Genomic DNA, 72,089 nt, shown 5'->3' with positions numbered 1-72,089 from the left:
TCAGTATATTGTTCAAATGAATCTGTCCATTTTTTGCTTAAATATTCATTGATGTTCAAAATGTATAAATAAATTAAAGCTGCATTGGGCCAGTCTTCATGGTAAAGCTGAGTTCACCCAGAGGATATAAATGATCCTTCAGCCTTTACAAGAGTAAATGACAAGATATGTGTATGTAAAAAATCATGCATAATTTGAATGCTGATCTGCATGTAATTACTGTAGGTGTACAGAAAGCTTTTGCACTTACAAAACAATTCCTCCTGCTTCCATAAAGCTCCTGTGCAGGAAGGCAATATTAAAATCACTAACCAGTATATGGAAACAAACAAACCAAAATATTAAGCGCTCTCCAGGCTATTCTTGTTGCATGTTTCTCAATGCTTCTTGCCTTCTGTCTCTTTTGATACTATTTTTTTTGTCTTGTTAAGGGTTAAACAATTATTTGTATCATTTAATAATAGATCAGAATCTAATGTTGGTTTTGTTTATACTTATGCAATGCCAGTGAAGTCTAAGCAAATTAGCAGATGTAAGTGAAAGAAATATTTGGTCAGCCACCTTGCAGGAAGTTTAAGATTGTCACCAGTTCCCTTCCAGTGTCAGCAGTTGTACAACTGATTTGGAAAAGGAAGGGTTTTTTGCAACACCAGATGTCTTACCCTGTAAGATGTAAGTGCCCTGATACTGCTATATCTATCTGCTAACCAGCTAATCTTGCCTTTTTCTACACAAAGTTTCCAGAAAATAATCACACAAGACTGCTTCCATTTTACTTGCCGGTTTCACCTTTCTCTAGGAGTTGTAGAAGACACGGTTACGAAATGTCAGCAGTTATATAGATAAGCATCTTAACTCATACGGGAAAGGAAATGTGAGCTACCTAAAGTGAGCTGGGGAATGACAGAGCTCGTTATGTTTTGCTGACTGCGTTTGGAAAGAAGTGCTTTCAATCTGAAATGAGAGAAAACAACAAAGAGTCTCTTCGCTCTTCACCAGAGTGAAGACAGTGTGTGTGTGTTTGCTCTTTGTCTGAGACTGGCTCTGCAAGAGACTTCCTGGCTGGTTGGCCAAATCCCCCACAAACTTATTCAAGGCAACTTGAAATCAGTATTTTTGGGCCTTGCAGTAAAATGCAAATGACACATTTCAAGTAATCAAAATCCTTCATTTGACTCAGTTCTGGTTATCTTTTTCAATAGAACCTTTATAACAACAAAAGTTAGTTTTGAAGCAGAATGTTTAACTTCAAAAGTACATACACAAAACATTTGATTGTTTCCAGCATTTTTTTCTTACAAAATTATTTACTGAGTTTAGCTCAAAGAGTACACTGGGTTCCTACCAAGGCTTTTTTTCTGTGGAGAAGGTGTTGGTTAAAAAAGTCCCCAGTTTTATGACAGACAAGCAGCAGCAGCACAGACAACAAAAAGAAACTTTGTTCCCAGCAATGTAGAGCTTAAAAGACAGGAAAGTGAAGAACCATCTGTTTGCTACATTTATCTTGGCTATGGCTTTTTACATCTTTCAGAGTCATGCAGCTTAACATGGCAAAACACAACATGCTTTTGGACAGCACTTGCAGACATTTTCGTGGGTAATTCTTCCCCGTTGGGATGTCAGCGGGAAAACTGTTGAGCAGGTCATGAGAAGAGAGACCAAGAAAGCCTGCAGGCCTGTTGCAGGCCGCTGCAACATTCAAACAAGTGAAAATAATAAAAAGAAACATGACTGTAAGTGCTGTGAAGGTTTTCCAAGAGTGATGACATTCAGAGTTTAAGGGCAACACAGCTAGGTTAGCACCTTGTCATGAGAAAGACTTGAGTGAAGGGGATGCTGTAGCATCACCATAAATACTACATCCCCAAATATTATTTTTCTCAATAGACCTATAATTATTAAGTAGGAGACTGATTTAATACTTTGGAAACTACATAGGTCATCTATATCTTGTTCAGTTACTCAGCCTTCCTCTGCCCCTAAAATTGTACAGTATTTCTGAGCCAAATCTTGAAGTTCTTACAGGCAGATCCAAGATCCACTGACACCAATGAGAGTCTTTGCTCTCAGAAGTCAACATCTAAATTGTATATTTCTCCTTATACCAATCTTCAATAGCCTTACCTGGGACCTGATGCTCCATCAGAGGAAGAACAGTTTCCTAGTTAAAAAGGTGCTAATGGCAAATAAAAGCAAGACATAAGTGCAAGATTTGGCCAAGTCATACTTACCATTTTCAGGCGTAGTAATGAAGAGAGTGTAACTGCCAGTATAACTATTCCTAATATCTTCTGCCTGTATCCTTTATGTATTGTGTGCAGCTTTTTCATCAAAAATGGTTTCTTCAGTACCCAGCCTGCATTTTGACTAACTGCATGTCAATGACAGGAATAGGGATTCTAGAAAACTAATAAAATTAAGTTAACTTGGAGGCCACATCAGTCACCCTGTTGTTAAAGGAGAAAGCTAGGCAAATAGAATACTGAAATTCAGGGTATCCTTGGCTTTACAGCAATTCACTCAACCCTATATAGGATGCTTTTCTCAAACCTCCAAACTTACATCTGGGCTTCTTCTATCTAACCTATCAAAACCAGAATTTTCCTATGAAAGTTACTGTGATGTGTGTAAAATGTTTAAAACAAAGCAATGAAGCTAGGTCTGAAGAATAACAGATCACTGAGGAAGACACGTAAGATTGTCTTTATTCTAAATATAACTGGACTGTGCCAGTAAGCAAGTTTAAGATACAGTTTTAAAAGTGCATGTTGTGTTTATGATCAGCTTCTCTTAAAGAATCTAATCTTCCTGTTGTACTATTGTCAGACTGGTAAATCCTCAGCAATTTGGTCAAGAAATGTAGTATTTTTGTAGAGCAACATGCCATGTATGTATAAACATACACCTAGAATGACATACTTCTGCAGATCTTTAATATTGTTATTAGATCTTGGTAAAACCCAACAACTTCAACCCAAACTTTGTTCTCAATTTAGAAAAAAAATACCAAGGACAGCTCTTGATTTAAGACCACTTAAGGAAGTACATTTCTTCGAGAATTCCACTCACCATGACACACGTATTTTCAAGAATACAGGTTATACCGCTGATACTAGACTACTGATAGATTTTCAGAGCAAAAATCTTTTCTTTTTTTCTAACTGAACCCAAGAATCACTCCCTTAGCAAAAATACAAATTTTCTACTACATCGATATCTTGAAAAAGACAGTGCCAAAGGCTGCAAACGAGAAGAGAAAAGCAGAATGAAGTTGTGACGGCCAGACTAGCAATACAGAACAGAACAGAGACAAAGAGCACTTATTAAACATCCTGTATTTGAAGTGTGCCTGTGACAAATTAGAGACAGGCAAGCGTGAGGCTGAATGCCTGCTCCAACTCACGTCAGTGGAATTTGTTGCCATGGACTAACACCAAAATGACATGTGTAGATGGTATCCACACAGACCATGCACAGTTTCATAAACACAGGTGCATGTGACCAGCTCTCGTAAACAGGCTTATCTGCTTCTGGTTTGGTCAGGGCAGCACAGAAGACTGTACTGATCTGCTGAAATGGCATGAATTGGTTTCAGTTGAATTTGGATCATGACCCAATCTATGGGACTCCGAGAGTACACCTGTGCTATCAGATCCCTCCCTTACAATCACAGGTAATTTTGTCATGATCCGTTCTTCCCCAAAATGCTTCTTTAAAGTTTTTAATGCAGGAATCAGGTGTTTCAATTCCTTCCGACTGATTATAGGTGTCTAATTAGCATGTACCACACCAAGAATACAGCAGGTTCCCCTCTTTTCAGCTCCAGTTCACTTCCATTGCATAGCCATCCTGGAAAACAGGCTCGCATTCTAGATCTGGTATCTTTATTTAGCAAGGCATAAAAAGTGGGCTTCAATTCATGCTGTTGATTTTATTGGAACTCAAGCACTTGTGTACATCTTGCTGAACGAAGTCAAAGGCTAAGTGGATTGGTGAATACAAACTTAGGTCCTGACCACCAGTAGCAAAATTTTCAAGTTTTGAAGTAACAGACTTAGTTCCATGCCGCTGGATCATCCAGCCTCGCCCATCAACTTCCTAAAAAATGCAGGTTGTTTAAAACAGCAGCTACACGAACTGCAACCTTTTTTTATAGACTACAGAAAGTGTCACCCACAACCAGCAGTCTCTACCATGTTTTCTTAGATCAAAAAAAGTGGGCAAAGGATCAGATATGCATATATTTTTTAAAAAATCCAGAAGCCAAGAAAACAAAAAGGCCCTCTGCCTAAATCATCTATACATATTACAATTTTCTGCCACAATCATGTTTACATACTGAATTCTTAAAAATGCTGATTTTAAAGTGGAAACACTGTCAACCCCTAAACAGGAAGGCAGCAGCAGGAGCTCATACAAATTTCAGTGAAGAAAGACTCCAGGGACTGGCTCTACAACTTACTGTACATTTGCTAGATAGATATTCTCCATGACAAGATTTAATTACTTCATAGTAGTCTAATTCATTGAAATACATCTATGAACAATCAGCTGTAGTTCACATACTTGAAGTACACACAGGTTCGATTTTTCCATGAAAAGAATAACCAACTGACAAATAAAAAGCTGGGTCTGGAGCTGAGTCATTTACATTTATGATTGAAAATAAGGAGTCCTGTGCGACGGTGCCAAATTTAGTATAGTGTATTCAGCACATCAATACAAGACAGTTATTTTTCTCTGCAGTCCGCCACAGCAGTGATGCGATATATTGTGGGGGCCACGCTGGCTACATTTTAATTTAGAAGGCTACTGGTCTGCAGACTGAAGAGGTACAAATTGGAAATAGGCCGAGGAGGCAGGAGGAACAGAGCATTGCAAGTGACGGAAAACCACTTCCAGCCCCTGCCCTTGCTGCTGATGTCCTCTGGCTGCCGCACCAGAAGGAGCATCTGCAGCTCAGAAAGGCGTGACGTGGCCAGCCCCACCGCCACGCACCCCGCAGGGCCATGGCTGCCCCGGCACAGGCGGCACTGACACACCTGCCTCTCGGGAAAGAAAAGGGGAAAGAAGCCACCTCAGAGGGGAGCTAATCCTGGCAGCAGGAAGGAGAGCTTTTTCAGTGGAGGACGAAGAGGCTGTGGATGGACACAAGCACTGAGACTGCTGTGATGCTCCGTGAGGTAGGGAAGAAATGTTTGTCAGGGATCTCATTTGGGAAACGAAACAGGCACTATGACAGACCAAATCTAAAATTCCCGGGCCTCAGTGACTTCAGGCAACTTCCAGTGGCTGACAGTATGTTCCCCATGCTGGTCTCCCCCGCTTGCTCTTAAACTGCTTACAATATATCCAAGAGTTTTATAACCAGAATGCAGACTAGCAGATGAAAGCAGAAGGACACTAACGAATACATGTGAGTTACAAAATTATCTTCAAGCCGCATCTCATTTTCTCATTAAATGGTAGGTCAAAAATATCTGTTGCCTCCTGGCAATGTAAGGAGAGTACCACCAGTTAGATGCTATCAACATGCTCTTTTTTTCCCCCCTTCCCCATCCAGAGCTTCCTGATCAATTTATCACATATGGTTTATCATTAAAATCTGGCAATCTTCAGTGAATTTACATTTTTACATCTCAAGCCTGCTTAACTCCCTGAAAAACTGTAATACTTGCACTTAGTGCTCACATCATTGCTATTACCGATATAGCACACGCTCCTTTGGTAACAGCGTTAGCTACCATGAAATTTTATTCCCAGTGGGGGTCAAATAATTTACCATGTGAAATTACAAAAAATTATTTAAGACCATGAGATAGCAGAGTTGCTAAAAATGTTTTCTAGCCTCAAGAAGATAAAGGCAGAAAACAGTATGAGTTAACATGGCTGCAACTCTTTGCTGCCTTGCAGCTAGTGAGGTTCCCTTCGTTTGAAGTTCTGAAGATTTTAAATGGCTGATGCTCTCCTCCAGTTGAAAAACAAATCCCGGACAGATTTTAATCTGTGAACACATAAGAAGAATCAGCTAACACATTGCAGACAGCATACAGAGCATTATTAAAAACTGACTAGGTACACAAAATTCTTATTATCAGCACAACTGACTCTTGTGATATTTTGTCTTTTCCCTACAGCCCCAGAAGCTGCCACTGGACTGTATCTGAATTATAGAATCATGGAATAGTTCGGGTTGGAAGGGACCTCTAAAGGGCATCTAGTCCAACCCCCCTGCCGTGGGCAGGGACATCTTCAACTAGATCACGTTGCTCAGAGCCCCGTCCAACCTGACTTTGAATGTTTCCAGGGATGGGGCATCCACCACCTCTCTGGGCAACCTGTGCCAGTGTTTCACCACCCTCAGCGTAAAAAACTTCTTCCTTATCTCTAGTCTATATCTACCCCCCTTTAGTTTAAAGCCATTCCCCCTTGTCCTGGCGCAACAGGCCCTGCTAAAAAGTCTGCCGCCATCTTTCTTATAAGCCCCCTTTAAGTACTGATAGGCTGCAAGAAGGTCTCCCCAAAGCCTTCTCTTCTCCAGGCTGAACAACCCCAACTCTCCCAGCCTTTCTCCATAGCAGAGGTGTTCCATCCCCCTGATCATTTTTGTGGCCCTCCTCTGGACCCACTCCAACACGTCCTTGTCTTTCTTATGCTGAGGGCTCCAGAGCTGGACGCAGGACTCCAGGCGGGGTCTCACCAGGGCTGAGCAGAGGGGCAGAATCACCTCCCTCGACCTGCTGGCCACACTGCTTTTGATGCAGCCCAGGATACCATTGGCCTTCTGGGCTGCGAGCGCACATTGCTGGCTCATGTCCAGCTTTTCATCCACCAGGATCCCCAAGTCCTTCTCGTCAGGGCTGCTCTCAATCCCTTCATCCCCCAGCCTGTATTGATTCCGGGGCTTGCCCTGACCCAGGTGCAGGACCTTGTACTTGGCCTTGTTCAACGTCATGAGGTTCACACAGGCCCACTTCTCGAGCTTGTCCAGGTCCCTCTGGATGGCATCCCGTCCCTCTGGCGTGTCGACTACACCACTCAGCTTGGTGTCGTCTGCAAACTTGCTGAGGGTGCACTCGATCCTACTATCTATATGTCATTGATGAAGATATTAAACAGTACCAGTCCCAATACGGACCCCTGTGGGACGCCACTCATCACCAATCTCCATCTGGACATTGAGCCATTGACCACTACCCTCTGGATGCGACCATCTAACCAATTCCTCACCCACCGGACAGTCCACCCATCAAATCCATACCTCTCCACTTTAGAGAGAAGGATGTTGTGGGGGACCATGTCAAAGGCCTTACAGAGATCCAGACAGATGACACCTGTAGCCCTTCCCGTGTCCACTGATGTAGTCACTCCATCATAGAAGGCCACTAGGTTAGTCAGGCAGGACTTGCCCTTGGTGAAGCCATGCTGGCTGTCTTGAATCACCTCCCTGTCCTCCATGTGCCTTAGCATAGCTTCCAGGAGGATCTGTTCCATCATCTTGCCAGGCACAGAGGTGAGACTGAGTGGCCTGTAGTTCCCCGGGTCTTCCTTTTTTCCCTTTTTAAAAATGGGGGTTATGTTTCCCCTTTCCCAGTCAGTGGGAACTTCACCGGACTGCCACGACTTCTCAAATACGAATAGCAACTTCACCTGCCAGTTCCTTCAGGACCTGCAGATGGATCTCATCGGGTCCCATGGACTTGTGCACCTTCAGGTGCCTTAGATGGTCTCGAACCTGATGTTCTCCCACAGCGGGCAGCTCTTCGTTCTCCCAGTCCCCGCCTTTGCCTTCTGCAGCTTGGGCGGTGAGGCCGGAGCACTTGCCGGTGAAGACTGAGGCAAAAAAGTAATTGAGTACCTCCGCCTTCTCTGTGTCCCGGGTAACCAGGTCTCCCATTTTGTTCCAGAGAGGGCCCCCATTTTCCCTTGTCTTCCTTTTATCCCCAACGTACCTATAGAATCTTTTCTTGTTGCCCTGGATGTCCCTGACCAGATTTAATTCTATCAGGGCTTTAGCTTTCCTAACCTGATCCCTGGCTGCTCGGACAATCTCTCTGTATTCCTGCCAGGCTGCCTGTCCTTGCTTCCGCCCTCTGTAGGCTTCCGTTTTGTGTTTGAGTTTGTCCAGGAGCTTCTTCTCCATCCATGCAGGCCTCCTGGCGTTTTTGCCTGACTTCCTCTTTGTTGGCATGCATCGCTCCTGAGCTTGGAGGAGGTGATCCTTGAATATTGCCCAGCTTTCCTGGGCGCCTCTTCCCTCCAGGGCTTTGTCCCATGGCACTCTGCCAAGCAGATCCCTGAAGAGGCCAAAGTCTGCTCTCCTGAAGTCCAGGGTAGTGACCTTGCTGTGCGCCCTCCTCGGTGCCCTAATTAAACTTTCAATTTCAAAAAGTAAAAAAAAAAAAAGAAAATTTTTATGGTTGTGAGTGACATTTATGGGAGAAAAAATGGAAAAGTTAGCATCTTGAATGGAAGAATGAAGAAAAAAATCAACAGTTGTTTTATGAATCTCACGTGTTTTATAAATCTCAAGAGCCTTCATTGGGGAGGTGCACCCACCTCTCCTCCCTCTGCTACCTCCTATGGAAATGAATGGCAATCTCGTATTGACTAATGGGTCTTGGATTAAATATCCAAGCATGAAGTGGGCTGCTAAAGAGACCACATTTTCTTGTTCAAGCACTACAGACTTCCTCCTGCTATTACTAAGTCACTTTTTAACACCAGCTTCACAAGTGAGTAGGTTTTTTGCATTCAGTATCACAGATGACGCCTGACCTCCAGCTCCACTATATCCTACATCAGATTTTCCTTTTCTTTCTCAGACAGTATCTGAGCAATGGTGAAGTCGTTAGCTTTTGCAAGGTAATCCAATTCCTTCACATAGCTATAAAGTGTAATAAAAATATAATTGTTAAAGCATCATGATGCTTACAACAATGGAAGAATGTCTGGACTATTTTAAGACTAAGAAATTGGTCCTGAACAGACTGACCACATCTCCACCAAAGTAAGTGGCTTTTGCCCCTGAGGCTCTCCTGGACTGGATGTACTAAAGGTGGGAAAGCTGCACAGTGATTCAGTGCTGTGGGCAAATATACAACAAGAACTTGCCTTAAACATCAGAAGTTCCAGAAGTAAAGGGGAAATGGGTAGGGTGACAGCAAGCTATTACTGTAAGGCCTAGGACCTTCAGAGCAGATGGGGAAGCAGGAGGGCTACCCACCACCTTGTGTGTCAAGAAGAATGAGTGGAGCTTACAGAAAGTCATTTTAGCAGATGGCTTAGGAACTGGATGTGATTTTTAACACCTGATTTCTACTGATCAAAGCACTTTCTGACCAGTCCTACTTGTAGATACCTTCTTTCAACAACACCACATCTACTGCCTGCTACCTGCTACCAGATGGCTGCCACATCTGCCTGTCGTCTGGGTCTCATCTATGATCCTGATCTGCCTGGCCACAAAACAGACTGTGTCCAAGTCTTGCAGATTCTTCTCAGATAGTATTTTTGGATATGTTTTTTCCTGCCTATCCATGTAACCCAAACTATTCATATCTCAATTAATTCAAGGGCTTCAACAGATGCAATGTAGCCCTACTCAGAATGGTGCTGATGGAAATAATTTCCCTCCCAGACTGCTGGTTTTTTTTTAAATATCACTCTTCTAGTTCAAGTCATCAAAGAATTACTTGTTTGTGCCCCTGAGTCCCCTCTGAGCCTATGACCACACTCCTCACACCTCTCACTCACCATGAGGACAACTTCCCAATTCACTAGACGGGGCTGGCCACCAACATTCCCTTGTTACATTCGTGTAGAATTTCAATATTCTTTCACGTTCTGCCCACATGCATGGGATGGCAGTCTTTTAATGACCTGCTATCAGAAGATTATTTCACTGTCCATAATGCAAACTGACAAACATTAAAATTGTTCAAGAATCTTAGTATGCCTAAATTTGACACTTATGATCAGAGCTGCCAATGTAAATTTGTAGCAAACTGGGTGCTTGTCTGGTTTGAGTCAGGTCCAGTGATGTTTCCACCAGTTCCTGTAACAGAAATTCCTGGCAAATGTTTTTCTCCACAACACACTCAATCTGAAACAATCTAGGTTATTGGGAAAAGAAGGAGCCTTGGAAGGCATCCAAATTACTCAATCATTCTGACAGTTATGGGAGGCCCACTGCTGGAAAGATTTTGTGAGAGCTAAATGAAACTGTTCTAACAAGACATGTATAAGCATAATATGATACTCCGGCACAGAGCAGGCCACAACCTTTAGGTGCCAAAGTATTACTTGCACGTTGAGCAGGATGTTCCCTTCTAGTCTGCCACTTTGTTTTGCTCATTTTTTAAAAATTCCCTTGAATTCCTGGTAACAGTAACACACTGAGCATTGCTTCACTGACGAAGGAACTCAAGAATACATTACTGATTTATTTATAGGCACTGGGAGATGGTGACAGATCTGAGAACAGAACTTACAGCTTTCTGTTCCAGTTTTGCATGGAACACAAGAAAATTCTGCTTTTCCACAACCCCAGTCTTAATTGCAAGTTTTTACCTTCTCTCAACTTTGGTCCTTCTTGTGATCCCTGCCTGGTGTATTTGTCCTTACAGGAGTGGAACTGATCATGGGAATTAGGAAGACTTCAGGCAGCTCAAACAGCTAAACAGATAAAAAGATCAGACAAGAGCAGCTTGAAGTGCTACTGAGAACAAGTACCCTTAATGGGAACAAATACAGGACATACTCTGTAATTTCCATTAGCTCTGGGTCAGACAGAATCTAGCATAATAAATGTCACATATAATTTATCAATACCCAGCATTCATTTTACAGCACTTGAACATTAACATTGAATATGCTTTTTAAAGTTTGTACACAGTCCCAGGGAAGTTACTGGGTTCTCAAATACTGTAAGTGATCCCATTAAATAACAAAAACATTTAAATGTGTATGCAAAAGAGAGAACACAATAAACTACTTATATTCTCAGTGATTTTTCTACCTATTTAAGTATTAAACACCAGGTCATACTTTGCAACACGGGTGCTCTGAGGTAACAGTCCACGGCCAAACATGCTTCACCAGCTGTCAGCTAATTCCTCTACAGTGAAGGAGAGAAAGAGTGTTTTGATCATGACATCCCAAATGGGGCTGTCCACCATTACTGCTAATGGCTCCATACACTGAAAAGAACCTGCAAAAGCAGTCTCTCCATCTTTTAGAGGGTCTGCACAACTTGAAGACCTGTCCTCTTGGGCCAGGCTCTCATCCAAAGCATTGTTTACTGTAAAACTTCCAAGGAAAACCAATGTTATTGTGAAATGATCTTCCCTGCAATGAAATGAAATGGAGATTCTGAAGTTTGACAAGCTAGGGCATATTACTGACAAAATGCCGATACATTCTGAATGAGCATTTTTTTTATTCCAGAAGCAGTACTTGTTAGCTCATGAAGTATCTGAAAACAACAGTTTGTTACCTGCAATTTGTCTCTCATTTGCTGGTTTGTGAATGTTTTTTTAAGATACACTTAAAAACCAGGATAGGGATTCCAAAAGGTTTGCCTGTGTTTTCTTTCCAGATTAATACACTGCCAGCTAAGAGGATGATGCAGCCAGTGACTTACCCTCTGATGTTTACAGTTATCCCAAGCTGCCTACAACTCAAGAAATAATCAGCCTTCACGGTTGTTCATCAAAGCATTCAAAACATGAAGTCATATAAAAATTATTTTTCATTTTCTAAATAAGAGTGCCTGCACAGCTCAGTGTTTATACATACCTATATCTACATTGCTTATGTAGAAGTTTTTCCTTCCCATTACAAGGTCATCTTTGCAACTGTTTCTTTTTTAATTTTACCCAAACTAAAGACCTAGAAAATCAATGGGGGGCGGGGAAGGCGGAAACCCAGGATGGATAAGGATTAGTTGTTGGCTGCTTATTTCAGTGAAAGAACTAAGGGGAATAAAAGAGAGTTAGCAAGCAGCCAGCCTCAAGGCAAGCAAGAGGAGGTAGCTGTGAGCAGGTAAGCTGTGGAACTCCTGGCCATGGGAAACTGCAGATGCCAAAAATGTAGATGGTTTCAAAAGAGGCCAGGCAGATTCACGAAAGACAAATCCACTGTTCAATATCCCAGAATAGTTAGAAACCACCTTTGCCTCAGATAGTCCATTAATTTTAAATTGTTAAAGGCTGAGAAAGTATTTTAGAGGAAGTATCAGATATGCTTGCTGTGTTTCACTTTTCCTTGGCATCTGCTTCTGGACACTTTGGTCAGATCTAACAGAGCCATTATTATTGTTACATAAAAGTTTCACATTTGTTATCTCAGCATAAAGCAAAACTTAGCAGGTTGGATAAGAATATGATCTTACTGAAGTGATTTTTCCTATAGGTTATTTTCCTAAATAACTTTTCAGTTCATCACAACACAGAAAAACTTTGGCCAAGAAAATCTCCTGCTGTGTGGGCACCTCTTAAGACTGATGGGTTTGACCCACAGTAAGGCATTTGCACAGCTAATTAGTTAGTTACTAATTGTTTATGTATATATCCTGAAGCCCACCAAGTTTGGAACTCCATATGGTGCCTCACTATGGCCTAAGACGTTGCAAAGACGTCTGAGATGGGGTTTCTGATGCCATGCAGTACATGTATGATTGAAGTTATATGCAGCTAAAACCAGAAACTTAGGGGAAATGTTAGGCCTCTTTAATAATGCATCACACTACTAGATCTGCAGATAATGAATATCCTGAAAACCAAGTACACTAACAGTCAGGCATGTGACAAAAGCATATCTTCTTGCCTTTTTGTTGCTCTTCCATGTACATTTATAACCCTTCATTATATGAACTTCAGGGATATGATTTGTGGGCTCTAAAGCAAATAGTCAGGGCCCCACAGCACAGGAAGGGAAGTAAACGCATGGCTACACTTCATCTTCAGTTCTTTGTCCCCATCATTTAAATATAAACTTCCTTTCATCATATGTAAGAAGAGTGAAATGGCTGAGGGACAGCGACACATTCTTTACTGTCACTTTGGCTATCCAGATAGTAGACTTCATAGGGGAAAAGGAGAAAAGGAGGGGACAGCTTTTAACAACATTATGACTAGATTTGTCAGCACTCAGATGACAACACGATGACTCACATGAGTGAAATGATTTGAATTCACAGATCAATTCCTCGTTCATTGCATTTCTGGGTAGAATCAAACCCAGAGGCTGCTATCTATCTGTCTATAAGTATGAACACTATTATATGAACTGGTCTTACTAGGAGCCAGACTTGACCATTCAGTATTCTTTTATTCTTGCTAGAAAGAAATTGGCTTGAGTTGAAGTAGAGTAAGGTTGTAAGTATTTGACTGGGTGGTTAACTTATTTTGCGTAATGGTGATACAACACTATTTTCCCTATAAACCTAGAAGTGCTGTTTGGAGTTAATAGAGGCGAGCACTGAAGGCTTTTGCCAGAGATGGAGAAGATAGGTTGAGTTATTAAGAACTCCTAGATAAAATGCTTGAGCAGCGGTCTTCACAAAAACACAGTTAGTCAGATCTCAAAACCATAGGTCGCAACATGGAAACTAAAAGACGGGGTTTGCTCTTGTCCAGCTTACCACGAACGCAGAAACCTTGATTTTCATCACTCCTCTTCCTCCACCCCCAACTTTCTCAAGACAGGACTAATACTGAGCAGTAGGACAAGGAGTCAAGAGTTGGAATTCCTCTGTACTATTTCTGGTCGTCCTGCTGACTTGTTAGAGGACATTCAGCAACAATGGATGTATCAAGACTGCATGATGAAAAAAGCAAGAGACGGCAAGCTAGCACCAAACTGTATAGGCCTGGAAGCCACAACTGGGAACCCAACCTCTAGCTAACACTCCTACATGACAACATACAGATATTTCTACATGGTACTGTGCTACATTGTCCATTTCCCTACATGTCACACAGTTCTGGTAACACCTATATTCATGGGTTGCTGTCAAGCTAAATTCAAGTCAAGCACTTTAAGTCTTTGGATGAAAGGACCTCCCACTGAGCAAGTGGAAATTATTACCAACATTATAAAATGAGTGGGTGCTGCTTAGACTCAGAATTAGCTCTTCAGAATGTGGTTGCTAACGAAATAACAATGGGAAAAGAAGCACTTGCCTTTCAAGTTAGTCTCTAACAGGAATAGAAGCAGATTGTAACAAAGGATAGTTGTTACAGTTTGAATCCTAGAGTGGAAATAAAAGAGATTAATGGAACAAGTAAGTGTTTTCCTTTATCTTAGTACAATCTGAGGAAAAATCCTGTCATTTTAGTAAGACACCCTCCCTTTTAGTTAAAGGAGAAAAGCATAACTAAGCAATGTAAAGAGAGAATCTTGTTTAGAAATATGGAACATCAATGAGAAAATGCTGAATTGACCAGATGTGTCCACAATGTTTCATTCAGCTCTTAAAATTTCTGTAGATGATACACGGAAGCAGTGGGGTGAAAACTGCAAGAACAATTTCACAGAAATTGAGAGAGGATTGGCAGAAATAATTGTAAAGGTCATCAATTAATGCTAGTAAACCTTTGCTTTTCTGGTTTGGGGAGGATGATAGTTATAGCGAAGAAGACGATCTCGAGAGTGTCTTTTGGGAAAAAACTAAAAGCTGATTGGAAAAAGGAGGAAAATTATACAGCTCTCAAGCACAGAATTTTTATATTTTATTAGATTTAAAATCTGTTTTCATTTATCTGTTGCTGTCTATATGTATTTCCAATACCTAGTTAGGTTAATACTTGTGAGAGGCAAAAAGCCTGTGGCCATTGGAGTTACTGTTACAGTTCACTGTTGCATTTCAACAGAGCAGCAGTGACTGGAACACCATTCAAAACTGTCAGTTGTCCTTTTCTATTTAAAGACAACAGATTATTTCATTTAATATTCTCCAATGCACATAAAACAGTTACTTAGCTTTTCTGAATGTAGCTCTCAATCCTGATTAATTAAGATTCAAGGACTCCATTTCACAATCTTGTCTTCATAAGCTTTGCAAAAGTCTCTCTTATTTAAAGCTTTTACCCCAATCCCTTTTCAAAATAACATTATTTTATTATGGAAAGACAATAGAAAATTCATTTATGGCTTATTATAAAAAATACATTTTTTTCCTGTTATTACAGCAGACTGTCTTGTAGAATAGAAGCCTGTTTCTTGTCAGTGGCTAGAGATTCACTGTAGATATCTCTAATCAACAGAATCTGTCATTTTAATTGACAGTTCACTTAAGGCTGTCAGTTATTAAAAGCAGAGAGCTAACACAGCTTAATAGTTACCTAGACCACAGCATCCCTTTTAGGACTGTAACCAATATTTAAAACAGTATTTAAATCAGAAGAACAAATCTGGACTAACATATAAATGTGTACTTCAGAGGGGCTGTTGTAACCACCCTCTTGCTGATGGAACACACTGAGATGGTAAGAATATTATACCACCAGTTTGGGTTTGGCTCCTTCTCCACCATCAGCATTCAGCTCAACATTGACACACTCCACTCCTAGACACCAGACCACAGATCTTGCTAGATTAATTCAAATGAGGTTAGATTCATCTTATCTGAACCATTTTCATCTGATGCCACAGTCATTGCATTACGTTTCTGTTTAGGCTGACTAGGCATATCAAGGAGCTCACAGTCCATGTTTAAGTTGCCTATCAACCTACAGGGCCAACTTCTGCTAATCCCAGAGCTCCGTCTGTGTTTCTTAGTCCAGCGACTTAAGTGGAGTTGGGGTGATAAAAGTGGGTTACCTTAAGATTACTGGTAACATCTGTAATGGTCTGGGGCTCCAGGATTTCCTCCTCCAACATATCAAGATGATAAATAAGCTGAGGAATGAGTATCTGAGCTGTGATATGGTTCTGCTTGAAAAAAATTTACGAGATTTTTCAAAGCCTCTCCTTTCAGCATGAAAGGAAATGGCATGTGCCAGAAGAACAGCACCTCCTCAGTCTCGTCGAAATAGTCTGTTTTATACGTGTATGCTACAATCAAGATTTATTCTTTAACTGCCAGGCACTGGGGTCAGTTAAGAAATATGCTCATATACATGGAGCAGCGAATCTAACATGGTCAAACTTTCATTAGCACATACTGTTTTCAGTATCATTATCCCTTAGGATTAAAGTTTACTTCATTATTCTACCTCTAATATTTAATTGATTTTTCTTTCATTTTGGCAATTTCAGTATTTTCTTTCTTTACAGAGTAGATTAATCAATACTTATGAAGTATGTTAACAAATTTTCCAAGCTCCCAGAAACAGATATTTTCATGAAAAAATAAATCTTATGTTAACCTTATATTTTGTAAAGACAAATCTGTTCAGGTCTTGACAACCCTTAGAAACATTCAGAATATCTCACTAATAGGTTTCTGTTGGGGAAAAATCAGTACTTTTTCCACATAATTTTATTAAGTAAATGCTTTGAAAATATCTTTGTATTTGCCCACTACATAATTTCTTTCTGTCGCCCTTTAAGATCTTGACATTGGCAATCACAATACGCAGGCACGAATCCCAATTTATATAGAAAACCCGCCACAGTTTTCTGAGAGGCTGAATTCCAGCTTTGGCTCCTCTGTTTATGCGGAAATCATTCCTCTCTGGTCCCCTAAGGAAGGCCAGGAGACATCTTGCAACTTGCATGTTATCATGCATATGATATCCTCAATGTTTAACATTAGCCAGATGGGTCCACTTTTGGACTCTTGTGGCCCTAAGCAGAATTGCCCGTAGGAACTATGTAAGGCATAAAAGGCAAGATCTTGCAGTCACCTTGCTGTAAAGGAAAAGAGGGCTTCTACAGCATGGCCACAATGCTCCCACTGCTAGGCAGGGAAGAGGAGGAACATGTGGATGCCTGTCTCTACCCACTAGGGGCTTTCAGCAATCAGATCCTTGCTTCCCTGCAGGATCACTGCTATTTACCTCACTGTCTCCCATTCCTCCTGTGTAAAAAGAAGCTCTGTGTTCCTCTCTTCCAAGCATTTTTTTTTGTCGTAACTCCTGCTCTGGTATTCAGGTATCTGCTCTGGTATTTTCATTAATTATTGTGGGAGATGCTGCAAAGGAGACAGCATCACTAGAGAGGACATCCTCTCCTGGGCCAAGTACCACCGTACTAGGGTCCATCCTCTTCCTGAGGACTGACAATCTTTCTTACTTCTGACCGCACAGGTTCTTTACAACACCTCAGGCATTTTCCTTGCTAAGGAGTGAGATTTAATTGCAGTAAGTCCCCAGCTCCTGAAAAGATACATCCCAGTCTGTTTCTTTTACAATTTTGAGACACCTAATGTCTCCAAGCCTAAGCAGCAGAGTCTTGCTCCAGAAATACATTTCTAGACACCACTTTTTCCCTAAGACAACTGCAATTTGTGTTTCTTTCTCAGCCGGCTACATGCTTTTACAGGCTCTCTTAACAGCGTTTCTTGGACCTCTCACCATTCCCAGACTAAGTGCCTTGTACCCTAGGAAGAGGGTCTTTGCTCAAGCACAAATTGTGTTACCAAATGGTTATACAATAGTCAGGCTGTAGAAGCTATTATAAAAAGAAGAAAGATCTATAGCTGCAGAAGAGGACATAATACAGTGGTGATACAGGAGAATGAAACCTCCTGGGATAAAAGGCAAGAACTTGTAAAATGGTCAAATGTGTTGTGGCACCCACCAATTTTAGAATAATTTTTCTTATCAGACATTCACTTGAAATACTTTCAACTTGCTTGGCAGTCTAGTTCTTCTACGCCTCATTGCAAATTTCTCAAATGCCAGTAGCATTATTCAACATTGCTGCATCTAATTTATTGAGCTTCTTTGCTATGGGATATTTAACAAAATAATAATGCATTAGGCATAATTAGAATGTGACTAAATTAATTTCTGTAATGCCGATTACACTGGATTACTACAAAAGTAATTCACACCTCTTGATGTAGACCCAGTATCACCCGTAAGCCAGCTCACAGTATGAAAGGTACATGGCACACAGAAAATGGAAGCAGGCTTTGCCCGTGAAGACTGAAGCAAAAAAAGGCATCAAGTATTTCTGCCCTTTCCATACGCGCCAGTAGGATGTCACCCTCAGCCACCAACATGAAGGGAGCTGCAGGGATTTCTGTATGGATTATGCTGTTTATTCTAGCACCATGAATAAACCATCGCAATTAAGCACTGATGTAAGCACTGCTAAAAGAGTTCACATTTATTTTGGTTTTGTTGAAATGGAATTCTTCAAAGAGAATTGGGCAGTCAACCCTCACCCTTTCATCAGCCCAAAGCAATGGGCAAATATAAAGGTTAATCTCACATGTTAACAACAGTCAGCTGCACAGCCCTGTGTGATCAAACCTTATGTTCAACAGAAAATGTAACCCGACACACTCTGAGAACACATTTACCTGGGCTTTAAACTTTGCCCCACATGACAGGAAGGGACATGTTGTGTTACAACAGGCTGATGGCTTTTCAGTTCCAACCATGCCAAAGAGATGCTAACATTTCAAAGCAGTAGGGAACATCACTGGTTGTAAGGGAGGAATGTCATAACCACTTTTTTAGTGAGCTAAGTTTACAAAATCCTTTTTGAGACATGTGAATCTGAATAACCCTCAAGAAGAGTTTGGGGTGCTAACAGATAGGATGAGTTGCTAAGTTCACACCTTATTCTGAGACCAACATTGGGCAACTCAAGAGACAGTAAGTGCTAGATCTTCAGCTACGTAGCTGTAAGGCAACTAGCAACTTGGCTACAGGCTAGCACAGGATGAAGGAATCCTCTGGACCTAATTTAAGTAGGTAAGTTTCTTTTTATTTCCATAGCCTTTACAAGCATAGCAACTCAGTGAGGATTCTACAAATGCATTATTTTATTTCATCTTATTCTGATTTATTCTGTGATTTCAGGTAACTGCCAATCACCAAGGTGGTCTGATCCTTCAGGGCGATGGCCCTTAACACTGGCATACTCCAACACTCACAGAGCCAGCACATCAGTCCTTTTAACACACTGGAGAGTCGGGGCAATAGTATGTACCTCCATTTAGCCACATGGACTGTTTTGTGAACTAGCAGTACACACATCAGCAGAGAAAAGGTATCTTCCAGAGACTGCCACTAACTGGCAAAGCTCCATGATGTGCAACAGAGCATCAGAGAGCATCTTAGTTATTTTGTCCTTCATTTTTCTTTCCTCAATTTATCGCTGCTTCACAAAAAGAAAAGCATAGGTGCTAAGGACATTTAACGACAGCATTTTATTCTCCTCTAACACATACTGCAAACCCATCAAAAAAATAAAGAAGACTCCTTGCACTGACATCAAGTAAGGCACTGATTGGATTCCTCATCTCTAAAAAGGTAATTTTTTTTTAAAAAGAATTACTTGTTTGATGAAAAATTAAGAAGCACAAGTTTTACAACTGGTGACGTGCTGAAAAGACTGATTTGCTAACATACCATGCTCAGGAAACATCTGCTGATGTCAATAGTCAAAAGCAGAAACTACTTATATATTGGTTATCTTTAAACAATGCTAAACTCCTTCAACACAGCTCATCAACAGAGTTCAAATATGCCAAGGCTTTTCTACTTCTCAGAATGCAAATGAGTATCTTCCAGTTTCCTTACTCGGGGACATTTGCATTACGACAATTTGCACAGACTTGACACCTTTCCTAACATTTCTTTTGAAGAAGCAAGAGTTAAATTTGAAACCTACAAAGTGTTCAAGTGCTTCAAGTCAATGGTCTATGCTGACTGCTGAGCAATGTGTAAACATTTGCATCCGTTTACTCTCACTTCACATTTGCATGTTTTTCCTCATAATACCTCTATCTTTACTTAAAAGAAAAAGGAAAGATTGCAGTGAAGGCTTATTATGGCTCAGAGAGGAGCAACCTTCACTGTTCAGTGTGAATCCAGCCAACAATAAATTCAGGGAACAAAGTCCAACTAACCAGTTTGGTGTCAAAACAACCGTGAGTACCAAATCAGTTTGGAAAACACAACACAGTCAAAAGAAAATAATGGAAGTACTGAGACCTAACTTGACAGGACTGCTGTGTACAGGAGTTACTAAGAGGAGCAGCTATGCTCAGAAGCCAAAAGAGCAGAGAAAATCACGGTGAAAATGGAGCACAGGAACACAGGCAGGCACAGGCAAGTAACAGACTTGAGAAGAAGCTGGGAGGAGCGCTGCGACACACAGTAACATGGAGAATCCTAACAGCAAGCTGCTAGTCAGAGCTAGCCTAGAACGGGCTTGGCGTTGTGCAAGAATGGTAAAATCTTCAGTAGTTGTCCCGCTTGAAAGAAAACCTTGGGTTAACGACGACTATACCCCTTAATCCAGCTAATGATTTTTCTCACACCCTCTTGCATATGCCATTATAATGCCAATAGGCTAAAGTGAGTTCTTACGGGTAACGCGAAGCCCAATCTATCAAATTAAGTTGTAATGTGTCTTACCACTTGTAATCAACAACTTTGGACTACCACAAGATGTTGTGCTTGATACAGGAAGTAGCAGGTGAAATTTCCACTTGCATCCACTAGCAAGTGGAAATTATTTTTTATTTCTGAAGAAGTTACTAACGGCAAAAAGTTGCTCACCATTTTGATGCAGGGAAAAAAAGGACAAAATAAAAGGCTAAGTACAAGAAGCAATCAGAACTATTGCTGTAAGACCGGAACCAGCTTTAAGAATAGTCAAACACTCCTGAAATAGCAGTGATGACTAGGAATGTTGAGGAAAAGACAAAAGAATAAAGGAGGTGGGATATCACTAACATCTAAAGACTACTTTCTGAAGGAAACGATTGAAGCGTTCCAGGTAGACTTAAAACACATCTGTGTATGATATAAGAAACTGCATTAACACATTTAATGAGATCATCCAGACTGCAAATATTATGTCAACAGTGTTATACATAAATTGTTTGCAAAAATTAGCTTGCCTGTTCTGCTTTCAGAAGAATGGCCTGTTTGGCAAAAAGTATGTCTTTTTTCTCCTCATCGCATCAAGTACTCCAGAAAAAAAGAACAAAAAAAGACCCCCCTCCCCTACAAATCTCACAAGTTTTGTAGACAAATTTTGTAGACATACAGATTTAAACATCTGTGCCCAAAAAAGGTTCTTATATGTCAGTGAAAAAACACATGCGCGCACTCAGTAAAATGAAGTATCTCCTTCACAAGTAGAAACCATTTCGCAACGGCTCTGTGGCTGAGAGGCAGTGAAGCATGAAGACTAGAGCATAATTATTATTTCTCACACTCAAGAAGTAGGAGGGGCATACATTAGAAGATAGCAGGTCTGGAGTATACAAACAGAAATACATTATTTCCCTTAGTCTTTAATTAAATTGTAGGTCCCATTACTACAGGATGTTGTGAAGGATAAATGGGTTCTAAAAGAGATTAGATGAACTCACAGAGAACAAACAGGTCTGTCACAGAATATTAAACACAACTGTTAGAATACAGCTGGGTCATGAAGTGTCTAAACAGCTTTCTGCTGAAAGCTGGTGTGATGCACTTGTGAAAGGATCTTTATACATGGCCTGTTTGCTAGACCCTTTGCATCTATTCCTTGCTCCAGCTGGAGACAGGACACTAGGCTTGACAGACCTTTGCTCTGATCACTGTTCCCTTCTTCTACTTCGGCAGGTCCTCAACTACCGACTTACTCATCTTTTAATATCCCAATGTCTTGGTTCAAAAAATTATTCTTTAAGATCTTCTAAATTAGTTACCGTAACACCTATAAGCTCAGGGGTTTATTATATATTACATTGAAGTTTGAGGGATTTGGGACTGCTTCAGATCCATTCAAGAAACTGGGAGTAATAGATTCTTGAGAACTGTATCACCAGAAGCTAATCATTCTATGGTACAAAGGATTTTCTTAAATCTCAGTAGCAAACTTCATAAAAAACGTCAGGTGTGTATCATTCCTATGGACTCCACATTCTCAGTCCTAACTGGCTAGAATGTCACAGTCTGTAAACCTCCATATTTCTCTGTTCTCGTCAAGCTTTAACATGAGTCAAAGTTATGGATAAAGAACAGCCAGAACAACACAGAGAAGCTGTAAAAGCTGACTCCCCATTACCTCTGCGCTCCTTTGATAATACTGACAACTTTTCTCGCAAATTTGAGCAGCTAAAAGGATGCTCATCTCATGATACATAGAATCATAGAATAGTTTGGGTTGGAAGGGACCTCTAAAGGTCATCTAGTCCAACCCCCCTGCCGTGGGCAGGGACATCTTCAACTAGATCACGTTGCTCAGAGCCCCGTCCAACCTGACCTTGAATGTTTCCAGGGATGGGGCATCCACCACCTCTCTGGGCAACCTGCGCCAGTGTTTCACCACCCTCATCGTAAAAAATTTCTTCCTTATCCCTAGTCTCAATCTACCCCCCTTTAGTTTAAAGCCATTCCCCCTTGTCCTGGCGCAACAGGCCCTGCTAAAAAGTCTGCTGCCATCTTTCTTATAAGCCCCCTTTAAGTACTGATAGGCTGCAAGAAGGTCTCCCCAAAGCCTTCTCTTCTCCAGGCTGAACAGCCCCAACTTTCTCAGCCTTTCCTCATAGGAGAGGTGTTCCATCCCCCTGATCATTTTCATGGCCCTCCTCTGGACCCGCTCCAACAGGTCTGTGTCTTTCTTGTGCTGAGGGCTCCAGAGCTGGACGCAGGACTCCAGGTGGGATCTCACCAGAGCAGATGTGGAGTTACCGCTTGTTTCAGGCAGTATTCTGTACTCTACACTGCATGTACATGTTTGCAGATAATTTGTTCCAGGATACATAACTAAAGTCTCCCATAATGTGATGGCAATAAAAAAAAAATCATATATATAGAACAAAGCCACACTATTATTTCAGTCTTTTGCCAAATGCAAGGAACCCATCTTTCAAGTTTTCTCATCAAAATTGCATGCATTTGTATTAGTTACTTCTTTTAGTCTGTGTCTGCAGCTGCAGCATGTGAAATAGAGCAAAGGCCTTGTTCAGGAGATTCTTTTGCTGTGAGGCAGTACTCTCAAACAGCAAAGTTTAAGTTTAAAGATAATCCCATTCACGAGTTCCCAAACTCTGCCCAAACCTTATTAATTGAAACCTAAATACCAATTCATAAAAATAACATCTGATTCAATTAAAGATTCCCCACAACTCAAAGCTTTTATTCCGGTAATATTTATCTCCTTAAGAAAAGAATCCTAATTTTTATAAGAAATTGAGCCTCCAAAATTAGAGCAAGAAACATGGTCATAAAAAATGGGTGGGGTTTTTTTGTTTAGTTTTGGTTTTTTTCAAGTTCCATCATTTGTAGCTCAGCTAGAAATCTTTGCTTTCAGAAATAGGTGTCTGAGGCAAAATAGTGAACACAGCTTGCCAAAGTGAGAAGAAAACTAATTTTTACAAACTTCATAGGAAAAGCGCTCTGACTGCAGAGGAATGGAATTTTTATATTCACTTGCTTTAAACTAACGTTAATCAATTGTTAATAATTCAGACTCTTTGTTTTATTTTTGCATCAATAATAAATGTTTATTGGTCTCCTGCACAGAAATTACATTCCCACTTTTTTTTTTTTTGGCAAGTCATTTCTTCATTCTGATTTACATTTTTGGTCATGAAAGCATAAGGTAACTAGCCACATTACCTATAGCTGTCCAACTGTTTGTTCATTAACAGCACAAACTAATATAATATGAATATTTAAGCTGCACATACTAATTTTTGCTCTGACTGAAGTAACTAAAAATACTCAGTATGCACATTGTAAAATACTTCGCCATATATAGATGTATAAAATGAATCCAGTATTTTTGGTAATAAATTGTACTATTATTCCAAGGGGAATTTTATGCAGACAAAACCCTTAAGTATTTTACAGCAAAGCACTTTTCATATATGTTAACACACACAGACTCTGATTGAAAAGAGCCCGCAAATGAATCCACGTTTCCTCAAGTTGTGTTGACAATCTGGATACTTCTTCCAATAGGTTTGGCTCTGATGACAGAATCTTAAGATGTAACTGAAAATGAAAACAAGTAGTTAGTGAAACAGATACAGATAATAAAAAAACTGAAAGATCAGTTTCCTCATTCAATTCCAATACTTTACTTTCAGGAATGTCCCAAGTAATGGAAGGACTCTTTTCCTTCAATTAATTCCCTCTATTTAATGCTGCCTCCCTTTTACTAGTCTTTTACAAGCCATTTTACTCCCACATATGTATCAGATGGGGTAAGACAGAAAAATGTCTAAAATATGTTATTGCTTTACTAGATCTTCTTCTGCCGCTGAATCTATCCTAATCACACACTCCTCTAGAGGGTAACTTTCTCCTCTTTCCAACTTGCATCACAAATTCCTCTTTAGGCTAGAAAGGCTAAACAGGTGCCCTGAGGTCAATCAGGATTATTATTTTAATTATCCATGTTGCATAAAGCAAGAAGAATGATGCCAGCACACTCTATACAGGGAGATGATGTCTCTCTATGTAATAAACAGTAACCTTGGTAAAGCATAAAGAAAAGAAACCTCTCTATCCCGTAAAGAGGCAGTACATTATTACCACTTAATGGATGGTATAGTTATTTTCCTGGCTACAACTTAAATCTAGAAGTCTTGCTAAGCTCAGAGCTGTTTTACATTGAACCTACAACAAAAGATACTGGTGTTCATGTGTCACAGGGTGAGTTTATATTATTCTACTGTAGTTCAGATCAGGAGTACATTTCTGAGGCAAATTACCTAGCTGTCCCTAATACCCCGCAAGAACTAAATTTCTTTTGTATGAAACTAAACAGAAAGATGAATTCTAACATCTAATATTGCAAGTATTAATCATATCCAGTCCATGGGACTAGACCAATAAAAACCAGACTAATAATAAATAGACATGATAAAAAGCCACTGGTGAATGAGTATCAAGACCTCAACCCTAAGTGTTTCACTATACAGATTTACTCCTATTCGTCTGCACCTCTTGTTCTTGTGAAAGCTGCCCCACGCGTTCTATTTAACACTAACAAAAGAAAGAGTAAGTCATGTTTGTCCAGCATTACACTCTATCATTAAAACCAATCCCTGCAATATTGCTATTAAGAAATATTCAGTTAAACAGACAGTATTACATGTGTCTGAATGCCTATATCAACTTTTTCCTAGTAAACTGTAATTAATTGCTTTCCCACAGTTTCATAAATCAGAGTATCTTGACAAGGTAAGCATTTGTACATCAGAAGGATTTCATTCTTCTGCAGAACCACCTTTGCTCTAAGAGTAACTGCTACTGTATTTTATCACAATAACTTTGACTTCCACACACCTGGGAATAATTTCTGTGATGCTTAACAGGTAACAGAAGAAAGGCAGCCCACTGACATGGAAAGTAAAAGTCAGGCTTGCAACATCTAGCGATAAGTCCAACAAAATGCCTATTTTACTTCCCCAAACAGTGTGCACTGAATTCTTTTCTTACTTAAGACATAGCGTATCTTAGCTTAGCAATTAACAACCATTAAGAAGTTAGGTAAAGAATACTAGAATAAAACCTGTCTGGCATGGTCCTCTTCACAGTATCTGGTTTTTGCAAGTTTTTCTTGACTGACCAGATGAGTTGTCAAATTATCCAATACATTCAGTTAGTCATTTTAAAACCATCCCCACAAAAATCACTTAAGATTAATTCTTTCGAGCAGACAATTTACATCCTTTTACTGCACAACCATCATTTTAAACAGAACTAACACCAAATTTTGTAAGAAAATTGTTACCTTTAAAAATAGTGCAAGGTATGCCTGAGCAAGTTCAAAGTTGTACTTCTTGTTCAGCATCATCCCAATCATTCTCAAAAAGCTTAGCATCACCTCCATTGAGCCACCACCTTCAGGGGCCAAACCCCTTAGTTCTATCTCAATATTAGATGGTCCCAAGCTTTTCAGTAAGTTAAGTGGAGCTGCATCTGTGTTAAAGCATTGAGGGATACATTATCAGTAACATTTGCAGAGAAGAATCTTACAAATCCTTCATGTGGACAGGTTTATTCCAAAATTCTGAAGCAGTGACCGTATGTTTCAAGTTTCTACTGTTTCCTTACTTTTTTGTTTTCCAAAAAATGCCATCTTGCCTTTAATTTACTGTCCCATCACATACTACAGAGAAGTACATCTCTAATAAGGCAGCTGCATTTTGTTTGTAAGTTCATCTTGAAAAATACAAGTAACATCTTTGTATTTGTATCACTTTTTTTCTCCATTTCTGTCTTTTAAGCTGAAAAAAAATCCTATTAACTACATAACATTGTCATTTTACATCTCTTGGCAAAAGGAACATATATACTTGGGACTTCAAGCTGTTACTGCAAATACATCCTAGAAGAGACAGGGTACTACTTTTACTAGGAATCTTTACAGTGTTTACTCTTATTGACATCAAGCTAAATCGAGGATCATCTGGTGCATCTAAGGTAATTATTACTTTTGTTAAGTGAATTCCTCCTGCTTTTCCTGGGAGCTGGGGGTAGTGGAGTGGGGGAAATCTTTTCCCTGGTAGAAATACATGCAATTTACAAACTCTTTCCTCCTCTTCATAAATGTTCTTCTTCAGGATTTCTACAATCCTACCCGATCTTTGATAATTCCATCCATTTGCTTTACAAATGCAGAAATAAAAATATGTATGGTTGCAGACACAGCTGCTGTTAAAAACATTTTAAAAAATGTCTTCTAATTAATTTTTCTTTTGCTAAGCAGTTGCCAAGAAGAGCAACTTCTTATACTCTTATACGATGGTAACTAATGGTATCAGGCATTGACTAATATTCCTTAGGTGGTATAAATCTGTTTCCATCTGTATTTGATTCCTATGAAAATCATTAGCTAGTTTTAAATGTAATTGTGATATTTACAGTACTAAACAGATGCATTAACTCATTTTTGTGCTGTGACATTAAAAAACCAAGCATGGAACATATTATGAAGTTGGTACACATACAGTTGGAAAAAGTGCCCAGCTCAACCTATGTTCCACAGTCCTGATCTGAGGTACCAAACCCTGTCTCCATCCCAATGGTAAGCCAGGATGGCTTCTAATATAATACTATTTATTTGCATAGCCTATTGCATTAATAGCATAGCCTAACCTTTGGAAGAGATGCTTGTAAACTAGCAAGCACAGAGCTTCCTGAGTCAGGATCAACAGGCTCCCTGGATTGGGATTACAGCACAGACTGTGGGGCACACCTGCCTTACAGCAGAGAGGTGGCCTGAGGGAGGCCCACGGGACGACTACTGCAACGCATCACGGAGTGCACTTGCTCCCTGGTACAGCCAGCCTCTAGGTGCTTGGTTAGGTTTTTAAATATTCACCTGAAGTTTCACTCTTCTCTGAGCAGCTCTGAAGCAGCTTAATAGACTACTATCAATTGAAATACTAAAAATAAAGCATAAAAACAAACCTCGTTTGTGATAGATAGTAAAGCTCTGCACACAAAATGTTTTAAGTGCAGTTGAGTAAGCTGGTCATCTCAGAAGAGTTTAAGAAGGGGTAGAAAAATTCCCAGCAGAACTGCCTTGTGGACAAGCTACCAGTGACTGTCCATTTACATTTCCAAGACAGCTATATTAGCAATAACTTCCAAAAATCTACATTTCAATGATTCTGTAGCAGCACAAGTTAAACAGGGAAAACAGCAGGTACATTCCACAGGCAATTTAAGTGACTGAATTTCAAAATGAGTTGAATGGTAAAAGAAATCCAACAGCTTATTTTTGTATCAAATATTCCTTCTTAAGCTTTACATTATAAAGCAATCAACTAAAGCTCTAAGTTTGCTGAATGCTTAGGGAAGTAGCCCTTGAAAATAAACCTTGCTAGGCAAATTATGTCTTTCATGTTTCAGTGAATCACCAGACTATTCCTTACCAGATCATTTCCTTCCTTTCTTACCCTACAAATAATATATAGCACCTTTTCTGGGTGAGATCATCACAATCTCTAAAGAAGTCTAACCGTCTTACGAACGTTACTTTCTTTCTCTATATGGGTTTTAGCCAGAACTGGGCTCCATGCTGCAGGCAAGCTGGAGTACCAATGGATCTTTGATCTAGATTGCCTATCTATGTATTAGTCAGCTTTATATATAACAGGTCATTCTCTTTGCCTTTGTTACTGTACTATGCATATTGTTACTGTACTATGCATATTTTTTTTCCTCGCACATTACAATTTTGGCATTAGAAATCAAACATTTATCAAAATATTATTAGCATCTACATTTTTAGTGAAATGTCTTGTTAACTTACATTCATTAGTGCTCAGGGCTTCTTCAAGGTGAATGTAGAAATCAGATTTCTGTGCCAGTACTCCAAGGTTTACTACTTTCGACTAGACCATGAAAGTATAAGAGAAGTGTACATGAATATGCAAACATACTTTTACATCTCAATTATTTTCCTACTGGCAGAATAAAAGACTTTAAGAAAGAAAGTATTAATGTAAATGCGTTAAAACTGGTACTTTGAAGTCTTTAGCAGGATTTCACTCAGCACGAAAAAGCATTTAAGATTTTCTTTTAAAATACACTAGATAAACACTATTATATTGATTCTTGTTTTTACCTGTGTATCATTTTCTTCCTCTGGAGCAATGTATTGGGGTATAAGACCAGGAACTGTTGGTATGAAGAAAGGGGCTGACTTGGGAACTTTTGGTGGCTCTCTTGGTTTATTTTTTTTCTGTTAATTAGATATTTGAATTAAAATCATCATCATAGTAGGAACATGTGGGAATTTTCTTTGTCAAGAATTTTATTTTAAAAATACTATGAAAACTGTAAGGTCTAACTGAAAAGTAAATACATAGATAAAATGTTTTACCACTAAATATAAAGCTACTATTTAGAAGAAAAACAGCCCCTCTCCCAAATCCCAGAAAATGTGAAAAGCACCATATAGTCTTCTACTGCAAAATCTTGAAAAATACCTGAAAAGTGGGATCAAATTTTGTGATTAGGTAAATGCAGGTCATAGAACAAGGGCAAATATCTGGCTGTATACTACGATTTTTTGCGCATTCCTTCTTTTTCCAGTTATGGGAATGCCCAACAGCGATTTGGAGGCATAACTTAGAGCAGCTTTAAAGGCACTTACTAGGTATTTCCATGTCAATGCAGCTGCCTTCAGACAGCTATTTTGCATGTTGCAGAAATAGTAATGGCAAAAGTTATGAAACAGTTCCTCCTTCTCAAGGAGGAACATCCAAAGAATGGTTAAGACAACTGTTTGTTTTACATTACAGGAGAAATAGCCCTTATTTTACCTCCTTCTTAAAATATACAATCCAAATACTACAGTAGATAGATAAGCAATCTTGTGCCTAATATCATTACCTTGATAATATCAAGACTGAGGAGATTCTTCCACCTTGATTCTGGTAATGAGGAAAGGGTCACCAGCTGCTCTCCCAATTGCTCAGGTGAGACATATTCTATCATTTCATCACATGTTTCTTCATCTCCTGCCACATCCACATCTTTCAAGAACAGGTATCTTTTATGAACATACATACTTCACATTTACTTTTTTAAAAATCAAAACAACATGATTATTTCTTTTGCAATTTTTGAAAAACACATGCATAACAGCTATATATATGGGTGCTAACATAACATATAGCTGAAAAGCTACAGAAACAATCTTTATTAACCCTATGAAATATTAAATTCAAATTGCGAACAATTATAGCTAAAATGCAGAGTTGGATAAACAAGATTTTAAAGACTAACAAGATTTATCTGCTTTGGCTGAAATGATATAAAACCAATTTATGGAAGTCCTAAAGGAAAAATGATGGATTACTTCTAAAATTTTGTTAACTGTTTAAAAATATATACATAGCAATTTTAGTTCTGGGTTACAAATCTGTAAAATCTGCATGTAAATACGCACAATATTCACCACCTGTTCATAGGTATGACTGAAGCGGCACATAAAAATGAAGAAAATCTCAACATTAAAGCACAACATCACACAACAAAAGATATGCAGTCTGTCATTAGGTTTTCTCTATAGTTCCTATGTGGTCTTGACCAAACACCTCTACTTTCCCTTCTTTTTTTCAAAATACTACATGGCTGAAACCATGAATGTGATAGAAAAGCCTAAACCAGCAAAGAAATGTAAACCATTAAAAGCTCTGAGCATCTAGACAGGAACTTTACATTTGCTGAAGACAAAAAGTGAATTAAAGCGTTCAGCCGGAATCAGTTTATAGGATTAAAACATTCAAAGTTTTGGGATGAAATCCTGTTTCCCTAATTTAAGTATCTAAAATAACCATGTGCTTAATAAAGCAGTCATCATCAAGTATGTTCCTCACTCCTTCATGCAGTCAATAGCTAGGTGTGTTTCTCCTCCAGATGGAGATCTAAATGTAGGCACTGCTAAACTTGGGCAGACAAGATTTCCATCTAGAGGCCTTCAGAAGCACAACCATTTCTATTAAATATCAAAAAAATGCAATTTAGGCCTTTCTTTCACTGGGAATCTAGCACAGGTACATGGCAGGTCAGCTGAACCCAATTCTCTTGCCAACAAGAAAATATACAGCAGTGAAACTACCATGTGTCCTGGTTTCGGCAGGGATAGAGTTAATTTCCTTTCTAGTAGCTGGTACAGTGTTTTGGATTTAGGATGAGAACAAAGTTGATAACGCACCAATGTTTTAGTTGTTGCTAGGTAGTGCTTACACTAGTCAAGGACTTTTTAGTTTTCCATGCTCTACCGACTGAGAAGGCTGGAGGTGCACAAGAAGCTGGGAGGGGGCACAGCCAAACTGGCCCAAGGGACATTCCATACCATGTGACATCATGCTCAGTACATAAACTGGGGAAAGCTGGCTGGGGGGGCCGCTGCTTGGGGACTGGCTGGGCATCGGTCGGCGGGTGGTGAGCAACTGTACTGTGCATCACTTGCTTTGTGTATTATTATTATTATTATCATATTATTATTATTATAATCATAATTTTATTTCAATTATTAAACTGTTTTTATCTCAACCCACGAGTTTTTCTCACTTGTGCTCTTCCAATTCTCTCCCCCATCCCACCGGGGTGTGGGGGGAGTGAGCGAGCGGCTGCGTGGTGCTTAGTTGCCGACTGAGGTTAAACCACGACACCATGGCATACAGGCAGACAAAAAAGTTGCAGGGAAGTGGAACAAAGAACAATCCCCTTCGCACTGCCCAAACAGTAACGTTTATTTCAAACTGGCCTCACAGATGTCAAAATGGAAGGTATTTACACAAGTCTGGGATTAAAGAAAGCCATCAAATAGCACAGATGTTTTTACTACCTACAAAATCTCCTTGTGGATGTGGAGATCATCACAATGTAATTCTTTATGTCTGAACATAGAAACATGACTAGATTTTAGTACATAATATTAACTATGAGTAAGTATGCCAAAAATGGTAGAAGCAATAGGAACAGTTCAAAGAATGCTAAGATACAATGAGTTTTCACTGAGGAAGCAAACCATCTCCTATTTGAAATATAATACCAAACCGAAAATAGAATACTTTTTCATCTGAAGATTACCTTGCACAGGGCAGGTGCTAGGGCGTGTCACCATAGAAGGTTCATAATCTGCTGGAAGGGGCCGTAAAGAGACAAGTGAATACAGAGAACGGTTTGACCTGAAAAATAAGACAGACATTTTAAAAACAATTTTCAGGTGAATGGGAACAAGTATTTTAGACATAATTTTTACTGCTGTCTAATACTACTGCACTATGGCAATTCACCAGGTTCTATTCAAGATTAGTTTTCCTCATCTACCAGATAAACAAGAAATGAAACATAGCAATATACATCATCTGAAAATCTGAAACATAAAAGTTATGCTGAAGTATTATTGCCAAGAACTTTTAACACATACGGCATTATGATGTATGATTACTTCAATCATTGCCAGTTACTGTATGTACTTGAAATGGCAAAATTGCCTACCTAAAAAGCTTGCTTTGTACTTAATATGTACAATACATTATGCAAATATAAATGATTCAACCTGCTTTCACAGGATTTCAGAGTAGCACTCTTGGCAAATTTTCTTGAGGTTTGGAACATACACACAAGTCATTCTGGCAAATGATTTTTCCTGTCAGTATAAACGAGGGCTAGGTAAAAACATTTGTCATTATTCACAATGAAGCTCTTTTACTTAAGCATAGAAAGGTCTAACAATTGAACACCCCTCAGGCAAAACTAAAGGCAACAAATGTAACCTGAAAGATCGATCGATCTATCAAAAGGAAAGAAAAAAACCAGACCACTTAAAAGGTGCGTTACTTCAGTACTGGAACTAATCAGTCATTTGCTTTAAAGCCATATCAGGAGGAAATTGAAATAAAACACTTCTTACATCTGTGCTGATCTATCATTAATAAACAGAAATAATCGCAACTTCCAAATTCTAGTCAGAAGTCTCAGACAACATTGTATACCAGGACAAGAAGAAAAGCCCTTCAGAAAGTAACACTATATGAGCAGTGACATTTTAAAAGTGGTAAAAAAAAAATAGTAGAGTCAAAGCAAAACTTTAGGAATGGCATAACAGAAATTCTTTAGAGTAAGAAAGAAACATTTAGAAAAAAGAGGTCATTTAATTATCAGAATAAATATCTTAACTGCAAGAGATTTCAAGATCTACGAATCACAATACAGAATACCTGTCTTAATAGAATCAGAGAAGACAAAACCCTGGAGACGATAATTTGCAGAACAATTCTCTATTTGCGATAAAGATGATTAAAAGAACTCTTCCCCATCTGAAATTCTGTGTAGAAATAGATGTATTACATACTCACCACAAATAAATTCCAAGATCATCCACATGTGTTGAAGCTAGAAAATCTCCTGTAGGAGACATAGTAAGGCTCACAGCTGCAGAGTCTACCAAAAAACAATCTATGAGGCTAAGGAGAGAAAACACAACAGATAAATTCTCAGCAAGATGAACTTGTTTACCTATGCATACCTGAATTACAGCACAAATATGACTGAATGCAAGCAGGACACTGGAAGTATGTATACAAACTAGCGTATTAGAAGTATCCAAGTATGACATATAAAACTTAGCAAATGAATGGCACTGTACAACAAAACACTCACCTCTAAAATTCTCTAAAATCAGCTAAAGCTGGTATATTTATGCTACCTCCTTAGACATCCACATTCTGTGGAAAATATGATGAACCATCCGTCCACATTCAACTCCTTATACCTAACACTAACCTTTTTAGTGACCATAAATTTCGTACTTCCAATCAGCCCCATGCTACTGTGACCTCATCTTTTAATACTCTGCCGTTAATTGTCAATTCCCTCTCTCAAGATACTTCACATACACCTGGTTAACACTAGGACCTAATGTTCCTGAACTAAAGGATGAACTGTACACTGCAAAATTTGATTATCTGCAACAGTTTGTTTTGACATTACCACATCTTCAGCCTGATATACCATTCTTTGATCATCCCTTTCACTATTGCAGAAAACTGAAAAAACACCACATAAAAAGAAAGTTAAAATATTCAGTAGTATGTGAGTATTTTGACAATAAGCCACTTTTGAGTTCTGGATGATGCCACAAGTCCTGGATGATGCACACCCTAGTAGACTTCCACTCAAGCCTGGGTTCAGAGCGCTGCTTGTCACTTGTTGAGGTATAAATTTCAGTTACTTCAAATTGTAAGAAGCAGTTGAGTTTGACAACTAGTTCATTGAGAGAAACAAAAAGAACAAATGGAGAGCTTGAATACTTTGTTCTTGTTTACAGACCAAAAATCACAAGCAAAGTGAGAAGTGATGGGAGCAGCTAGTTCTATAACCCTGTTCTGTTCACTACCCATAGAAAAAGTATTGACGTAACAAAGCAGTTTAAAACGTATAATCTTGTGGGCATGTATTTTCTTAGGTACTGAGCACTCCTGTGATGGTTTGACAAACCATGTTAAAAATAAAAGCTATTTTTTTCCCTGAATGGAATGTTTTATTCCTTCTGCATGCTGTTAGACACACGTTACAAGTAAAATAGTATTCAGGTAAGAGCCACATCATTCATCACTTTCAACATAAAATATACAAACACTAAACCCATAAATGCCAGAACATGTATCAGTTACACTGATATATTTTGCACACAGTGCACAATGGCTAGAAAATTTACCATAAATACTGTTTTTAGTTTCAAATCCATCCTTTTACCACAATCTTTATCAGTAACTGAGAAATATTGTTCAATAAAGCAACCATAAGGAACAACTGCAAAACAGTTATCATTAAATTTTTCTACTTACTGAATTTAAATCACAATTAAAAATACAGACTTGGGGGGGGGGAAATCAATCCACTATAGAACAATGAGAGACATACTTGTAATTTTTACACAAAAATGTACAGCAATTGCTAAATGAATCCTGCCTGGGGGCTGAAGGCATTCACTTTTACACTTGCTGCCTAACTGCAAAAGTGAGACAATGGAAAGTATAAAATTGCTGAGCTCACAATATCAACACATGTCTTACACCATTCTGTCTCAAGTACTCCATCCAAACTACAGTCAGCTTGTACCCTTGATTCCTTAATTTGTCTATGCAAGCTGCACTGCAGGAAGAAAAATTTACAAGGAGGAACCTTGCCATTATGCAACTTTCTCTACAGAAATTGGTAATTTTTTCCCAATTCTCAAAAAGCCGTACATAAAAAACATGCACTAGGAATACTTATAGTACGTAAAGACAGTTAAGCAGCATTCCCAACTAAAAACAGATGTTCAGTAAGTAAATGGTATGACATCTATTAAAGTCAGTTGGTATTTTTCGTAACGTAGGAGTCATCTAAAAACATGTTTTCTATCCTTTTGTAAGGACAATATCAAAGCTGAGTCTTTAGAATGCACAGTTTGTAATTCATTTCTTCTATTTATGAGCTAATATACCACAGCAGAAGTAAATAAAACATCTGGCTTTTTATTAAAAGCTGTTCTTCCTTTTCAATACACTCTTCTGCCTATATGTATGGGTAAACCTTTCCTTTAAATTCTGGAAGAACAATTTAACCTAATTACTTTCAAAAACAGGGCATGTCATGCACCTGCCTAGATTTCAGCTTGACCAGAACTTCTTGCAGTTACTTAGAGAGAAGAGACAAAATATTTACTTATGTGTTACATGCAAACAAGAACTACTGTTAGATTACTTTTAAAAAACAGTATGAATGGATTCTTACTGCAAAGTGTTGTTAAAGAAATGAAAGATACAAGTAACATTTCTGAAGTTTTATAATCAATGTCACAATTTTTTGTAGGCATATCATTTTGGAAGGGAAAGACAGTTAGAAAGAGGAAGTCCAAACAGAGTGTTAATTTCCCTCCCATTTACACTGGAAAAAAGACAGTTACTGTCCATCCTGTCCCATTTTAGACTAGTGTCATTCATCATGTAAGAATAGGTCAACTGTTTGTTGAGATTCAACACACGTTTCATAGTAAAATGAAAACTTTTGTAGTATACAAAATTATTTACCAAACTACATCAACAAAAATAACCAATCCAAATGAAACCATTCAGTCCCAGGTATGACCAGAGCCGCACACTGCATAGCACTACTTTAAATTACTAAAAATCTATCTGATGTGCTGCTAAAAGAAAGCACTGGCAGAACTCAAAGTTACTTTTAAGCCTGTTTTCTTCTGGGCTCCTGAACTTACTGTGTGTACTTGTGTACTTCTTGGCTAAATTTCCTTCTGGAAGAAGACTACTCACAGTGGATCATAAAAGAATATTTTTGGCAGTTGCAAGCATGCACAAATGAAAAATATAACTGAACTAAAACCTTACTGTGTTGCTAAAAATCAATGTAAGTGAGAAGAGGCTTCTATTTACAAAACCAGCTGAAGTACTGCATTCAACTCTGAGGCCCCAAGCACAAGATGGACACGAAGTTAAAGCAGGTCCAGGAAAATGATCAGAGGGCTGAAACACGTTTCCTATGAAGAAAGGCTGAGAGAGTTGGGGTTCTCCACCCTGGAGAATAGAAGGCTCTGGGAAGATCTTATTGCAGCCTTTCAATACTTAAAGGGGGCTTATAAGAAAGACTGAGAGACTTTTTAATAGGGCCTTTTTAATAGTGACAGGACAAGGGGCAATAGTTTTGAACTGAAAGGGCGTAGGTTTAGATTGGATATAAGGAACAAATTTTTTACGTTGAGGGTGGTGAGACACTGGAACAGGTTGCCAAGAGAAGTTGTGGATGGCCCATCACTGGAAATGTTCAAGGTGAGGTTGGACAGCGCTTTGAGCAACCTGATCTACTCAAAGATGTCCCTGCCCATAGCAGGGGGGTTGGACTAGATCTTTGAAGGTCACTTCTAACTCGACCCACTCTATGATTCTATGAATACTTCAACGTATCACAAAACAATTCACCTTAAGCAATCTCTTGCCATTTAGATTATAGTGCAAATTTGTTCTCTGTCTGGAAGCAGCACTCATCACACTACATGAAAACTCCAGGTTTCATCATTAGATCTGCAGGACATTGTTATTCCGTATAGCCAGAAAAAGGCACATATCACTAGCATTGCACACAACTAAAATACTGGGTACTGAGTTGTTACTCCAAGTACAACTTTAAATATTACAGTACAGGCTGGTGACAGATAATCAAGCCGGAAGGCTTTTTGACACTTAACAGACAGAAAGGGCATTATAATAAACTTTTGCTGTAAGTTTTTAAACTGACTCACCATCCAGAGGGAAGGTCCCAAGTCTTAATGGTACAATCCATTGATGAAGTTATTAGCCAACGACCATCAGGACTGAAAGTCTAAAATAAAATAGTCAATTTAATGGCACAACTGACAAAATCAGTCCCTGCAGGAGGTCCTGTTTTACACAGTTCAAGATCAGATTGCTCCTTAACACCAGGATGAAATGGTCTAGCCATAAAACAAAACTGACACTGCCTCACTGAAAGTGAGAAAAGGACAAAAATGGAAGCTATTTCAGAACAGGTTTAAATATATGACACAGGCTACATCTGGCTGTTAGTAAAAGCACTTTGGTCCTTGCTTTTACGTTAATGATGAAAACCACTGAGCATAAAACTGAAGAAATCAAATAAATACTTACTTACTAGCACTCAGAATTAAATCAGAAGCTAAAAACTATTTCGATGAACACTACAAAGCACTATTATACAAGGTGTAACGTAAGCAATTATCAGTGCATTGCATAATCTCAGATCTGTTTACACCTTTTATTTACCTGGCTCATCTTTTCTATATATACAGTTAAGACTTGCACAATTTTGCTCCTCAACATGGTTTTCATTATTCCTAATGCTTTGTTTTGTTAAACCCAAAATTAGCTTGTTGCAAAGTTATAGTAAAATCCCAAAGCACAGTAAAAATACATGGCCATTCAAATTGACACTATACATTTTAACTTGAAAACTAACACGGCCAAAACTGCAGTAGAGCTGAACTACAACTTTACTATTCACAGCTGAACACAATACTCAGTGACTTAATATATGCAGAGAAATCCACCATCTTTAAAATGAATTAGGTATTCGTATATGTCACCTGTTACAGAAAATGAGTTAATAATTACCATGTCATTAATCCGTCCATGGTGTCCTGAAAACGTCCTGACAATCTTCCTGGTTTCTATATCCAAAACACTAATACTGAAGTCATCAAAGGCAATTCCCAGAATACCACTGCCAAGAATCATTAGCACATATGATAGCGAATACTCAGAGACAAAAAATAAAAACATCCTAACATTGCTTCAAAAATCTTTTATCCTGAGATAATCTCAGATAAACAGTATTACATTCCTTCAGTCTAGTAAAATGTCTTGTAGTCATTTTGTTTTGTCAGTTGTAGTCAGTTGTATTTCAAAGCATCAGAAATTTAAACTTCATTAGAATATCTGGTTGCCATCCTAGACTTACGTACTTACAGCAAAACAATATGCACATGAAATAGCTTCAGTTTCTTACCTGTCTCTGTGAAGCAGAATTCCACTTGGAGAAGAAGAAAGCTCAGTGGAATAAACTAGATCTTTAGTTTTGAATTTCCAAAATTTAATTAATCCTTCACTACCAGCTGTGATTACCAGCTGGTTTAATCCATCCACTGCTACCCCCCTAACGGCCCCCTCATGTGCTGCAAAGCAAGGGAAAAGAAAGTTGTATTTCAGAATTTAACCATAGGATAGAAATCAGCAGAATGCCAAACACTATTCTGTATGTCTTCACCTACCCTAAATGAACAGTAAACATGTGACAAACAATTCTAAAGCCACCTGACAAGACTGCTCAAATATTAGAAGTTTCTTTGTCAGTACAGAAACCAAATTGCTTTCAAGCAAGCACCTAGAATACAATACAAAAGTTGTAATTGAAACTGAATATTGGCTTTTATTTTTGCTTTCAGTTTGGGGGGCTTTTTTTGAATGTGAGATTTGAGAGACTTTCTGAATCACTTATTGAATGCCTCCAGGGGGCCTGGCCACTCCAGACAAAATTTATGGCTTCAGCTCTGGCACAGAGTCTGGGAGTTTTCCTAGGCTATGTTACGCTGCAGTGTAAAGATAAGGCATAACTCCTCTGGTTTGGGATCAATTTTATTTCTTAATCTATGCCTAGGGCTACTGGCCAGTAGCCAAACTTATAAAATTCATCCCACTATCAAGCAATGATGTTACTAGGAAACCACTTCATGTTTGCTATGCTAGATGGCTTTTAGAAACCTAGTAAGGTTTCAGGGTTCATCAGGACTCTTTCCTTGTTTCTACAACAAAAAAATTTGTATCACGAGGGCCCTATTATAAATTGCAGACTTACTAAGCAACAGCAAACATACATGAGGATACATGACATGAAACATACACGTACGCAACAATTAAAAGGAAAAGTCTGAACGCTGTCACTTACATGAAGTCCTAAGTTTGCAGCTGGGTAATTGAAAATAATAGCATATGCAAAGAACTGGACTTGCTTAGGATTTCAATTTCCCATGCATCTAAAGTATTCTTTCATTTTTAAGCAGGGAGCACAAAACAGATGGGAAAATTTATCTCAGAGATAGAACCCTATAACAAGAAGCCAAGTACTGGAAATGTGATTATCTCAAAAAGAGCTGAGGCCAGAGGATCTCATTTTAGTGCTAACCATTTTGGTAACTGACAATTTTGTGTTAGTTAAAACCAAACATATGCTAACATCAGAGCTATTAAAACTAGCAGGGATCCTGTCCTTCAGAGTAGGTTTCAAATTACTTCTGATCACAGTGCAAGATAGGACAGCGTAGGGTAATTAGAGAAACTGAAAAGATTCCCAAATTCAACTCAGAAGCTATGTTAAATTTCCCAGATGACAGAACACCAGGTTGTTGCTGTTCTGTTAAAAGTCGGTATTTTAAAAGAGTAGCAATTCTTACCTCTTTCTTTGCCGTAACGCCCTCTGTGAATGCCAGACTGCATGTTATACACATCTACCTGTCCAGTTGACAGCCCAATTACAGCAAAGTTCCCACACGAAGTAATGTCTACTGACTTTCAAGGGGGGGGAAAAAAAAAAACCCACCTATGAAAACAATTCTTTAAGTGTATACCTAGTTAGCAAAGTTGTTAGAAGACATATAAGATATCAGGAATACAAAATACTAATATGTTTTTATTAGATTTCTTCAAGGAAAACTACACAGAACAAACAACAAATTACATCTCAAAAAAGTAGAGAGAGGAGCTCTTAAAATAAGCAAATAGTCAACAAGTAATAAATATGGCAGTGCATGCTTATGAAGGATAATGAAATACTGACTTAGTGACATCCATCAGAAGTCATATCTAATAATATCAACACCGTAACTTAAATGACTAACCTATATAATCAAGACATCACAAACTCAATCGTTAAGATAAAGTCCAAGCATGCCGACTGCATGCCTCTTTCAATGCCAGTATTGCCAATGGCACCCCAAAATAGGGTAAGTTCACACAGAGCTTAAATAGTAAGAAACAAAGAAACAACAGTCTAGATGTCTTTGGAAAGATACAGTCCAAAGAATCTAGTAGTTAAAAGAAAACCAGGCATTTACAACTGAACTGATCTTGTCTACCACTTAACTACTAAGCATAAGGTCAGAAAAACAACTTATCACAAGATACAGTAGTAGTATGAATGCCTAGCACATGAAGTATGCCACAGTAACTACCTGTCTTGCAAGCCTAAGTAAACATTTATATCTCCTTCATTAAGTGTTTGACTTTCATTGTGTCCAGCTCAAGTCGTGAAGCATTTTAGAGGGAATATCCTGCCTGCAATTTGGAAATACATTTTTCTGTATTGCCAGGAAAAAAGTGTCTTCAGCAATTTCCATTCACAGAGCAAGTTTATCATCACAGGCATACAGTCAACTCTACATCACTATGACAGATTAAAGGTAAACACCAACCACCTATCTGAATCAGAAAATAAAATCTGCACTTAACCTGGATGTTTAAGGAAAAAATGCCTATGCAGCATTTTTCTTAAGACCATAGGCATTACAAAACAACTAGTAGGACACACTGAGCTGGCAGAAATCACTTTGCAAAGCAAATAAAACATGTCTAGATAGTGCTTTTTCATGCCAAATATTGCTTCTGTACAAAGAGAAATCAAAATAGCATATACTGTAATGCTGAAGAAACATTATCCTAAATAAACTTACTGTTGCATATATATCAATAGGTTTGTGTTTGCTAAATTCTTCTGGCCTCAGTTTATGAGCTCCCATGGAAGTTTTCTGATAGTTCCAGGTCGTACAGGTTATATACCCTTGATGACAGGCAACAATACTATCCCAGTCACTCTGATGTGCCACTTCTGCAATATAACACATACTCCTTTTAGAAACAATCATTCTAAAGTCGAATAAGGTCTTCTGATATTGTAAGAAAGAGTACTTTGAAATACCTTTAGGCAGAACACTTTATATTTAGTGCTGTTGTTGGACAGTCAGAAGGCTACCATTCAGAAAAACCACCTGGCAAACTGTTGTGCATATGCTAGTGTAACTAAAATACTAACAAAACCCCAAGCATTTTTTTGGTATGTTATGTTTCATGTCTTTATATATTTGAATCTATGTGGTTTGAAAAACATATTTAAACTTAAATGGTTTAAACTGCTCAATCTGTATGCATTTCCAGCTGAGTCTCTTAACTGTTTCTTCAGCTGCTGCAGCAGCAGAAGCCACTAGATTAACAACTTAAAGCAGGGTTTAAGAGTGAAGTCCCTTTCACATAGCAAAAGACTTTGCTGTATTATGCAGGAAAATCATTCCTCAAAAGCTCAGTATCCAAACTTTGTAGTCAGATATGATATGTGGGGATCTAAATAATGAGCAAGTTTGCTTTTTTTCCTGGAATTTACACATTAAAAAAAATTGAGAGCTTGAAATTGGGTATTTCTAGAACTTCAAAGAATAAAATAACCAGATACAAACTGGTTCACTTCACCAAAGACAATATAGCAAAAAAGAAATAACTCTAATTAAAATGTACTTAAATAAATGTTTTCGTATGTCTCCAAACACATTTAAGGTAGTTCTACTACCTTAAATCAATCAGGCAGGTCTAATATTAAAAAGTGCATATATACACACACACACACATATATTTGCAACAAGTATGTACAGATAGTCTGTATCACTGAAGTCTGCAAATATAAATACTGTATGTAGTCAAATGGCTACACAAAATTGTAAATCCAAACCTTTCAACATATGAAACAATCAACCATCCGCAGAAGACAAAAGAATAGCTACACTTAAGACAAAACAGACTTAAGTCTGAAGAGGAGGTCATTAATTTAAAGAAACACATTTTGATGAAGCAAAGATAACTGCAATTCTGCTTCAAAAAGTTAGGTTCACTATTTGCATACTGAATTACAAATGAAGAGAGTAATTGAAATTTGTCTTTGCAAAGTGACTCAAGTAAAGGAACTGGGGAATCAAAATCAACCATTTGATTGATAAGATTTCCTCAGCTGACAAAGATCTTCATCCCCCCTAATTGCTGGTTCTCCAGCCTGGAATAATATGTACACCAGAAGATTCTGGCTCTCGTGCTGGAGATTTTCAAGCCAAGAGTCAGTTAAACATAAACACATTTTAAATAAAATGCTCTTTTTTGAAATAATAGAAAAGTTTACCAAGTAAAATGTCATTTTAAACTGTCACTCAACAGCTCATGAAGGGCCACAGAATATCAATAATCTCATCTTGATATAGCATGCACTTTCAAAACAGTAGTGTCTTGAGGGTTAAAAGACAAAATGAAGACATGATGAGCTCTGTAATGTATCCCAAAGACTACTTACCTGAAGCAAAGACTGTAATTGGTGGAAGTGCCATTGTATCAAGCTTAAGACCTTTCTTTTTTGATTTCTTTTTGTTAATTGAACCTTAAAAAAAAAAGTTAAATGTCTCAATCTCATGGATAGATCTGAGAATAATGGTTTAAAAATTATTGTTTACTAAATGTAAAGTTCATATTAAATTTAGAAATATTTGGCTTACATTAACACAGCATTGCTGTTACCTAGGGTTTGAAGAGCTAAAAACACTAATAGAGTTCCTGTCAAAATTCATGTAATGCTGAGCAAATCACTAGCTTATTACATTCACAGATGTACTACTCAACCCGTTTCATTCCAGGATCTTGTGCTGACATCCTGAGGCAGAGGTCCCCCGTCAGAGCTAAAACCATGGTCATGCAGACATGACTATATAAAGCAATGTAAAACATCCAACCCTTTCCATAACCAAAGAGTCAGGAATTTCAAATTTATGCCCAAAGGATATATATAATCAATTAATCTATATCTGTCCATTCAAATCTATCTAAATACATATATATCAATATACATAGATACAGATATTTAAGAATTATTTTAGTCTTTCTGAGCCTTGTTGTCTGAACTGTACAAGGAAGTGTCCCTTAACCATGGCATTGTGTGGAAGATGCATTTTTTACATTAAACTCTACATTAAATCAAAGGACCTAAAGTCAAGAAATATGAATTAACTAATAATTTAGTCAACTCAATAGAAGGGCAACGGGGTATAAAGTTGTAATTAAGCATGCTGAAATGTCAGCTACTGCTTTACACACTTTTAACACAAAAATCATGCCCAATGTTTCCCACAGTGAAATAACATACACTGCCAGGCTACGGAAATTACTTAAGTACAAACAAATCTGAGAGTACACTTTATATACATCTGGAAGGACTGAGTTTGCAGAGCAACTGAGGTGAATAGTTTTCATACAACAGTTAAAGTGAAAATAAGGCCTACCTAATGTTTTAGTTTCTGTTTACATAAATACTTTTCAAGGCTTTTTTCACCAATATTTGTACTTCCACTGAAATACTTACCACGTCCTAAACTTTTATTGAACTTTTCATGCACTGTTGAAAAAGACTGCAATGTTCCGTCTTGACCTGATAAAATATTAGCAGAGAGCAGTGAAGGGCAAAAATCAACTTTCTGTTTACTCATAAGCTATCTGAGCAAGAAAAGCAGAAGAGAAGCACTAAGAAACCTCAAACACCATAATAAAGCATTTACTAAAAATTCTGGTCCAAGAAAAAAATACAGATACACTGTAAGCAGCGGAACTAATGGAGCCTAATTTTCATGGCCTATATTCCATTCCTACTAGGTTGTCCCACACATGATCAGAATGATACCTCTTTTACGGACATCTCCTCCATGTTCAATTCCTCTGCCCCCCTTCCTTTCTCCCCCACAATATCTAGCTGTTCCCAGCTTTCTATGATTAAAACCTTAAATAAAATGTTACATCCTTCAAATACCTTCATAATACTTCCAAAGCTTTCCCATGACTGCATATACTCCCTCATCAACCAAAACATTCCTTTCTTTATCCTTTGTCTAACCAACACATGCTGTGGCTGGTTAAGAACTACACCTAGGTTAGCCAGTAAGCTAACCCAAACAAAAATGGTAAAAGCCGAGTTGTCCATCCTTCCTGTAAACCAGGACACTAATAGGACTTCCCTCCTCTACCCAGTGACCAATGTTCACAGAACTTACGGGAATTTAATTTAATAGAGGGACAGAAGGCTCAAATTTGAAACTAGCAAACAGGTCCACTTTGTAGGGGACACACGGACAAGGCAGAATCAGAAACTAACAGAAAATGAAACTGCACAACGCATGTAAAATTAAAGGCACTTAGATGATTTTCAAAAAAATCAGAAGAATCACAAAACATTTTTACTAGGCCAAACAAGTAAGGCAACAGAAAATAAGTCAAAGTAAACTTAAAGAATCTGAAAGACAATAGAACAATTATAGTATTCAAAGAACCTTTCCTTGCTGCTATGACACAGAAGTAAGGCAGGATGTATATACTGGGAACTGGGAGAAATGTTAAGCAGGATGAAAGCCAGTGACATTGGTGAAATTTTACAAAGTTAATTTGTGGAGATGCCTGTTCTAAGGAAACCAGTAGCACTTGAAAAGGCACCCCAACAGTATTGCTACCTCATTTCTGTTGCACAAAGTTCTACCACTGGTTCAGAAAGAAATGTAGAGTGTCAGTCTCCTTACACTGCAAATACATCAGATCTCAAAGCTTGAGACCCTTCTCACTTTAGTGGTTGCCTCTGTGCCCTCTCCATATGTTTCAGTACAGTTAACAAAGCAGTAAACTGCAAGAGCAAATGTGAGCGATTTGTTAAGCAACTCAGTTGTTACTGTGGTTCATCTGGTGTGAGCTGAATTACTGTCAAGTAACTAGTTACTTGAATCCAAGTTACTAGTTGGACGACCAGCAAGAGATTTTAGCACAGGTGGTTTTAGCACAGTGTATTGCTTGTGCCGTATTAGGTGTAATATTCATCAAAATGTAGTGTAATGTTTTCAAATGTTGTGCATGTAGAGAATTTAATTACTTCAGAGTAATTAAGGATTAGGTGAAGAGTCTCTATTATTCCATTACTGAAGTGTCTGGGCCACAAAACAGTCTGATTTAGTACTTAATTTCATAAAGAGGTCTGTTTAGATTTTTAAGTATGCTAGTTTCTAAGAAAGGGTAGTCACGCATTTTTGCACTTTTAGATTAGTATCTTGGTAACAAGTGACCCTGGGAATACATATTACAGATACAATTGAGCTGTAACAAATTACAAAGACATTGCAACCCACAAAGCTTGTTCAAACTAGTGGGAAAAGTGGAGTAGCTCCTCAAACTTACCAAATGCATTATGCTGCTTATTTTTTCCCTGTCACAACAGAATTTCTCTAGTTGTTACAGGTTTTCATTCTGACCAGCTGATAGTTCTTTAGGAGATAATGAAACAATTTTTATTCATCAAACGTGTAAATACAGATGACAAAAACAGCTCCCAAGCTTTTCTGCTTGTAACTACTTTTCAGCCTACCCGCTGATACATGTTCCTCTAGGGAAACCGTTACAACAGTTTGATACAGTAATAAATGATACTGTCTACACTAATCATTTATTATGTTTCATAAATACACATTCATAACACATGAAATAGAATCTATTGTATTAATAAAACAAAGACACTTAGCTCTGCATGTTTTCTTTATCACAGCAGGAAATCAGACTGAAGAATAAGAATGAGAATTCATACCTGCACTAAGAATTTGCTCTCCATTTTGCCCATGGTATCTGATTTTTGTTGGTGGTGCACTATGTCCCATTCGACTTCTCAATACACGTCCTGTACCACCAGGTCCATCAAAAATCCACACCTGCCTCCCAAAAGAAAGCAGAAAAATGAAACCGATAAACATTGCCCTGCCAATAATTACACCTCTTGGCAGTGGAACAGGCTTAGCTGGGAGCTGGTGCAGCAAACTTCACACATTGGCTTTCATCCTTGATCCTAAAATTCTGGAAGTTTCTACCACAGCAGTCGATTGTTTCCCGCTGTTCATTCTGCCCCTCCACCAAAGGCTAATGGCATCAGAGGACATGCAGCACAAGGGACTTTTATCAACAGCAACTGCTCATGACCCAGGACATTATAAAAATACATCAAGATTTAAGATACTGCACCAGGACATAAAGTGTGGTTCTAGAAAAGTGGATCCAAAGCTTTGTTCTTCAAGGCTATCACGAAGCAATAAATGAAGCAATAACATCATGGTGGCAAATCCTTAAACTGCCCCACTACAGATCAACTGAGAGCCAGCAACTTCAGTAACTTGAGTTTTGTTGTATCTGTTTCATTTGAGAACTGCTACTTCAATCCAAACTAAACATTTACACTTTGGAGGACAAGAGAAAAAAAAAAAGGTAACAGCAGATAGCAGCAGCTATTGTAACTTACCCGTATAGCGTTATCAGCACCATTAGTAATAAGAAGTGGCTCTCCAGGGACAAACGACATACCAGCTATTGCTGTGGAATGGGCATCTTGCATCTGACACATCAGTTTCTTCTCTTCTAGATCCCACAAAGCAATGTGTCCAATTGGGCTACCAGCTGCCATTACTGGGTGTCCGTCTGCTCAAAAAAAAGAAAGTTCAAAAGGTTTGCTTATTGACATTCAGCTCATCCTTACTGACTTCTCACATCTTAAAACTGATGCAAGAAAAGGCTACAATCACAAGAAAAAAAATTTCTCAAGCTGATTCTAAATATGGTATGTTTTAACTGAAATATTCTAGTATCTCGAACAGAAAAGAAACAAAAGTTCACTGATAATAAAAACAGCATTTTTTTCATATCAAGTAACAACAAATATATCTAAGTCTAGCAGCCGATGCTAGAGGTTTTCCTTGAAAGCACAAGAGATACTGTACATTTTCAAAAGTTACTCTATATATACCCCAGATTCTTCCTCAAACTTAACAGCCTTCACACTTCAGGATGTGAGAGCTACTGTATCACCACTCTAGAAGTTATCAATCCTTTTTTTAAATCCTCTTAAGTTTTTGGCTCAACAGCTTGCAAAAATAAATTCCAGAAATTGGTTATATGTTTATTCAATCATTCTAAGCAATAATTAAAACCTCAATTCACAAAATTAGGAATTTTGTTCTATTTGCTCTATCCTGTCTAATATTAAGGAGATAAACACATCATGCTAGCTTCTAAAAACATACTACAAATATTCAAGTTAAGTTTTAAAACTTATCATATCAAGATAAAATTCCACCAAATATCCTGCATAACTAGTAACTAATCCTTTTGCTCCAACAAAACAAAAAACCTGTTTCCAATTTGCAGTTACACACATCATAGATAACTAAACCAGACAGGCCTAGGGTTTTCTTTTTCGGTAAAGCTTCACAGATATGGAAATTTGCCAAGTTCATTTTAATTTAAATGAAGAGCACTTTACTCAAAGACTAAAATGAGTACATGAGTTCAAAACAACCAGGTTATATTTACACTAAATTTCCTAACTATAAAGACAGGAAGAGAGAGAGATTAGAGAACGTCTGAAAGCCACACATTCAAGAAGGCAATGGAAGTTATTTAACTTTATTAACATTGAGTTAAATGGCTGACACAAAAAAGGCACTCTTTCCACTTCTCACAAGTCTTTCCACAAGTCTCTCCAGCAGCATTCTTCCTCAACAGGTTCTGCATCAATCTTATATTCTGTTAAGATTTGCAAGTTTGTCTATTCAAATGAGAGATTAGATTCAGTATCAACAGCTCTGCAGGCATGGTCAACGTTAAAGTAACCAGCTTTAGCAATTAGTACATGCTCCTTCGACAAAAAAAAGGCTGTGAATATAAACAGTGTTCCCCACTAACAGCCATTCAGCAGTCACCCAACCAGGGGGAAGACACTACTGAGAAGTAGGTTTGGATACTAACTTACAGTGTGCCGATTACCCTGCACTAAATCTGACAAGTGTGTACTGTGTTAGCTTTGGGCACATTGTAAACATGAACTGTCTTTCTTTTATTTGAAAAAGGAGTACTGTATGTCACACTTCCTGTGCACTGAGTCAGTACCAAGAAAAAACTGTAAAACAGCCAATATGATGAAGATGCATGATCTCCCTTACTTATTGGTAACTTTCCTAGACTGTCTGCAGCCTTTGAAAACTAAAACTCTCAGCCCAAATTTTGATTCTGAAATACTTTATCAAAACATATTTTCCTACCTTCTGCTTAGTTTTAGTGATTTTATACATATTTTCACTAAAAATTCTAAGACTTACCTGTACGAAAAGATATTGCTGTGATGGGACCCCAGTCTTGTTGAAATTTCATCAGAGTTTCGTCAAACTTAATATTATGTACAATGATATGACCAGATACAAGACCAACTGCAACAACATCCACTGCTGGAGCCTGCAAGAAAAATTGAACAGCAACTGAAATGAAAAAGGAAAAGCTTGTTGCTACACTACTAATACCAATACATACAAGACAATATATCTAAGTCCAGGACAAATAGTAAAGAAACAAATAAGGCATCTCGTATGAGATCTTCTATCTATATTACCTTAATGAACGACTGAACATCTGATAAATCTAAACAAAAAAAAAAAAAAAAAAAAAAGAGATGCAAGATTTTGCACTTAGCCTCCATTGGATGAAACAATTCTGTTTCCAGAAGCTGTAACTCCTTTGAAAAACACCTCACTAAGTTTTCAGTAGTTCTGGTAGACCATTATACACCCTGCCACACCCCCCCATATTTACAAGTTTTACCCAGGACAACTGCAGACCATTTTCAAAGCTGTCATCAATGCTACCAGTAAGTTTTAATTAATTTTTATATCTACAAAAATACAGCAAATACAATTACAAAATCCGTTCTTTAATCAACAAAATCTACATTTTATTAACCTCCAAAGCAAAATAAATTTAGCAAAAAGCTACCAGTGTAACAGAAGTTACACAATACACATGCATCTTGCAAACAAACTGTTTCTGTGAATTCATTACATCATTCAGTGAATAAAGACTACAGATGTCATGAACACAAAACAGCTAAGACGCTAAATGCAACAGAACTAGGACTAGAAGAAGGGCAGATAATAAGTCTTCAAGTCTACCTCTCTTCAATATCTAAAATGCTGGAGAGGGTTATTAAAATTACCTGAGAGAATACAAGTCATCTTTATTGCTGTAATTTTAAACAACAATATTTTGCCTGCTATTCTTGACCAGTTATGTAAGAAAATAAGATAGCAAAAAATACTAACTTGTTCAAGAGTTGTGACCGCTAAGTGCCATCCTGGAAACGAGTATAAGAGTTTGCTGGAAAACAAAGAAACAAAAACCATAAATCAATTAACCCTTGGGGATTTTCCACAACAAAATGGATGCTTTATATGCACTTACACAGAAAAGTACATCAGCTCTCTGTCTTATAAATCTGTTAAAAGGAAAAAACTCTGCAATACTAATAAGTAAGGTTAAGAATAAAGCTTCCAGTTAATTTTTATTGAAAAAGTTACTGTCATGCATTAATACCTCAAAGGTGACACAATTACATAACGCGAAGGGAAGACCCCTTCTATGCCAGTTGCTCCCCATGCGCTTCTGCTCTGAACACACCTCTTCAGATTCTTAACACCAACATAAAAAGCCAGTCTTGGTCCAACTTCTAATGAAAACAAATCCTTCATTTGTAGAGTAACTTCCCTAAACGAAGACCTAACACATATTACAAGCACACCCCATCTTGTTCCTTTCAGAAATGGTAACAGCCAAAATGTGAAGCAGGACTGTTCACTGACAAGACAGACATGCAATACTTAAGGGCGAAATTATGAAGACAGTATTTAAGAACAGACATGATTAAAAAACTGTTCCATCACCACAAATATAGGTTGTCATTCTTAGAAGACTGCTAGCAGCCATGTGTTACCACCTCTCACTTTCCTTTCTTGCCAGAGACCATCAAACTTTCCCCTCAGTTCTTCAGATTTATTTTTTTGACTAATTATGCCCATACCTATCTACAAAATAATCTATGTAGGAAACAAACAGTCAAAAATAGAAATTGCTTAACCCAGCAACACTGCTAAAAGAACAGTAACAGTCCCGTAAGTTTTTACACAATTAAAAGAGAAACTAAGCCATTTAAGGAAGACTTTTTGTCATCTAGGATGTATTGCATCTCAGGTGCTGCGACAGGCATTGAAGAGACATAACAGTACTATGAGTAGACACATTTACTTTTCTGTATTTTTAGGTTATTCTTATTTCCTGATTTATATAGCATATATGGCACCTCCAAAACATTAGAATATGAGACAAAAAAATTAGCAGTGATATCATTGAAAGTATACAGTAGTTATGAGAATAAAACACTGAACTATGCAAGCTGAGTTGACACCTATTTGCAGTATGTACATTAACATGCAGGGAAGTTCACCGTAGCTGGAACTTTCACGAGTTAGAAAAGCAGCTGATTGCCGTAGGCATGAAATAGCCTACCACTATGGACGGTGCTCTACTGAGACATGCTCAGAGACAACTACATGTCCACACATTTGAGTATAAGGATCAAACGCTAGTAATTACCTCCACACTACCTGCCAGCACTTCCTTGGACCCATAACCACCAAAAAATTAAGCTTGGAAGAAGGGAGGCAGAAGGCCTGAACATGCATTTACAACTATTTTAATTATTTTCACGAGAAAGCTGTGTGATTCCAAGAAATGAAAAAAACCCCGTAATTAAAAAAAAAAAATTCCTGAACAATCCCTGACATTTTTCAGGGAGAGTAAACAACACACAACTTGAAAGGTATCAGCATTCAGGGAGCAGCAGCATTCTTTGTTCCTGGAGATAGACCAACTGAAAACTTCTGCCAAAGGACTCAGTAAAAGATTCCATGTTCAAAACCTACTGTACTTAGAAGTATTATTTGTTGCATAAGAAACTACTTGGAGCATGAAGTATATCCAAGTTACCAAGAATCTTACTTGGATCTTATATTCCATAGCTGCAAGCTCCCTTGTTCACTCCCAAGGAGAATTTTATTCAAATAGGTGCTGGGATGCAGAACTGCAGAAACTGCAAAAGTGGCCTTATCAAAATCCATTTGAAGATACTCCTCTGCAAAAAAGGTAAGAAACAATGTTAGTGTGGCTACCCCTACAAATCTGCAGGCTTGTCATCCCTTGGCAAATATAATAGCAGAACTGATGTTTACTCTGTACAAATCCCATAACTGGTGTTTCTTGCATTAAAGGATTAGCTAATGCGTAACAGGACAGGCTAAACTTGTTTACGTTATAACATCTGTTGGCTCGAAGGTATATTTTTTCCATATAAGCCTGCTTAGCACAACAATGCTGGCAAAACTGTAGTGATTTATATCTTTCTGAAGGATTCCTGCTCCTGCCTGAGCAAAACACCTCATCTGATTAGCATAACTTTTGTTTGTTATAGCAACTTCAAATCTCTAAAGCCTGTCTGCAGCCACTTTCGAGACCCAGCATCCAGGGAATGACATTGGTCATACCAATGAGAAGGCTTTCTAAAGAAAAAAATTCAGGGCACTGAAGCAGGATTTCAGAAGGCACTTCACAATGGCATGAAAAGATGCTGACATAATCAAAAGATTATTCATAAGAATTTAGTCTTACCCAGACTGGTAAACATCAAGGAACTACAGGATTTCAGAGATGGTGCCAAAGCTGCTGTACCACAGCCTTTACCAGAAAATGGAACACTAAAATGCAATTTCCGTGTAAGCATATCTCTTTACACCTATATGGAACCTTACTGGGTCTCTACGTGTGGTGCAGGATCCGTTCACGAAAAATTATTGCAGTATTAGGACTTGATTACCATTGAAGTAGCACTATCACTTAAGGATTTTTTTTCTTTTTTTTTTTTTAGAATAAACTACTTCTGAACATGCACATTTAAAAAAACGTTTTTTTTAAATTACTGAATGTTTAACAATGCTATCCTATAAAGCAGTAACAAAACTAAAGTGTCTCTCACCTTCTGACTGTATATTCCAAACAATAAGAACATTATCAACATCCACAGAGATGACATGATCACCAAAAGGCTGCAGAAGGTGTATCCTTGCCTTGTGACCTTCATAGGTATGAACCACCTATAATTTCAAAGTAGAAATGTTTTCAACATAAGCTGTTCAGGTAGCATATCATGTTAACGTAACACTTGAGGACAGCTACCACACGTCAGCAACAACTTTAAATAAAATACATGGAAAGGCCACACAATTTTAAGTGGAAGGTACATAATTTTCTCCAATATTTAAAACTGTTGGCAAAAATACTTTAACTAAATATTTTTAATTATTTAGTTTAATTTTAATTCATTTATGTGAATTAACAATTTATTTTTTATCTTTAAGTAACTACTTAATTATTATAATTAATACATAAAACACAGGTCAGCCATTACAGAATTTGCTCTTACATTCTCCTATTCTAAGGTTTTTATTCCTCCTTCTACAGTTTTTGTTTTCCTACAATTTAAAGTACTAAACATCTACGGAAATAGACGTTTGTAGAAAATTAACTGTCTTGAAAACACAAACACTACACAATTATTTTGTACTATTAAGCAATAAATAAACTAATAAAAACCTCTTTGTTCCTGGCAAAAGCATGGAGAATATTGTCATATGAAGCAAATATCAACATGCGGTCTGCTGCCAAGCATGTAATGTCTTGTGGCAAAGCATTACCTGTTAATCAAACAGAAGAAAAGTTCAACAAGTTTCAGGTTCAATACAAGAGAGAACGCCTGACAGTACATTTATTTAGCATGGAGACCCACCAAGAAAGCTCTCCTGTTGAATGCTGTGTTGAATTTCTTAGAGAAACACACACATTTCAGATGAATGCAAATATTACCATAAATAACATCACACCACTAACAACAACGTAAGTAACATCAGATTGACAGATCACAAGGTGGTTCTTTTGAAAAACGCTTAATAATAAATTGCTGAATTATCACTGTAAGTAAAGGCACATGTTAACTTCTTTATAAGCCCTCACGAAGCTATCCCAACATAACACTTCTGCAGACTGTCAGACCACCACGGCCCACTGGACTGGAAATACAGATGATAAATCAAAGTCTCAGCATTAGCAATGACTATTAGGTTAAGCCATTCTGCAGACCTGGAAGTTGGTGACCCATGCCTGCACCCGTTTCCTGATTACAGCTAAACACACCAAGAATTTACTACTCTGAGAATACATCTCACTCCCCACCTTTTGACTGGTTCTGAAAGAGTATCTACTATTGCAATCTGCTACTTTACTAGCTCAAAAGGTGAAAGAGTCAAAGCTCCAGACCACATTGAGAAACTGATGATGTGGTTCCAAATGGTAGAAAACTGAAAAAGGTACTTTAGAGAAAAATACTCTCATTCTAGGGATATATAAAAATGCAAATCAGTGCTTCACGATTGTACAGAGAAACACCAGATAAAAAATCAGTCACTGTGGGAGTGCACCTATGATACAAACTTAAGACGATCACACAGCAGCCTTCCCCACAATGTTGCTTTTTATTATGAATTATTATTAGACACAAAGAATCCTGCACCCTTTGCTGTACTGCAGCACAGCTCCAATGGGAAGAACTAAACTAAGAAAATAAAAAAGGTTGCACTTTATGAGAGGTTTCATTTGTTTGAACATATTAAGACATCTTCCCATAGCACCTCCAAAGTGACTTAGGCCTACAATCAGGTTACAGATACCTGGTACTCCACGTGAGCTGTATGCAAGTCCACCTAGGTCAAGACAGTTTTAGGCACACCCTAAACTAAATAAAGTTCAGAGCATCAACCACATAACATCAATAAACCAACAATACCACACAGAGAGGCACATCATTTTTTCAATCACAATTTTGTATGTAAACATCTCAGTTTCTCAAAAAGCTTAAATGATTATGTCTGTAAGATGATGTAGCCCACTGAAAAAGATCTCACAGAATATGCAACGTTTTTACGATTTTGTAAGTTGAAACCAGAAGTTACATCGATGTGTTTACAGCTGTAACTATTCACTGCTGCTCTTCTAAATCTAGGCCCCGTTGTGTGACAGTTATTTATTCTCAAGTTTATAGGTGGTCTGTTAATGAAAAATATTTTGCTTTATGGAAAATATTTTGCTTTATGAGGTCTGTGTAAAAACTTTGTCGTATACAGAAGTAAAAACCCTACTTTTCAAGACAGTGTGCATCTCACTGAATCACCTAAACATCAGTTGGAAGGGACCTTTGGAAATCACCTAGTTCAACCTCCAACCCAGCTCCTCCCAAAGGTGGATTATCACCAGTACTGGATTGGGTTAACTGCAGCTACGTCCAGCTGAGTCTTGAAAACTTCTGGGGAAGGAGATCGCTCAAGCTCTACACTGTACTACAGTTCCCTCTCAGTCAGGGCCATTTTTCTTAACCTCCACCGTGATCCTCTCAAGCTGCAATCTGTGGCTGTTGCCCCTTGTTACTCTGTCTACCACTACCACCACAAATTCAGCTCTGCCATCTTCGTAACTGCCCTTCAGGTAACAGGCTACCTCTAGGTCACTCCGTATTTCTCCCTTCACAAGACTAAACAAATCCAGTTACTTCAATGGCTCTTCTCATACTGTGTGCTGTAGGCCCCTGACATCCCCCAGCACCTCAGCATCCCTCCCGAAAGAGAAAGGGGAGTGGTGGGAGAGGGAGAACCACACTAACTGGGTTTCGCAGTCCAGGTATGGCCTCACCACCACGAAGCACAGGAGAATAACAGCTTTCCCTGATCCGCTGGCTACGTTCCTAACGTAGCTCAGTACACGGCTTGCCTTATTCAGTTACTGCATTGTTGGTCCACGTTCAACCTGGCACCAGCACAACCCCAGCTCCTTTTCAGCAGGATGCCACACAGCCAGTCAGTTCCCGGCTTGTTCTGCCTCAGGTGCAGGATTCGGCACTTGCCCTCACTGAACTTGGCGACGTTTCCATCGGCCCAGGCCTAGCATTTTGGAACACCTCCCTGGACTGAAGCTCTGCCATTCTGGGTGTCAGCTACTCCTCCTAAAATAGTATTGTCTGCAAATTTTTACTAAGAGTGCACGCCACCTCATCACCCAGGCTGTTGGTGAAGGTGCTGAACAACACGGGCCCTGCTGTTGACACCCAGGGTGCTGCTACGCTTTGTTACCAACTGCCAACTGGATGTCAAGCCATCGATTCATATCCTTTGTATCCAGCAGTCCAGCCAATTTTTAACACTCCCTAAAGACTTTTAGTCCCATCCACACCTGTTCTGTTCCTGTAATTATTTTCCTCCTATAACACAGCCTTCTAGTAACCACAAAAAGAACAAAAAAGGGATCTGGAATTAACAATTTTATTCACTGCTCACTCCTTAAGGCCTAGGGGTGTTCTTGGAAGAACAAGATGACACGAATAGGAGGTTCACAAGGTATACCCCTAAGAGAACTAAGTTACAGCTGCAACAGCTGTCTTATCTCCAAATTGATATCCGGTATTTCTGAGACTCCTTTCAATATATTTCAGTGTAAATATTAGTACATACAATTAATTTTCCATTTTTGAGTTAGGAATCAAGTGCAGATGTCAGATGTGTTAAAAAACCCAAAAACCCCCGGAATGAACAATCTGTGCATACTTACTCACAGCAACAATACCAAGCTTCTTCACCTGCAATGAAAATGTTAAAAAAGCATTTTTAGTGATTGGTTGCAATGAATTTGCTACACACAGAAATTCAAAATTCTAGGAACCAACCTAAATGAGATAAGGAATTTGCATGCCTCACGAGACTGAGAAATTATTCGTCTTAATTTACAACAGTACCTACAGGAAAACCCACAGATAGGAGGTCAAAAGGAATGGGACAATATATTTGCCAAAAAACAACCATTCAGCAACAGTAAGTTGTACTTCTTCATATACTTTACCCTAATGCACAGGACACTAAGCACATGTTTAGACACCTTGCAGAGCTTGGGCAAATTTGTTTTCATATCATCTCTGCTTCTACTTTCTTTCCACTACAACCATACTACATTATTATCTTGTCTCTGTTCACATAGAATTTGCTTCAGTTACAGTCATCGTGGCCCAGTGATGATCATTACTATTTTAGTTCAAAGTCTGTGGAGAAGATTGACAGGAGTAAACACCAGAAGACTAGCATAAAGGCACAGGAAGATCTACACTGTCTGCACTCTACTGTTCACTATAATCTCTCGATTCAGTTCTGTTTTATTACTGTCTCTATACACTAAAAATGCTTTTATCATACAGCAAGAAGTGAGTCAATATCATAGGCAGTCATCTTGAAGAATCAAATTATGCTCATCTGTTTCCATACAGCAGAAGTTTTAACACTATCTAATGGATTGCCTCACAAAATTGTAGCCCTCAAACACTAAACCGCAGCTAACCAAACTGCAGGTGAGCTTTGGTTTATCTAGCAATAAAGGAAAAGCTTTAGCATCTGGGCGCTCCTCTGCTCGATGGCCGGGCTGCGCTGAACCCGCCAGGGCCGCCCACACGACTAAACAAGCCCCTTCTGGCCTCTTTAACCAGCAGCCTCCCTTCCTCCCAGACATCCGCCGGCGAGCAGCCCCGCTTGCCGCCGAGGCCTGCTACCGGGGTGCCGCGGCCCTCCTCACACGCTCCCGCCTCATGGTAGCGAGGCCCGGAGCGGGAGGGGAGGGGGGGAGAAGCGGGGGGGGGGGGGGGAGGGGGGGGGGGGAGAAGCGGGGCGGGGGGGCGCGGAGAGGCGGCGGCACGGCACGGCCCTGCCCCGCGCCCGGACGGGTCGCCCTGCGCGGCCCCGGCCTCCCCAAGGCCCAACGCCGGCCAGCGGCGAGGCGGCCCGGCCGCCCGGCGGGGGAAGGAGGCCGGGGAAAGGAGAGGGTGGCCGGGGGCCGCGTACTCACGTTGTAGGTGTGGACGCTGCGCCCGACGGCGGTGGCCAGGTAGAACTCGCGGTGGCGGCCGTGGTAGCGCAGGACGTGCGGGACGTGGCCGCTGAAACGGCCGAGCACGCGGAAGCCGGCGAACAGCCCGCCGCCCTCACGCGCCATCGCTGCCGCACGCGCCCGCCGTCCGCCCGCAGGAAGCGTCCCCCCTCCCGCTTCCGGCCAGCCCGCCCGGCACTCCTCCCCCACCACCCCGGCGCGCGCCGCCGAAAGCGGTCCCCGCGGCGGCCCCAGTTCCGCTACCGGGGCGGCGCCGGCCGGCGGGGACGCTGCCCCGCGGCCCCGCTCCGGAGGCGGGTTTGCCCGGCGAGGCGCGGGGGGCAGCGTCAGCGCCGCCAACCCGGCAGGCGCGGGGCCAGGCAACCCTTCCCCTTCCCCCCCCCATCCCCCGGAGGGCACCGCGGCGCCCGCCAGGGCACGCAGAGGACCGTCACCCGCGAACGCCTCTACAAATACTGCCCACAGCCGCCACTGCTCGCTTTTTTCCCTTTTATTCTACTTCCCCCCCCCCCGCCCCTTTCCCCTCACAAAGCACCGGGCCCGGCTCAGGCTCTGGGTGGCAGCGGCAGGCAGTAAGGCAGCAGAGCGCTCGGTGAACCGGCCTCCGACGGCGCATCCCGGCGGGGCTGCGGGGCGCCCCGGCCACCCGCGCGAACAACCGCTGTACTTCCGAAGGCGTGCGTTTGTTTGTTTGTTTTTAATAAATATATAATTATATTTTATTATAATTATATAATAAAAAAAACCTCCACCCGCAGGATGATTTCGTTGCGATGACTGCACGCCGGACAATAAATACTCAGCAAAGTCCGGTGGAGGGGAAAAAATAAAAAGCCACCCCCCAAAAGGCACCTATCCCAAATTGATGTAGCTTCTCCACACCGCCATCAGCTCCCGGGCCTTGCTCTCGTCGCACGGGCCTCGGCTCGCCCTCCCGGCGGCGGCGCCCTGCCACCGCACACGCGTTAGCGTCCCGCCGCCGGCCGCGGCGGAGCTCCCGGCGCTGCCCCCGGGCCTCCCCGCGGCACGGCCGACGCCCCGTCCCGCTCCCGCTCCCGCTCCCGCACCCACCTGTGGCGGCCGGTAGCCGGGGCAGTGCCGCTGCACGACGGAGAGGGCGCTGCGCCACTGCCGCGGCCGCCCGCCGCAGCCCCGCGCCCTCTCCAGGACGCACTCCAGCAGCCGGCCCGCCCGCTCCGCCCGCCGGGAGCCCTGCGGACAGACGGCCGGTCACGGCCCCGCCGGAGCTGTCAGCCCTCAACCCCCTTTCCCTTCAGCGCCTCCCCGCGCATCCTTAAAAAAAGGTTGCCCGCCCACCCACGCCTTCTCCCCCCTCGCTCTCCATCCCCGCCCCCTTCTCCCCGCTTTCCCCCCTTTTTCTCCCTTCCCTCCCGTTTTTTCCCTTCTCCCCCCTCTTCTCCTCTTCCTTTTCCCCCTTTCCCCCTCTCTTTCCACCCTTTCCCCCTTTCTTCCCCCCTCCCTCACACACCCCCTTTTTTTTTCTTTTTTTCTTTTCTTTTCTTTTTTTTTTTTTTGCACGGAAAGGGAATGCCACCTAGCCGCCGGGGGATGCGTGCACCCGGGCGAACCTCGGACTGCTGCGGGCCCGCCGGCGGGGAGGGCGCGTCCTCGCAGGTGTGAAAATCGAGTTGTAGCTCCTGGAGGGAAACAACAACAGGGGATGCTCGTTAAAGCCACGGCCGCTGGCGCCGCCGTCACCGGCTGCCAGCCCGCCTCGGACACCCCGTTATAGACGTCCCTACGGCCCCGGCGCGCCGCCGGCCCCCCGGGGACAGCGCAGGGTGCGGGCGGCTGCGGGTGTCGGGCGGCGGCGGTGCGGGGCAGCCGGTGCTGGGCTGCGCCGGGCTGCGCTGGGCTGCTCCGCCGGGGCAGCGGCAAGGCTGCTCGCACGGTGTGCCGCCCCGAAAGCCGCCGCCTGATCTTTCCGCTAAGCGTCGGCTGCGCGTGTGAAGCATCCGCGTAGCTTCTAGACCACTTATCACCTTTGCAACCGTGACACCATCTTCAGCGTCGGTGAAGCATTACACAAGCGACTTTCAGTCCTACGGGTCTGCAAGGCGCCGGGAAGCGTCGGGTAGCGCTCTGGCAGCAGCCGCCCGGGCTCCTGCTCTCCGTCCCTGCCAGTCCCAGCTTCAGCGAAGCACATTTTAGGAAGGTCGCCGGAGGAGAGTAGGAGATAACTTCCCCGTCCTGTTTCACAGGCACCGGTTTACTAAACTAGCCAACTCCCGGCTTGCTAATCGAGATTTTCAGAAAGTAGCTGCCGGCGGTCAAGGGTAAAATCGTGGAGGCAGTGCCGTCCCGACAGTTTCCCTCCGATGCCACCAGAGAAACCACCAACCTCTTTTTTAAAGGTCATGTGTGGATCCAAAACGTTTAGGAGATCCTCTTGTATCTCGTCGTGGTTACAGAAGCTGAAATTGTAGGTGGATCCCCGCGGTAAGTCGGCGATCTGAAGAAAGATGACCAAGCCACAAAAGACTGTGTAAGAAAAAGCCAAAGGTTAATTCTCCTGCACCGCTACGTGACCCGACAAGGCACGGAGGACAGATCTGAAGAGAGGGATGCCGGTGCTTCGGGAGCACTAGAAAAACTGGTCGGTTACCCTTGTGATTATCCATGGTGTCTTTACACGTTGTTATTCTCCTGCTGGGCTTCAGATCGTTGCTGGCTTCATATATGTACCTGTACGCCTACGGAAATGAAGGTTTCCAATTCCATAAGCGGGGCTTATTTGGACGTCTCATGCACCTCTTTCCAGAACTGTAAATAATAATTATTCAGACTTGAAGTTGTGTCACTGATTCGAAAAGAAAACCGGGATAATGAATAATAATCAAACGCAGCATCGAAACCCAAAACAAAACAAAAGAAACCAAAAACCTCCGCAACAGCCAATCTTGCATGAAACAAGTGTGAATAGTCCTCCCCATAACTGCGCGGGGTCCACCTTCAGCGTGGACTCGTGCAGTAACACGCGATTCTCTCTCAAAGGCGAGCCAAAACGCTTCAGGGCACCTGCAGATGGACTGCCCTGTGGTAGGCGCTCATACCTTCCATACCGAGGTCGCAGGGGCATCTCTAAGTCCATCGTTTTAACACGCTAGCGCGGGAGCGGGTGGAGGGTGGTGGGCAGCTCCCTGTGCAACCTACAGCTTTTTTTTTTTTTTTTTTTTTCTCTCGAAGGTGAACGTTTTTCCTTACAAATCACTTTCCTTACAAATCACTTGCGCAGGCTGCGGGGAGTGCAGCCGAGGGGCGCTTGCCCTGCTGTGGGGACAGCCTAGCTGACAGGGCAGCCGGCTGCCCCGAGCACCGGAAACCAGCATGCCCGGGACGTCGGCGGCCAGGCTGCCCCGGGCACCGGGGACCAGGATGCTCGGGGTGCCGGGGAAGGCTGGCGAGAGGAGGCACGGCCCCGTTGCCTCCCTCGCCCCGAGAAGCCCCCGGAGCCCTTTCTCCGAGGGCGGCCGGCACCGACGCCTCTGCCACGGTCCCCACCAGGTATTCCCTGGTCACGCCAAAGTGGTTCACGGAAAGTGCCCCGGGAGCCGCTGCGGAAGCCCCGGCCGGGGCGGCGCGGTCCCCGGGGCGCAGCGGGGCAGGGGCGCGGGGCTCGCACTGGAGAGCCGCGCCGAGCCCAGCCGAGCCAAGCCCTGCAGAGCCGCACCTAGCCGCGCCTCTCGTCCCGCCGCGGGCACGGCCGCGGAGGGTTTAAGCCCAGCCTCAGCTCAGTTTCAGAGAAAGTTCGTATTCGTTTTCGGGGAACGCTTCTCCGGCGTGAGTCATTAGGGAAACCCAGGAGGGCTGCCACCGCCGCGGGAGAAAGGGCTTTTTTGGCCAGCTGAGCTGGGGACGAGCCAAACCAGATTAGGCAATACTCTGTGCCTGTCAGCTTGAGGGGGTTCTCCCCCGCCCCCCTCCCGGATCTCTCCCGCCTCTCTTTTTTTCTTCCCGTCCTTCGTCTCGCAGCCTAGCCGGGTGCTGCCTGCCGCCCTGCCCGGGGCTCGGAGCGGGACGGCGGGAGGCGCCCGGCCCCGGCCCGGCCCGGCCCCGCCCGGGGAGGCGCAGAGCGGGGCGCGGCGCTTCTCAGGCCTCGCCGCGGAGAGCTCCCAGGCGCTGGTCCAAAGTGTGGCATCCGTCCTGCGACTCTGTGTAAGTGTGTGTGTGTGTGGATATATATCTAATTCTAGTCAAAACCGACGTTTTAAAATCGGTGCCTTAAAAGCTATTGCACTAATTGTGATGCAACTGCAGAGCAGATGCACTGAGCTTTAGCCAAGCTCGGGTAGCCCTTAGCACTTGAGAGAGTCTTATCAGGGTGCTTCTCTTCATCACTCTCGCAGTGTTGCCAAACTAACAAAAACCCAGTTTCCTAAAGGATGTCTTGTTCTCATATTCCAGAAGCTGTTGGGGTTTTCTTAACTTGCAAAGGCATGTGCCTTCATCTTTTTCCCGGGCTTTTCACCTGAAGTTGCTAATGGTCTTCATAAAAGTTAGTAAGTTAATAAAAATACATTTCTTCTAAATAGTTTTGTGTTTCTCATTTTACAGCTGCATAAACAAAGGTGCACCCTATCATAAAGGAAGTCACTTTAAGTGGATTTTATTGTACTCCTGAAAACCAGCAGCATAACCAAGAAAAAGCCTATTCCTGCCATGAATTCAGTGTAATACTGATCTAAGGAAGGTATTCAGGACCAGGAACATATTATTTTTTGCTTTCCATTGTTCATTTGTCTTTAATGAATGGGACACATCAACCCTGTGAATAGTTAAATAAAGGTGTTTATTTGTCCTTACTAAACACAACATAGTAATCCTGTGTATAGGTAAAGGGTACAACTTGTTTTAATGCAAATAACACTGGGTTGAAATTCTTCTCCATGCTGTTGGAGAAGCTGTGCTGTTAATACGCACATGCTTTTATTTCCAAAGTTGTGTCTCTGAAGTTAGCAGTAGAACAAAGTTGCAGCAGACACTGGCAATATAATCAGATCAGCAAATGAAAAATGTGTTTTTTAAAGGAAGCAGAGATGTATATGGCTATAAAAGACAATTTGACATTCAAAATGTACTTCTAAGTAAGTTCAAATGAACGATTATTAAGAAAAAAGGAATTCACTTACTTTTTCTTTAATCACTTTTTTGTATGTAAAGATTTCAGTGAAAAAACTGTCTGTCAACAACTTTGCTAGTCTCTAATTTCCACCCATCAGTAACCTCAGAAATGGCAAATTATGATGAATATGTTTTTGAAGTTTGTTTTCTATTTTAACTTCCTCAGAGATACAGGTTCAATTACTGACATATGTACCAGAAAGGCGGGGGGGAGAAAGAGGAATTTAGAAAAATCTGTCCATTTTTATAACTATAACAATTCAAAACTTTTAACTTTTACTTGCTCCAGCCATAAGAATGCTGAGGCCTCACTTCTGACAGCAGCTTTTGACCTGAGCAGTGGGCCAAATTTGAGGGATTTGGAAGTGGTTTCCATTAAGAGAAATAACTCATGACAAGAGGCATTTTTTCTGACGGAGCCTTATACTTATAGCACATCTACCTTTTTCCCTAATCCCTGCTGCCTGGTTGCCTTGAAGACCTCACATTTGTGACCGTGCTTGAGCAGCAGAAAGATGGGATTGAGAAATAGCTCTTGCTATTTCACTGTAGGTCGAGATGGTATCTGTGTGGGTGGGACTGTTGCCAGCCCTCACCGGGAGAGGAAGAGTTCAAAGCCAACAAGAAGTCACTGACTTGGGTAGACATTTCTGATCAATATTATTATATTACTGGCAATATAATTTGTCAGTTTGACTTGTATTTGCTGAGCCAATTTTTGATTGTTACATCTTGGTACATGTAGCTGAAAGGCAAACCTTACGCTTTTTTTTTTTTTGTACACGTGAGCAATATGTTCCTTCCTAAAATACCTCACTGCTACAGAAATGCCATCATATCCAGGATGTTTAATATAATTATACTTTAGATATGTAGGATTTGGGAATTTCTTAAATTATGAAATTACATACTTGGAAAGGAGAGGTGGGGGGAGATGGTGATTACCTGAGGGAAGCTGGGAAGGTGGGAAGGAAGTCGGTTGGTGGTTGAGGACATGCATCGTGTATGTCACAGCCCCAGTGCCCAGCACAGGCTGCCCCAGGGCGAGGCAGATGCACACAGCCTGTCTGTGACCTGGCCACCCTTCCCAGCAGCCACACGCGCAGGAGAGCTTCCATCTGCCTGGGTGAACACTGCTCAGGTTTCTGTTTTCATGGATCAGGCTGTGGCTGAAGAGTTCCCTGATGGCCCCTCCACAGGTGCAGAAGGCACTGCACACTTCTGCAGTGCCCAGCACCATCTAATTGTTGGTGACAGCATCCAGCCAACTAACCAAAAATGCCCTGCCTGTAGCAGCTTGGGCGTGTGAATGTCACCATCAAGAAAGCCGTACTTAAGCAAAGATGAAGATGGTGTTAGAGATACCCTTCATGCACAGAGCATGGGGGCAAAAGCTCAATGGCCTCACATTTTTTCATATGTTTTTGTTAAAATGGTTTTCTTTCAGAAAATGATGTAAATTTTTTTTTGAAGTATCATAATTTCCAACATAATGGAAATTCAGAATGTTGGCCGCATTTTTTTCCACATTCCCATCTGATGCCTGGACCCTGCTCTTCCTGGTCCCAGACACACAAGCCTGGCTGTTTGTCCCTACACGGGTTTAGGAGCTTACTTTCTCGAACACAAGCAGCAGTTGAATCCTGGTGATGACCTCCACATGCCACTTGGAAGAAGCGTGTGTATCCCTGTCAGGAGCACCTGAGGTTGGCTGGTGGCTGGCAATGAACAAAACTGCTCTGAGAGAGTGTATCAGCTGTTGCCTTTGGTACTCCTCAGCTTCCCCCGGAGATCAAAAGACATGTCAGCAAAAGACAGGAGTACGTCTGCATTATTGGAAAAAAAATCTAACCCTTTTGATCTAATAGGCCATGATGATGGTATTTATTTGGGTACCTGCCAACTAGACCATCAGCACATCAGCAGGACTCAGGCATGTGGGTCCTGAGAAGAATACCGAATACCTTTCTCCCAAACCTCCCAATCCTGGTGGCTTCTACGTGGCACATAAAAAACTCCAGTTTTGAACGCCAAGGCATCTAAGTCCCACAATGTCAACAGCTGGCACATCCTTTCTTTTAGGAACTTCATACAGATCTTAACATTATTCTCAGGACTATTTGTTTCTAAAATTAACTTCCTGTCTCTTTAGGAAAGCAAACATCCATCAGGAAGAGAAGCTTCAGCAGCAGGATCCAGACTGACGGCCACCTTGCTTTGGCAGGATCCAGACTCTCAGCTGAGGTCCCTTCCATCTACACTGACTAATCATAGCAGTGGGGATCTGTTATTCTCTGTGCAGGTCAGTTGCTAGAAGGAAGAAAATATACATTCCCAGTAGGAGTCACACTGCTCCATTGCCAGAAGAAGACTGCAAAGACCCAGCACACTTGCGGTTAATATTAAGGCCCTTAAGAGATTGTGGTCTGTGGGTTAAACACATTTGTCCCAACTGTCCTACCCACTGCCATCCCCTGTTCTCTTGCCGTCTCCATTTAACTTGTCCAAGCATCTTCTGCCGCCACATCTCCAATGTCAGCCTCTGAGTCTTTTACCCTTCTATTCTTATCCAGTCCTGACCATTTTCCAAGTCCACCCTTAAATACTTATTTTTAAGCTTTTACCCTTCCTAGGTGGAGAAGAGTCTACCTGCTGTCCAACTACTCCCTTGCTTTCTCCTACTCCTCTTCTTTTGAGATCCTATGAGGAGTTACAAACGTCTTAAGACATCAGTTGGTTCACAAGTGCTAGAATAACAGAATTGTAACCATGTCATGATTTTGGGGATTCTCAACTCATCTGAGTTAAGGCTGTTCAGATACTTTAGTCTTGCATGTTCATACCTTATTAACATGTTTAACTTTCTTTGAAGTGGAGCTTGCATTTTCTGAGTTAATGAATGGTCATTACAACAGTGCTGCCACCTTTTTTTTGCCTTTCTTTCAGTAGTGCTCCAGTTTAACTCCACTATTCTTCTCTCTCAAATTTGATATACTTATACTGTAACTTACTGTCCCTACACTTTGAAATGTAGTGTTTAAGGAGAAGCTGAAAAGAAGCATATGGAAGTACTTCAGTCAAGTCCAGTGTGCATGCAAAGTCTGAACAAATGGAAGACATCACTTCAAACTGGTAACAAAATAACTCTCAGTGTGCTGCTGGAGTGTAATGAACCTGTTTTGCATCAGCATTGGATATCCACTGGCTGTCATTAGAACTGGATATGCCTGATCATATGATAAACACTTTTTAAATCATCAAAGCAGGGTTAGGAAACTCAGCTGACCTTTTACTCCTCAAACATTTTTCCTTCAAACTCTAGCTTTGAAGCCACCACATTTAGCTAGGTCGGTCAAAGATTTTCCAGCTAGCAAAGGAAACATCAGTTCCCTACGTTTGAAATATTTCACAAAATATCTGGGGTTTGTCTCATCCAAGAATTATTTCAATAGAAACCCAGTTGGATTATTGACATGGTTTGTCAAGGGAGAAACCCTGAGGCCCTTATTCAGCAAGGTTAATTAAAACCTCTGAATTCTTGAGAAAGTCAATCTCACCACTGTTGAAAACAGTGAAACCAAAAGGACATCCTTGCCCTTGATCAGTCACTGGATCCACAACTTCTGGAAAAGCTGAAGAATGATATATATCCAACTGAAAACATTGATTGCTAAATAACATTTCATTTTTCTGATACACAGCTGATAATTTAAAAAAACCCACAGTAGCATGTTCCTTCTATATTTGCTCTTCCATGTGTTTTGTCGCTCACTTTAACTTTATGCAATGATGATTTTGTAAAATGTTTCTGAACATTTCAGTTGCACACTGTTTAACAGGAATATAATCAGACAAACACTGCTATGAATTTGACATTATTGGTGTAATTAAAGGGTACTGTAAAGAAAAAGATAAATTTGTAAGATTTTTTTTCTCAGAGGTATTAGTAAAGTAAGTAAATGATTTAAATCACACGTGACTGAATGAGAAGATAAGCTCTAAATTAAGCAGTAATAATAACTGAGATATCACATTCACTACGAGGAGCAACATAATAATATTACAAACAGCTTGCTACGAAACAGTTTCTTATCTCGCCATTCCTGACTGAAGCACAGTGTTGACAAGCTTGTGCCTTTGTGCTGATTCAGTAAAAATTTGGAGCAGGTCTAGCCAGTACTGGAAGGTTCAGATCAAAATGGGATTAAGCTGTTGTATTTCTAGGGCTGCAGAAATGATCAGAAATAAGCTGCTTCATAATCACCTGATCAGTTTCGTACCCAACTATCATATGCTTTACTTTTTATTAAAGGAACCTGTCATTTAGCTGAATTTTCTCTCCCCCTACTCTCAAAAAGAGCTATGTGCCAGATATCTGCTCTATGTAAATAATGCTGAATTATATTTTGCCAGGAAAGAATGCCAAGTAGAGTAACGGATAGATGTAGTACAGCCTCAGGGAAAGTAAATGGAAATTCCTGCTAACTAGAACCAAGAGGATGTCTAACTTTCACTTTACTCTTGGTTTAAAGCACCTTCACTCAGAACCGCAATCCTGAATGCTGCTGCTCAGCTGTTGCACATCCCAGGGATACTCACTCCCTATAGGAAGCCCTCTACCCAGAAGTCTTATAGAATCATAGAATCATAGAATCATTGAGGTTGGAAAAGACCTCTAAGATCATCGAGTCCAACCGTCAACCCAACACCACCATGCCCACTAAACCATGTTCCTAAGCGCCTCATCTACACGTCTTTTAAAAACCTCCAGGGATGGGGACTCCACCACTTCCCTGGGCAGCCTGTTCCAATGTTTCACCACTCTTTCAGTAAAGAAATTTTTCCTTACATCCAATCTAAACCTCCCCTGGCGCAACTTGAGGCCATTTCCTCTTGTCCTATTGCTAGTTACTTGGGAGAAGAGACCAACACCCACCTCGCTACAACCTCCTTTCAGGTAGTTGTAGAGAGCGATGAGGTCTCCCCTCAGCCTCCTTTTCTCCAGGCTGAACAGTCCCAGTTCCCTCAGCCGCTCCTCATAAGACTTGTTCTCCAGACCCCTCACCAGCCTCGTTGCCCTTCTCTGGACACGCTCCAGCACCTCAACGTCCTTCTTGTAGTGAGGGGCCCAAAACTGAACACAGTATTCGAGGTGCGGCCTCACCAGTGCCGAGTACAGGGGCACGATCACTTCCCTACTCCTACTGGCCACACTATTTCTGATACAGGCCAGGATGCCATTGGCCTTCTTCCTTAATAACATCCCAAATAATGTCGAGGACTACTTGCATCTCATGGCCTTGATGCTGCAAACGACCCACGGTCTCAAGACAGCCCAGGGAAGCTACAGCACATGGCAGCACCTTACAGGACACTGTTTTGGACTGCCCTACTTGTCAGCCTGAGAGAGTTGGAGGAATATCTGCACTGAAGGCACAGCAGTTTGTTTATTTGTTCCTGTGTTCATGGCTCCCTCCCTCCCTCGCCAGCCCAACAGCAGAGAGAGGCAGGCTGCCTGTCCTGCACCTGGGGAGGGCAGCGGCGTTTCCCACCCACCCTGGAGACCAGAGCAGCCATGTGAGGAGCTGCTGCCTCCCCTCCAGAGGTGGTGGCTTCTTTGGCATCACTCCTGGGGGGTCTGAAGCCTGGAAATGGAGCTTTTGCCTCCTGCCAGAAGCCCCCCCTCCTGCTGGTACTTCTTTCACTAGCTGGCCTGACAGCATGCTCCAACATACCTCCATACCAAAAGCCACTGGGGTATTACATTGTAGCTTGTGTAGCTTGTGTGAGGCTAACAAAGTTGGGGTCCAGGTAAAATGTGCATACCCATTTCTCCTTATTCACACATTATGTCCTGTTCGAAGTTTCACGTCCCCGCTGATCCCTGGTCACGCGCCACTTCTCTGCGCAGTCCCTGCCTGCTGGCCCCACGCTACTCCCTGTGCCCCAGCCTGGCTGCAGGCAGCCACGCGCTCTTTCAGCCCTGCTACCACCCCTGCTCGCTCTCCAAAAGCCTGCTTTCAGATAACCTAAATGTCTCCCATCTCTCTGTCTTTAACTTTCCTCTTACTTTTCTGCTCATGCCATCTGTTAACACAAGCCAGGCTGGGTGAAGGGCAGAGGGTAGGGGACCCTGTGGCTTTCACACCTGTTCCCAAGTGGGAAGCACCGGTTCAGACCTGCTGCTGGTGTGGGTCGGTTGCAGTCATGGCTTGACTGGAGCAAAACCTTTCCCACATGAGTTCTGCATGATTAGGAAACATAGCATGTGGTAGAGGCATTGAAACAGAGCTTGAACGCAAGACAAATTTAATTTGGCAGAGGGGATGAACCCTGAGCTGAGGCAAAGAAGAGCTCAGGTCTGTGCATAGTCTTGACAACTGCAGGGTGGAGGTGCCCGGCATTCAAAGCTGAGTGTGAAGTAAGTGGGATGGACAGGAAAATGAGACTTTGAATTTAGATCTGTGCTTAAGCAGTGCTAGGGAAAAGGTTCGTCCCTGCAAAGAGACAGAAACCTCATCCCTGGGGACCCAAGGGAAGCATGACGGGAGCCATGCAGTAGCACGGTGCCGACTGACTGCATGCAGCCTGGGGGGGTGGCCACGTAACAAAAACATCCATGTGATGTACGGCTGAGTAAACCTGCATCCTCTGCTGCCACAGTGAGGGGGCTGTTTCACTCAAAATGAAGCGGGAAAGAGGGAGATCGTAGGTAAAGGAAAGGGAAATCATGGGGATTTTTTCTGTCTCCTTCCCCATGGCACAAGAGATGCAGGATGCCTTACTGGGAATTGCCTTTGGACGGTAGGGCCCTGACTCACAGGGAATTGAAAGCCAAATATTTGTTCAACTGCAGCAGCTCTGTGCCAGCTCATAGGCAGTGAGGACTAAGGAGAAACTGGGAGCCAGTCCCTGCTGCAGATGGGAGTGGGGTATCCTGGTTTCAGCTGGCATAGAGTTAATTTTTTTCCTAGTAGCTGGTACAGTGCTGTGTTTTGGATTTAGGATGAGAATAATGTTGGTAACACACCGGTGTTTTAGTTGTTGCTAAGTGGTGCTTACACTAGCCAAGGACTTTGCAGCTTCTCATGCCCTGCCAGCGAGGAGCTGGGAGGGGGCACAGCCAGGACAGCTGACCCCAACTGGCCAAAGGGACATTCCATACCATGTGACGTCATGCTCAGTACATAAACTGGGGGGAGTTGGCCCGGGGGTGGTGACTGCTGCTCTGGAACTGGCTGGGCATCGGTCGGCAGGTGGTGAGCAATTGCATTGTGCATCACTTATTTTGTATATTCTTTTATCACTATTATTCTTTTCCCTTCCTTTTCTGTCATACTAAACTGTCTTTATCTCAACCCACGAATTTTACTTTTTTTTTTCCTGAGTCTCTCCCTCATCCCACTGAGGAGGGGGGTGAGCGAACAGCTGTGTGGTGTTTAACTACCTGCCGGGTTAAACCACAACAGGTTAAACTAAACTGGGGGACTAAGTTAAACTAAACAAGGCCATGGAACAAATCCCCCTTTCTAGCCCATGTTTTGAACACAAACCTGGATTCTCAGGGTTCAGAGCAGTCATCTTCCATCACGTGCATTGGAAAGTACTTCTTTCCCTTCCTGGCTGATAGGAAGAAAAGCTTTATGTTCTGTGATAGGTCGCATAGCCCTCCAGAAGGATTTTTTCACTGATCTTTCTTAGCATCGCATCAGCATACTTTGCAAGTTATAGTTTTCTTTGAAATATTTGCTGAAATCTGGAAAAAACAGAAACACAGGTTTCCTCATACCCTCAGCTATGATATGTAATTAGATTTATCTTCTCTCTCCAATTAGCTCTTGGAGAAGTCAGATGGCTCGTGAATCCCAAGACATTTCTCATGTTCCTAATGCAAACGTCAGGGTTAGTCTTGTTAAAGTTTTGCCAGTTGATCAGCATGTAGATTTATTGTCTGGACATCTCCAGTGTTTTAATAACCCCTTCACGTAGGCTTTCTTGAAGTTCTTGAGGACGTATGAAATATCTGCCTGGTCTGTTTCTAGGGCACAAACTGAATAAAGACATTAGCATTTTAGTGAGGCATGTCAAAGACACTCTACCACAAATGTGCTCTTGTGGCAAAGGCGGACAATGGTGTCCTGGAGTGCATTAGAATGAGTGTTGCCAGCAGATTAAGTAAGGTGATCCTTCCCCTCTTCTCAGCACTGGTGAGGCCACACCTGGAGTACTGTGTCCAGTGCTGGGTTCCCCAGTACAAGACAGACATGGACGTACTGGAGAGAGTTCAGTGAAGGGCCATGAAGGGGATGAAGGGACTGGAGCCTGGAGAACAGAAGGCTCAGGGGGATCTCATCAATGTATATAATTACCTGAAGGAAGGGTACAAAAAGGACGAAGCCAGCCTCTTTCCATTCGTGCCCAGTGACAGGACCAGAGGCAATGGGCACACACTGAAACACAGGAGGTTCCCTCTGGACATCTGGAAATACTTTTTTCACTGTGAGGGTGACTGAGCACTGGCACAGTATGATTCCATACTTAGAATCATAGAATCATTTAGGTTGGAAAAGACCCTTAAGATCATAGACTACAACCATAAACCTAACACTGTGAAGTCTACCACTAAACCATGTCCCTAAGCACCACATCTAGATGTCTTTTAAATACCTCCAGGGATGGTGACTCAACCACTTCCCTGGGCAGCCTCTTCCAGTGCTTGACAACCCTTTCGGTGAAGAAATTTTTCCTAATATCCAATCTAAACCTCCCCTGCCGCAACTTGAGGCCATTTCCTCTCGTCCTATCGCTTGTTTCTTGGGAGAAGAGACCAACACCCACCTCGCTACAACCTCCTTTCAGGGAGTTGTAGAGCGCGATGAGGTCTCCCCTCAGCCTCCTTTTCTCCAGGCTAAACAACCCCAGTTCCCTCAGCTGCTCCTCATAAGACTTGTTCTCCAGACCCCTCACCAGCCTCGTTGCCCTTCTCTGGACATGCACTAACACCTCAACGTCCTTCTTGTAGTGAGGGGCCCAAAAGTGAATACGGTATTCGAGGTGCGGCCTCACCAGTGCTGAGTACAGGAGGACAATCATTTCCTTAGTCCTGCTGGCCACACGATTTCTGATACAAGCCAGGATGCCATTGGCCTTCTTGGCCACCTGGGCACGCTGCCGGCTCATGTTCAGCTGGCTGTTGACCAACACCCCCAGCTCCTTTTTCGGCCAGGCAGCTTTCCAGCCACTCTTCCCCAAGCCTGTAGCATTGCGTGGGGTTGTTGTGACCCAAGTGCAGGACCTGGCACTTAGCCCTATGGAATCTCATACAATTGGCCTCGGCCCATTGATCCAGTCTGTTCAGATCCCTCTGCAGAGCTTTCCTACCCTCAAGCAGATCAACACTCCTGCCCAACTTGGTGTTGCCTGCAAACTTACTGAGGGTGCACTCAATCCCCTCATCCAGATCGCTGATAAAGGTATTAAACAGAACTGGCCCCAATAGTGAGCCCTGAGGAACGCCATTTGTGACTGGCCGCCAACTGGATTTAACTCCATTCACCACAACTCTTTGGGCCTGGCCAGCCAGCCAGTTTTTTACCCAGCAAAGAGTACACCTGTCCAGCCATGAGCAGCCAGTTTCTCCAGGAGAATGCTGTGGGAAATGGTGTCAAAGGCTTTACTAAAGTCCAGGTAGACAACATCCACAACCTTTCCCTCGTTCACTAAGCGGGTCACCTTGTCACAGAAGGAGATCAGGTTAGTCAAGCAGGACCTGCCTTTCATAAACCCATGCTGACTG

At 41.1% G+C, this 72,089-nt stretch overlaps 1 protein-coding gene across 2 annotated transcripts; it reads right to left on the bottom strand.

Moving 5' to 3' along the window:
* Positions 1-23,601: 23,601 nt before the first annotated feature.
* Positions 23,602-57,256, bottom strand: WDR36 (WD repeat domain 36). Of its 2 annotated transcripts, none has more exons than XM_076362032.1 (23): positions 57,110-57,256; positions 55,832-55,859; positions 52,775-52,875; positions 52,158-52,275; positions 51,128-51,260; positions 49,396-49,450; positions 48,403-48,535; positions 46,551-46,726; positions 45,849-45,969; positions 43,599-43,664; positions 42,540-42,623; positions 40,885-41,039; positions 39,610-39,724; positions 38,169-38,334; positions 37,775-37,883; positions 36,907-36,986; positions 32,966-33,073; positions 31,695-31,792; positions 29,487-29,629; positions 28,717-28,833; positions 28,402-28,483; positions 25,873-26,060; positions 23,602-24,125 (listed from the first exon to the last, which is right to left on the bottom strand). In XM_076362032.1, the coding sequence occupies exons 1-23, from the start codon at positions 57,254-57,256 to the stop codon at positions 23,976-23,978; spliced, it is 2,673 nt and encodes an 890-aa protein (XP_076218147.1). In that variant the 3' UTR covers positions 23,602-23,975. The 2 variants fall into 2 exon arrangements, with proteins under 2 accessions (XP_076218147.1, XP_076218148.1); XM_076362033.1 differs by lacking the exon at positions 57,110-57,256 and adding an exon at positions 55,947-55,962.
* Positions 57,257-72,089: the final 14,833 nt, after the last annotated feature.

This window comes from Aptenodytes patagonicus, chromosome Z (assembly GCF_965638725.1).
Source record: "Aptenodytes patagonicus chromosome Z, bAptPat1.pri.cur, whole genome shotgun sequence".
Classification (NCBI taxonomy): Eukaryota; Metazoa; Chordata; class Aves; order Sphenisciformes; family Spheniscidae; genus Aptenodytes; species Aptenodytes patagonicus.
Note: the sequence above shows the minus strand (reverse complement) of the source record. Positions and strands in the feature narration are given on the sequence as shown.

Excerpts from the sequence above, each read along its gene's own strand:
- WDR36 (XM_076362032.1), bottom strand. The coding sequence starts at position 57,256 with ATGGCGCGTGAGGGCGGCGGGCTGTTCGCCGGCTTCCGCGTGCTCGGC. Across the intron at positions 33,074-36,906 it reads TGGGACCTTCCCTCTGGATG|CCTCATAGATTGTTTTTTGG; the intron begins GTGAGTCAGTTT and ends TTCTCTCCTTAG. Across the intron at positions 31,793-32,965 it reads GATCTTGGAATTTATTTGTG|GTCAAACCGTTCTCTGTATT; the intron begins GTGAGTATGTAA and ends CTTATTTTTCAG.